Source organism: Cajanus cajan, chromosome 10 (genome assembly GCF_000230855.2).
Source record: "Cajanus cajan strain Asha chromosome 10, NIPB_CcT2T_4, whole genome shotgun sequence".
Lineage (NCBI taxonomy): Eukaryota > Viridiplantae > Streptophyta > Magnoliopsida > Fabales > Fabaceae > Cajanus > Cajanus cajan.
The window spans coordinates 31,554,870-31,626,339 of NC_138526.1; the positions used below are offsets into that span (position 1 = coordinate 31,554,870).

At 33.3% G+C, this 71,470-nt stretch overlaps 8 protein-coding genes across 10 annotated transcripts; 4 read left to right on the forward strand and 4 right to left on the reverse strand.

The window, feature by feature from the left end:
- Positions 1-2,862: 2,862 nt before the first annotated feature.
- LOC109790315 (putative 2-oxoacid dependent dioxygenase) lies at positions 2,863-4,597 on the reverse strand. The gene is made up of 2 exons (XM_020349447.3): positions 3,834-4,597; positions 2,863-3,289 (listed from the first exon to the last, which is right to left on the reverse strand). Exons 1-2 carry the CDS (start codon positions 4,376-4,378, stop codon positions 3,001-3,003), a joined length of 834 nt encoding a protein of 277 aa, XP_020205036.1. The 5' UTR covers positions 4,379-4,597; the 3' UTR covers positions 2,863-3,000.
- A 3,422-nt stretch (positions 4,598-8,019) lies between these two features.
- On the reverse strand, positions 8,020-11,236 carry LOC109790314 (1-aminocyclopropane-1-carboxylate oxidase homolog 1). Its single transcript, XM_020349446.3, has 3 exons — positions 10,491-11,236; positions 9,592-9,913; positions 8,020-8,436 (listed from the first exon to the last, which is right to left on the reverse strand). The coding sequence occupies exons 1-3, from the start codon at positions 11,036-11,038 to the stop codon at positions 8,179-8,181; spliced, it is 1,128 nt and encodes a 375-aa protein (XP_020205035.1). The 5' UTR covers positions 11,039-11,236; the 3' UTR covers positions 8,020-8,178.
- A 1,174-nt stretch (positions 11,237-12,410) lies between these two features.
- Positions 12,411-23,192, forward strand: LOC145952842 (uncharacterized). Its single transcript, XM_083065884.1, has 2 exons — positions 12,411-20,767; positions 22,632-23,192. The coding sequence occupies exon 1, from the start codon at positions 13,675-13,677 to the stop codon at positions 14,602-14,604; it is 930 nt and encodes a 309-aa protein (XP_082922010.1). The 5' UTR covers positions 12,411-13,674; the 3' UTR covers positions 14,605-20,767; positions 22,632-23,192.
- An 8,929-nt stretch (positions 23,193-32,121) lies between these two features.
- Positions 32,122-34,273, forward strand: LOC109790311 (Galactose oxidase/kelch repeat superfamily protein). The gene is made up of 2 exons (XM_020349444.3): positions 32,122-32,371; positions 33,011-34,273. Exons 1-2 carry the CDS (start codon positions 32,342-32,344, stop codon positions 33,965-33,967), a joined length of 987 nt encoding a protein of 328 aa, XP_020205033.1. The 5' UTR covers positions 32,122-32,341; the 3' UTR covers positions 33,968-34,273.
- A 2,412-nt stretch (positions 34,274-36,685) lies between these two features.
- LOC109790308 (1-aminocyclopropane-1-carboxylate oxidase homolog 1) lies at positions 36,686-39,454 on the reverse strand. The gene is made up of 3 exons (XM_020349434.3): positions 38,728-39,454; positions 37,874-38,195; positions 36,686-37,093 (listed from the first exon to the last, which is right to left on the reverse strand). The coding sequence occupies exons 1-3, from the start codon at positions 39,270-39,272 to the stop codon at positions 36,848-36,850; spliced, it is 1,113 nt and encodes a 370-aa protein (XP_020205023.1). The 5' UTR covers positions 39,273-39,454; the 3' UTR covers positions 36,686-36,847.
- A 3,783-nt stretch (positions 39,455-43,237) lies between these two features.
- Positions 43,238-45,480, forward strand: LOC145952431 (uncharacterized). Its single transcript, XM_083064794.1, has 3 exons — positions 43,238-43,799; positions 43,854-44,279; positions 45,383-45,480. The coding sequence occupies exons 1-3, from the start codon at positions 43,238-43,240 to the stop codon at positions 45,478-45,480; spliced, it is 1,086 nt and encodes a 361-aa protein (XP_082920920.1).
- Positions 45,481-48,608: 3,128 nt separating this feature from the next.
- On the reverse strand, positions 48,609-51,593 carry LOC109790312 (1-aminocyclopropane-1-carboxylate oxidase homolog 1). The gene is made up of 3 exons (XM_020349445.3): positions 50,962-51,593; positions 49,782-50,103; positions 48,609-49,044 (listed from the first exon to the last, which is right to left on the reverse strand). Exons 1-3 carry the CDS (start codon positions 51,501-51,503, stop codon positions 48,793-48,795), a joined length of 1,116 nt encoding a protein of 371 aa, XP_020205034.1. The 5' UTR covers positions 51,504-51,593; the 3' UTR covers positions 48,609-48,792.
- A 5,758-nt stretch (positions 51,594-57,351) lies between these two features.
- On the forward strand, positions 57,352-60,007 carry LOC109790309 (uncharacterized). 3 transcript variants are annotated; one of them, XM_083065299.1, is made up of 7 exons: positions 57,461-57,583; positions 57,749-57,843; positions 57,980-58,244; positions 58,356-58,552; positions 59,065-59,252; positions 59,401-59,468; positions 59,575-59,689. In XM_083065299.1, the coding sequence occupies exons 1-6, from the start codon at positions 57,578-57,580 to the stop codon at positions 59,451-59,453; spliced, it is 804 nt and encodes a 267-aa protein (XP_082921425.1). In that variant the 5' UTR covers positions 57,461-57,577; the 3' UTR covers positions 59,454-59,468; positions 59,575-59,689. The 3 variants fall into 3 exon arrangements, with proteins under 3 accessions (XP_082921424.1, XP_082921425.1, XP_082921423.1); XM_083065298.1 differs by lacking the exons at positions 57,461-57,583; positions 59,401-59,468 and adding an exon at positions 57,352-57,414 and having other exon boundaries at positions 59,575-60,007; XM_083065297.1 differs by lacking the exon at positions 59,401-59,468 and having other exon boundaries at positions 57,466-57,583; positions 59,575-60,007.
- The last annotated feature ends 11,463 nt before the right edge of the window (positions 60,008-71,470 follow it).

Consider the following 71,470-nt stretch of genomic DNA (forward strand, 5'->3'; position numbering starts at 1 on the left):
CAAGACTAAAAATAACAATTTTTAATTTGAAAAATTAAAAATAAATTTATTCTAAATTTGAGAAACTAAAAACATATTTAAACTTATTTTAATTAATTTAAATTCTGGAACTTTTATTATTTTTATTTTTTATTTTTAAACTAAATTCATAAAAAATATAAAGTTTTTTTTTTCTATTGATATATAATAAATATTTAATATGTGTATTATATAGCTTAAAATACTGGTTGATGTATGCAAATCTTAAACTAAAGTTATGAAAGATCGAATGACTAGAAATTGAAAGGGTCGTTGGTTTCGTAAAATCCGATCTCAGTCATGATTCTCGTCAAAGTCAGAAACAACGATCCCTTTTCCAAGGAGATACATCGACCCTGTGGCTGCTAATTTTTTCAAGTTCTCAATAAATTTTTCTAAGTTATCTGGTGGTCCAGTCACTATAATTTGTTAGTTTGTTTTTTATGTAAGATGTTTTGAATAGGGTGATTTTATATCGAAGGGTTGAATGCCTCTTATATGTGTAAATATAATATATATACTTGATAAACTTTCTTTCTTTGTTTACATCAATAAATAAAGAACTTATATATCATTTAAATGTAAAAATAAATAAATAAATAATTAGGCGTGTGTTGGGATACAAACAAGTCTCACATTGATAAAATAAGAGAAAAAAATAATGCTATAAAACATACCATACTCTAATGAAAGAGTGGTCTTTTAGGTAATGACCAAAATTAAAATCGTTAGGGCTTAAACTCAAAACGGACAATATCTCATCATTATTGAGTATGCTTGTATAATAACCTTATAAAAAATAACTCTCATAAAATATTTCTTTGCCAACAGTGGTATCAGAGCCACAAGGTTAGATACGGTAACAACCATCATAACTCATAACATATAATGTGATATATAAAGATAGATTCCACTGCAAGAAAGGTTAAGTCTCTTGTTTGAAAGGAAAATTGTTGTGATACAAAGAAGTCTCATATCATATCGATAAAATAAGAAAAAAAATAACAACTTATAAAGCTCACACATACTCCAATGTCAGAGAGACCTTTTGAATGATGACCAAAAACAAAATTATGAGGGCTTAAGTCCAAAGCAGACAATATCTCATCATTATAGAGTTGTGTGTAGTAATCTTATAAAAATAACTCTCATAAAATATCCCTTCAAATAAATACTATAAAATCATCATTGTAGAATTGTGTGTAATAATCTTATAAAAATAATTCATAAAATATTTTCTTAAACAAATTTCATAAAATAAGCCGATAACGACCATCTCCAAAGTACATCATCTCATCCTTCTAGGAGTTTCAAGTCTACGAAAAGGACAAAAATCATAAAGTTATCTATGAAGAATAAATTCCATATGGAGAAAGCATTGTAACTAATACATTGGCTAACAGATCAATTCATGAATTAGATTCCTATGACATTGGCAAATTTAAAAACACCTAAGAAAAGTAAAGGGTGGTTTTCTTTGTTGGCAATGTCAAAATTGTATCTAATCATAATGGATATATTAGACCCCAACTAATTTGAATGCATCCTCATTGTGGCACCACCAGATCTGGATGAACAAGCCAAAGTTTGGTATCACATTTAAGAAGGTAAACGTGTTGTATACTACAAAGTCATTTTTCAATCAATCAATCTTTGCATTTAAAACATACATCAAGAATGAGTCAGTGCAGGTTTAGATAGGTTATTAAAGATTCATAACTAACTCTCATCATCATCTTCTTTATGGGTTCAAATTAATTTTTCTGATGTAACTTTTGAGCCCGAATTTAGAATATACTTTTATTTATATTTGAAATTAAGAAATTATTAAATAAATTTTAAACTAGTAAATATTTTTTTTAAAAAAATAATTATTCGCTATTATTTTTGTGTTGAATATATAGATCAATATTATTACTTTAATTACACATTTTCTTTTTGAGATGATTGTCAATTTATATTTTTAAATACTTATTTAATAATTTGTTTTAGAAATTATATTTAAGAATCAAAGTAAGTATTTGTGGTTTTTTTTTTTTTCCCAGTTGGTGAATAAATTGAGTAGTTACAATGGGATAAAAAAAATTTGCAATTGCCATTGACACTATCCGAAAGTATTAAGGTGTATCTGGTTCTATCACTTTCTCTTGACAAAATAAAATAGAAAGATGGAGAAATGTTTCAGTTTAGTTGCTTGCTTCTGTTTTGGAATATTCATCTTTTTGTTAGGAATTTAGTTGCAAAACACCACCATATCATCTACCTCACCATGTTAAAACTAAAGTTGTCCCATAATGTCTGAATTATTGAACATAGATCTTCTTCTCAAGCCACCACTACTACATCTTTTTGTCTTCCTAAGCAAATAAATTATTGATAATGATTGTATTAATTGATAACAAACTACTCAAACCCTTTTGCATGACTAATACTTGCTAGTTGCTAGCAATTAAAATTAAGGAATGGATAAAAAATCAAATTATTGCCTTGAAGAGTTTTAACTTAGAATCCTGTCCGCATACAAGATGTTAAAATTAAGTGACAATTTTATATGTGCATGACTTTGTTAAAATAAGCTTTAATACCTTTTTACAATATGAGTTTGAGTCTAATTCAACTTTACAAAATATATTTACAAAATAAGCTGAGAATTGTTCTTCCATTATTATGAATCGGTTTGGATACAAGTTAAAAACGTTTTTTTAGAGTTTCTCTACTAAAAATAAAGAATATTTTTAGTAGAAAAATTCTCAAAAACACTTCTAAATTTTTGTTCAATCAGGCTCAATATTCATATTACTAGTTGATGTGAGATCTTCAACAATATAATTAAAAAGCATAAGGTTAAAGTTGATGGTCAGCTTTATTTGCCATGGTTCCAGTTACTTATTTCTGATTGCAGAACCAGAACGTTGTGAATTGGAAGTATTTACATAAACCAGGTCTACTAAGGGTCAAGATTTTGCATGCAATTGTCAATGATCATAACAACTTGAAGTGTAATAGTGCGGAAGTTCCACTGCCACTTGCATAACGATGTGACATGTAATCTTGTAATAGTGCGGAAGTTCCAATGTAATAGTGCTTGCTATTTCCCATAGTTAATTCAGGCTCAGGACATGCTGGGTAATAGTGACATAGAAGAAGTATCCCTTCATCACAACCCGTTTCTTTAAGGTAAAGGCGATTAAGGCCAAGAGCCTCTGAAAGTAACTCAAACAAAGCATAAGCAAGAACCATTATTTTCTTTGAGTATTCAATCACAATATCTCTGCAAGCACAAAGAATTATCATATTAGAGGGTCTAAGGGTTTTTAACTGAAAGAGCATAATATTTGGAAATCAAGTCATTTCAACTAAAAGACTAAAGCCAATAAAAATTTTCTGTAAGATTAGGGAGGAAAATAGTAATAGATTTACTTTGTTCCCTTAACAAAAATTGCAGTTAATGATATCATATCATCATCAATTAGATACTATCCAAAGAAATTAGTCATCCATTCTCATTGAAGGTCTATTTGGGTAAACTTATGTAGAAGCAGTTTTAGAAGAGTAAAAAGGAAAGAAAAATGAAATGAGCTTTTCTATTAGTTATAATTAGTTTATATATATAAGTTAATTTGTAAAAACTTTTTTTATTAACTTCTCTTAAATCTTATTTTTAATTCTTGTATAACTTATTTTTAACTTATGAAAAAGTTTATTTTGATTTTCCTTTCTAAAAGTAGTTTTATAAAAAGCTTATGCAAGCATGCATAAGTTCTTACATATATGAGTGCTAATAATGTCAAAGTAGTATTTCTATTATCACAAACCTACAAACTGCAGGAAATTCTTCAGCTTTGGGTGGATGAGGTGCCAAGGAAAATGCAAGTGTATCTCTCCAATCAGCAGATGGATCTTCATAAAGTGTATAATTGGAAAGATAAGCAACTTTTCTGGTGGCATCCCTAGTGTAGTACTCTTCCCTCACCTTTGCATCTTGTTGGTGAAACTCACAAGTTCCTTTGATCATCTCATCCAAAACATGATTTGGAATTCCATGATTTATAACCTGAAAAAAGCCCCACTTTTCACATGCATATCTAACTTTTTCCACAACATTATCTCTCAAAATAGGGTCATCATGGATGCCTGTAAGGTCAATTATGGGGATGCTGATGTTTGAATTTGATGCACTGGTTAAGCCATCAGTGAGATTAGAGTGTTCACAATAGAACATACGAGGAACTTTTGTTACATCATTTTCTACAAGTCCTTGGACACCAGCCTTTGAATCATCAAATGCTTTGAGTTCACTTTCCCTGTCATAACTTGAAACTGTTCCTGCCCCCAACTCATCTATGTTTGTGGCTACCATATTTAGTGGCTATCTATGCATCAAATCAATAATGAAAGTAAGTATGAAATGTTCAAAACAAAAGGATTGAAGAGAAGTAGATGGGACAGAGAGTGAAGAATGTTTTTGTTCGAGTTTTTCATAGAAGGTGAATGAATTAGAGGCATCCTAGTATATTTCCTGGGATGCCCTGCATATTGGACAACATTATTGAAACAACTACTATCCAATAAAGCAACTAGATAAGAAGCATTTCTTGTTTTTATTCAGTTGAAGCATGCCACTATCTACTTAAAAATCTAGAGAATATTTGGAATTAGATACCTTGAGAGTTGATTTGTAAATTGAATCATTGTTAAGAGGAATTGCTTTGGTTCAATTTTAATTATTAAAATTGATATCTGTACCCTTTTTAGTTAAGGCATTTAATATGTTGCAAGGGGAATCACTAAAGCAAATTAACCATACAAAATAAATTTAATTACTTTTTATTATATTTTAAAAGCATAATTGTTTAACTAATAAATTGGGTAATGTATACAATTTAAAGTAAAATTATTTAGATAGTGTCTGAATTTGATCTTTGACGAAAATAATCTTTAATTAAGTTTTATCTCTCGATCAAATCATTTTAATATAAAACAAAATCTTGAAACAAAGGTGTGAAAAAAAAATAAAGTATAATTGTAAATAATAAAAAAAAAAATAAAGTATAATTGTTTTGAATCTTTTGATGTGTGATCAACAAAGTTTTAGTGTATGTGCCAAGGAAAAACAAGAACCACAAAGTCTGATACGCACTTATCAATCTTCAGTGCTTTTACACGTAAGGTGGAAATTGGGGAGCAAACTTATCCTCGGTAGTTGTCCATTTTTATGTGATGTTGTTTGATTTTGTTGAAAAATCAAAGTGCTGCATTGAAATAAATTATTTTTTAAAAAAAAAACAAGAAGAAAACAAAGAAAAAAAAAGTTTTGTTGAAAGAAATATTATCTATTTTCCTCTTGATATTTAAAAATTAAGAATTAGCAAATTTAAGATAAAAAGGAGGCAGAAAAAAATAATTAAGATTAAATTATACTTTTAGTATTTTATTATTGTTAAAATTCGATGTAAACCTCCCTCCTTCCTTTTTTTTTTTTTTTTGTTAAAAACCTCTTTTCGTCTCTTATAATATTTAATTGTTTCAATTTAGTCTCACTTGAATTTTTGGTTTCAATTTAATCCCCAATAATTAAAATCGTTGCAATTTGGGACTTCCGTCCAAATGATTTAAACGGAGTTAACTGTTGACCACGTGACATCTACGTGGATGCCACGTGAATGCGTACGTGAACACCAAAATCCCTAAAAAAGCCCAAAACCAGAACGGGCCGTTCTGCTTTTAGAACGGGCAGTTCCAGAACGCCATGCTTTTTATTGTATTTTTTTTATTATATCTATATTAATAAATATATAATAAATAAAAAATACAATAAATTAATATTCATTTATGAATAAAACTAAAAAAAATCAAATATGATACAACCTTCCAAAATATTTCTTTGATTTGAACTTATCCAGTTCAAAATCTTGACTAAAATGCTGCAATGTAATTCAAAAATTAAAAATAAAAATTCATAATATATCATAAATTCAAAGATAGAAACATGATTCAGAAACTGAAAACAAAAATTCAAAAAAATAACATATACTAAAAAAGTTCAAAGAAATTATTAAGAAAGGAAATCATCTGGGTAACGCTGAAGGGAAACTATAAACTACAAAAATCCAGGTTGTACCTCCTCAAGAACAGGTTGTTATTGTTGGGGTAAATCGTCAATGACTTCAAGAAAAAACACTGTTTCGTTTCATCCTTGACTGTATAGCATCAATTTGGTAATAAGTGGTTCACTCCAGTTTGACTAACAATAAAATAAAACTTGTTACCATTGTCCTCAGTGATACACTACATCATCCTTAACAATATTACCAAATGTTTAGCAATTGAAGTTATTAATCCCCATTAACAATATTACCAAATCTAGTGTTTGAAATGCTTTGTATTTTAATTTTTTTTCACGAAATTCTGGACTAGAACGGCCCGTTTTGAAATCAGAACGGCCCATTTTGGTTACATTATTGGTGTGTAAATTTTGCACTTCTAACGAGGTTTTTAACTCTTTTTTTTTTTCTGTGTGATTTTAGCTCTTATGTGTATTTTAATTATATGTAACTTAAAATATCATATTTAATAAAAATGATTTAACTTAATAATATAAAAGTTGACATCTCCCAATAAATATTATTCTATATACATGAATCAGGAATCAAACTCTTAACTATGTATAAAGAACTGGATTGTCTACCAACTATGTTACATCTTGTTAATCTTGTGCACTGTTACATGAACATCAATTAAATTAAAACATGAACAAAACTATACGATTAAAATAGTTGAGAAATCAAAATCATGCAAAAAAAAAAAATCATATTTTGACAAGGAGACAAATACAGATTAGCCAATAATAAGAGGTGGAGCATCAAAAATATAAAAATAAAAAAGGTTATCTAGCATGAAAATTTTCTCGGCCAATTCCAGATTGTTTTTGGTCACCCACCAATCCAGAATCACTTGTGATCCATCTAAGTTATGGCTTTTTTTCCCCTCCATGTATTAATTGTTTTATGCCTCTATTATTTTGTTTGGGCTTTTTCCCTCCTGAAACTCCATCCTTTTCAAACACACCTAACACTAGGGATATCAGTTCAAATACTTTAAGCATGATTTGCAAAAGATTGATTTTTAAAAGAAATATCATGCTTAAGCATGAATCATTTATTTAAACAAGCAAGTTTCCTCATTGTGGTTTATTGTACTTAAAAAAATAAAATAAAAAACAAGCAAACTTTAAAAGTTTTTGATTTTAGTTGTAAATATGAAACTTAAAATTGAATTGATCAACTTGTTTATAATTTGATCTCCTTTTACTAATTTTTGCAATATTTTAATTTTATTATTTGCTATTTTATAGACATGTTTATGCTGGAAGGGAAGTAAAGTTTCATATTATTCAAAATAAACATGGATTTATATACACGCAATTGTCTCTTTTAATAGAGAGGTGTTTTTAGGTGGTATTAAAAAGTAAAATGATGAGAACTGAACTTAAAGTAAACAATATCTTAAAGATAATTTCAATTCTTAAGCAACTCTTTTCCTGTTCCCCAACATTTGATTCAGTTGGTGAAGGTGTAGAAATCAGTGGAGAGGAACAAGAGACCGTGCTACAACCAAAAATAAAATTGGTAGCTCTCTCAGTATGAAAATTTTAAGTACATATATATGATATAACGTATAATTTATAACCTTCCAAATTAGAATACCTCAATATCCCTTACCAGTTACCATAGGAGAAAATTCTTTTATTTAATTAATATCTTTAAGACTATACCAATGATATTGATATAAAACTTATCTCAAGTTTGATATTGACATTTGAGTTGATGTTGAACACTTAAAAGCAATGATGCATAATCTTACAATATACCTCAGTTTTCGATTCTTGAAGCCATTAGCCACGTACCAAAAGTTTAATAGAATGAAGTAAACCACAACTCATTAAAAGATCAAAAATCTATCTGGCTAAATTTCTGCATAAATACTTATAAGAGAAAAAAATAAGAAAGAAAAATAAAATTTTCATAAACTAGATAAGTTTTGGATAAATTAATATGGGAGAATTTCTACAAATGAATTGATATATAAGTTAAATTTAATTTATAAAAAAAAATTAGTTTATCCAATCTGGTGTGGAGTGTTACATGCAATTGTTCATAATCACAACTTGAAGAATGGTAGTGAGGAAGCTCCGATGCTCTTTGAGTATTGATGCTTCAAGTAGTCTCTAAAAGAAGTTTCTCTGTACACTGGTGGGTTTTCTTCAGATAACAGTTCCTTGATTGGTCCAAATACTTTTGAGAGAGCCTCTGGTGACTGATCACCATATCTGAAAAAGGATGCAATTGATGTTCTTGGGCCTGCATGGTTTGCTAAAACTCTGTGTTGAACACTAATGAATTTGTCATTAGTCACTAGCTGCGCAAAAAAGAAATGAAACTGAAATCACAACTCAATTCTTATTTGACATGTGCAATACTTGCTATATTTTTAGACATTAATTCTCTAAAAAGAAAAAGTAGGGTTCATTCTGGGGACTCATGAGTCCTCACCAGTCAAAGGATTTTTAAGTAAAAATTACTACAAACTTTGTTGTATTGTGCAGCCTAGATATGACAGTAACACCATTACTTTAAACAACTTTTTTTTGCTTTCCAAAAATATTTGGCTTTGCCTTAACTGTGTCAAGTGCCATGAACTTTCAAACTTCTACATAAAAATATGTGAATTAATGATCTAAGATTTCGGGTCCAAGTAATATTAGACTTGGTCTTCTTAAACAAGATCTTGGTTCGAGTTTTATTTATGAAAAAAAAACATGGACGGGAGAGAAGATCCTACTAAAAATAATCAGCCAGATTTTCTGACAGAGATTAGTCGTCGAAGAAGTCAGCAAATTTTTTATATATATAAAAAAAATTACTTCTTTTAGACTTGTGTATTTACCTAAATAATAAAATTGTGATAATAGGTGAGTATATTTAAGCATACCTAAGACCTAGGAAGCACACTATCAATGTTTAAAATGAAGGATGAACAGAACAAAGTATATGAAGAGAAAAGAGGTACAGCAGAACAATTTTTGCTGGAACAGAGAGGCACTACGGTGAAAGGAATGCAAATCAAACTAAAACATAATATTTTGGCTCTCTAATGAACATTCTGCACCCATATTCTGTTATAACTTACACAAGCTGTTAGAATGACTTTAGATTATCTTAGAGACATATATTTGAATCAATAGTCATCTGATACAATACAACAAATTCAGGAATTTCCCAATTTGTTTTCTTATTTAATTAAAATTACTAGGCTATCATATTAGTGAGTATGTACATTAATACTTGTCCTTACATTAGTGTAAACAGAACTATGATGTTAGCATTTTGTATTATATCAGTATACATCATATCAATACGATAAACAGTATACCATCTCGAACTAATACACACACATACATATTCTCTTTGCTCTAAAGTCCACCTTAGTTAACCACATGATGATGTACATTATGCATAGCTAAAGAAAATGCAATGCTGAATGAAAATGCTGTTTCATGCATGATCAACTTACCTGAAGAAGATCACCAATGTTAACTACAAGGGCTCCATGTATTGGAGGTACATCAATCCATTGATTTTCATGAAGAATTTGAAGACCCCCTTTTTGGTCTTGCAAAAGAATTGTCATGAAGCTACTATCTGTGTGCGGGCTAGTGCCCATAGTTAATTCTGGCTCAGGGCATGGTGGGTAATAGTGACACAGTTGAAGAAGCCCTTCATCACAACCCATTTCTTTAAAATGAAAGCGATCAAGGCCAAGAGCCTCTGACACTAACTCAAACAAAGTAGAAGCAAGTGACATTACTTTTGTTGAGTACTCTTTCACAATATCTCTGCAGGCATGTTATTAACATATCAAGGACAAAGAAGTATATCAGTTAAGAGGGTCAGGTTGAGCATTTCTTATATGAGAAGAGTCCTTCTATGCACGACCAATCAAAAACTTATATAAAATAATAATAATCAAATGTGTGTAGAAGTTATTTTTGTATTTCCAAAATATTTGAGGTATATAAGTTGACTTTAACATATGAACGAAGTTTGATTCATTTTACTTTTTAATTTCTTCTCTTATAGTATCTATATTAATAACTTAAATTCTCATTCATCTATCCCAACTCTCACTGCTAGGCACAAGCCAGTGATTCTATTGAAAAGTTTATCTAAACAAAATGTTATCTAATGAAGATTTTCTGCAATAAGTGGGCAAGTCATGGATAGGAAGATTAAGGAATAACTAGTAAAAGAAGATTAAGGAATAAACTAGTAAAAGACTTGGTATATCCCAAACCAAATTAAAATTGTTGTGTAGATATCATCACTTATAAGAGACTATCATAAAAAATCAGTCATAAGTTCAAGGTGATAACATGTCCAAGGACCAATGTTAAAAACATTATCATAACAAACCTACAAACTTGAGGCAAATCTTCATCTTTGGGTGGACCAGGCGCCCAGAAAAATCCAAGTGAATCCCTCCAATCAGCAGATGGATCTTGGAAAAGACTAAAGTTGGAAAGATAAACAACTTTCCTGCTCATATCACGTGTGTAGTACTCTTTCCTCACCTTGGCATCTTGTTCATGAAACATGACAGTCCCTTTGATCATCTCATCCAAAACATGAGTTGGAATTCCATGATTTATTACTTGAAAGAAACCCCACTTCTCACATGCATATCTAAGTTTTCCCACAACATCATCTCTCATAATAGGATCACCATGAATGCCTGTGAGGTCAATGGTGGGGATGCTGAACTTTGAATTTGATTCTGAGGTTAAACCATCACTGAGATGAGTGCTTCGACTATAGAACATGCGTGGAACCTTTTTCACACCGTTTTCTACTAGTCCTTGGACACCAACCTTTGATTCATCAAATGCCTTGACTTCACTTTTTCTGTCATAACCAGAAACTACTGTTGCTGCCTCCAACTCATCTGTGCTTGTGGCCACCATTTTTTGAGGCTATCAAATTCTCAATGAAAGTAACTACGAAGGGTTCAAAGGGATTGAAGAGTAGAAGAAGAAATGAAGAAGGTAGAATGTTTTCAAATTCAGTTTTCTATTTGTATTTCTTTTTTTCCTGAATGCTCTGCATATAGATAGGACAATTATATTAGTCTAGCTTCTGTTGTGTTTACCTAGTTGAAGCATGTCATTATCTACCTAAATAGAAAACTATAGTAGGTTTGAAGTCAAATGTCTTAAACAATTATTTTCATGTATAAATGAAGTTTGAAATGTTATAAAATATTACGATTTGATCTGAATTCAATATGGGGAACGAATTCCAATGTGAAGTAGCATGTTAGGTGGTACACAGCAAAATAAAAAAATAACAATAAAAAAATAAATAAAGTGTAAAGTTAAGTGATTCACATATTTAAGATGAATTTTAATAATAGAATATATGATTTAAATTTAAATGACGAATCTAAAATTATGTAAAATGAGGCTTAGATTTTTAAATGATAATTTTAAATAAATATTCAATTATAATAGTTAAATATATCATATAACTTTTGAATATTATAATGTAAAATCATAAAATTCATCAATAATATAAATCATATTGACTTTTAATTAATCTCTCAATAAAATTAAGCATTTAATGAAAATTAATCTATCTTTCATCTTATTTTTTAAAGTTTATTTTTTACCATCTACATGGTTAAAAGTGATTTCTCAATTATAATAATTAAAACAAGAAGGGACATTTAAAGAAAAAGTAAATACTTTTTTAATAATTATATATTTAAGATAATAAATATTACATCTTATCAGAGTAGAGTCAAGGGAGGGGGGCAAGGGCAAGACCCCAATTCACGTCCTAACTTGGATGAAGTTGGGAAGGTTTTGACCCTAATGCATGATCTTAATGACTATGCAATTTTGTCTTATCACTCGACATATGACTCTCACTTCTCCCTTTAACATTTTTATAAATTCATTTTTTAATAACATTTTAAATAATTATCAAAAAAACTATATTACATAATAAAATAGTGCTATTATGAATGTTTTTCTTACCTCACCATGAAGCACTTGTTTATAGGCTTCACCGAAGAAACGCTCTGTGGGGAAATGAACTCAAAATTAAAGATGATTGACGTTACATAATTAGAGGTGAAAGAATTATTACCTATTAAGTAATAACATTTAGTATTAGTAGTAGTCCTTTGTATAACTATTAACATTTGCATTTTGTATAATTTTGTTATGGACTAGTAAAAATTTATCTATAGTTTAATTATACTTTTAGTTTCCTATAATGTCTGATTCGTGATTTTGCACTCTAATCTACTCACTTTTAATTTCATAATATGAGTTTTCAAATTTTATAAAATTCATAATTTTAATTTTTTTAGTGAACATTTATCTATTAATTATTGTACTGTCCATACTTCGAAGCCGAGCTCCGAGCTCGGTACCTCAGCACAGCATGGTCCCAAGTACGCGCTACGTGACGTCAGCTCAGCACTTAAGTGAATCATAACTGATTCCCGAGAATCTCGCCCCAGACGAGGTCCCTTATTTAATCATATTATATCTTACCTCAGGCCCAAGGCCCAAAACAACCCTAAACCACACCAAGGTACGTGCATTACATATACGAGACTATTACTCATACAAACCTTAACTTTGGCATCTGAGTCTCTTTCGCAGGTACTATCCCCATCTTGGAGCACCGGCGTACCCGTGAAGGAGGCTCACTGATCTTACCAGAAGGATCAGCTCTACAGCAGATTTTCGGTAAGAACATTTGGCGCCCACCGTGGGGCCGATCGAAACAGCTCTTATCGGCCACCCGTATGGTATTCACCAGAAGCCAAAGCAGACGTGCAACAGACGACGCTGAACACTCAATCACCATGGACAGCGATGCTACAGCCTTGAGAAGACTGATCGACCAAGTCGAACAGATGCGACAGCAGCATGACACTGACCTGCGCAACATGCGCGCCAAGCACGAAGTCGATCTAGCGGCAACAGACCTCGCAGCGTTACGCGAAGAAAACGAGCGCATTCGCGCCCAACTCCCTCGACACCCCTCTGATCGCCCTCCTCACGAGAGCAGCATCCATGAAGACGAGGCACACTCGGCCTCCCAATCCCGGACTGCGACTAGGGCACCAACATCACGACCTGCCACGCACCGATCTCATGCATCGACGCACAAGTTGGGCCCAGACGCCAGCAGAGCACCCACTCGTGCCACAGAAGGACAAGAAACCTTCCACCGACATCCTTTTGTGGACGGCATTATGGAGACCCCACTCCCCCGTGGATGGAAGCCTCTCCATCTCGACCGCTATAACGGCACAACAAACCCCGATGAGCACATTGACCTGTACACGACCCAGGTAAACCTTTACACTAACAGTGATGCTATCCTGTGTAGGGTTTTTCCGACCTCGCTCAAAGGAGCCGCACTCCACTAGTACACCCAGTTACCCGCCGAGTCCATCTACAACTTCAACACCCTAGTCCGGCGGTTCACGACACAATACGCCACCAGCCGACCTCACCACACAACCTCCACTGCTTTGGCCAACCTCAGGCAGAATGATGACGAACCTTTGCGAACCTTCATGGAGCGCTTCTCCAGCATCTCGGTGAGGATCCAGGACTTAAACCCCGAGGTCGCCCTGCACTCCATGCTCATGGCCCTCAAAGCTGGCCCCTTTGTCGACAGTCTCTATCGAGACCCTCCCCGCGACATGGACGAGCTCCGCGCCCGCGCGACCGGATACATCCAGATGGAGGAGCACTCCGCCTTCCGCGACCAGGTTCGCGGGAAAGCTCCAGCAAAGTCGGAACAAGGGCATAAGGATAAAATCAAAGTCAACAACGACAGTCAATTCAAGAAGTCGACTAGGGCAAATAGAGGGGGGAGATACGACTTCTACACTCCCCTGAACGCACCTAGGGTACATATCCTGGAGGAAGCCAACAACAACAACCTGCTCACCCTTCCACCACCGGGTCACACCCCCAACAGCGCCGACAAGTCCAAGCACTGCCGGTACCACAGGAACCATGGTCACACCACGGAGGAGTGTCGCACACTCCGGGACCGCATCGAAGAGCTCATTCAAGCGGGTCACCTCGGCCAGTACGTCCAGCGACAACAGGGTAACAGAGGCAACTATGGCATTCGGGGACGCGGTAGAGGTCGCGGTTCAGGAGCTCGCACTGACTCACACCCGGGCTCCCAGCAAAATGCTAGCGGCGCAGTACAAGCTGAGATAAGCCAAGAGACAAAGTCGGCTCCCTTACGGGTACTAATCAACACAATTGCAGGTGGCTTTGCTAGGGGAGGCACCAGCAGCTCGGCCCGAAGAAGACACCTGCGGAGCATCAACTGCGTCCACTCTACCACCTCGGCCCCCCACCAAAGCTCACCGCCGATCTCCTTCTCTGACGAAGACTACGCCGGCGTCAGCCCTAACCAAGATGACCCCATGGTCATCGTTGTGGAAATAGCCAACTGGAAAGTGCAGAAAACACTCATTGACTAGGGAAGCTCGGCCGACGTCTTGTACTGGCCGACGTTCCTCAAGTTAGACGTCCCCCACTCTCTCATTCAACCTCACACGGAGCCCCTAGTCGGCTTCGCAGGAGAACGAGTTCACACTCGGGGGTACGTAGACTTACTGACAACTTTCAGAATGCCACCGGATACAAGGCGGGTCATGGTCCGATACCTCCTCGTGGAAGCCAACACTTCCTACAACATCATCATCGGAAGGCCAACCTTGAATCAACTCGGGGCAGTAGTGTCAACCCCGCACCTCACCATGAAGTTCCCGGGCAAGGACGGTAAAATCATCTCCGTCAAAGCTAATCAGAAAACAGCTCGGCAATGTTACGTCGAGAGCTTGAAGATCTCCTCGTCTAGCAAGCAAAGCAAGGGGAATCCCCCACCATAGCTCTTTAAGTTTCATTCCTTCTTTCTCTTTCAGTATGAACAAAGTGGCGCACTCTTTTCCCGCCTCAGCCTTTGGCTGAGAGGGTTTTTAACGAGGCACACAGACACCGTAAATAAAATTACTCCTTTCACTCATCTCATATTCTTATTTTTCCTGTTTATCTAAAGGACGAAAACGAACTCTAAATGCGCAAATGCGAAATCTGAGGTCGAATACGAACCTCGGCACTTCCGTTAAAGTTCGAGTCCGAACCTTAACCAAATCATTCCACTCAAATCTGAAGTCGAATACGAACCTCAGCACCTACTTCAAAGGTCGAGTCCGAACCTTAACCAAATCATTTCACTCAAGTCCGAGGTCGAATCCGAACCTCCTTAAAACTATAAGGTCGAGTACGAACCTCAAACACGCAAAATCTGAGGTCCAAACCGAACTGCGGTGTTCTCACATGAGGTCGAGCTTGAACCTTAATTAAGTCGTATACCTCGAAATTCGAGGTCGAATCTGAACCTCCTTAAAACTATAAGGTCGAGTACGAACCTCAAACACGCAAAATCTGAGGTCCAAACTGAACTGCGGTGTTCTCACATGAGGTCGAGCTCGAACCTTAATTAAGTCGTATACCTCGAAATCCAAGGTCGGGTACGCCCCTCCAAAACGTAAATTCGAGGTCGAGTACGAACCTCGATATTCTTACAAAGGTCGAGTCCGAACCTTAATGAACCGCCTATCTCAAAATCTGAAGGTCGAGTTCGAACCTCGTCATCCATGGTCGAATACGGACCTCGGCACTCTCACCTAAGGTCGAGCTCGAACCTTAATTGAACTGTTTACTCATATGCGAGGTCGAGTACGAACCTCAGATTTCTCACATAAGGTCGAATTCGAACCTCAATTAAATCATTAAAGGCCAAGTATGAACCGCGACGCTTTTGTTAAAGGTCGAGTCCAAACCTTAATGAAATCACCTCACTCAAATTTGAAGACGAATACGAGCCCTAAGTGCACCTAAAGCCAAGTTCGAACCATAATCAATCCGTTTCGCTCAAATTTGAGGTCGAGTACGAACCTCATCACATTTGTTTGAAGCAACATTGCAAGATCGGACACAAAGTTTAACCCAACGACGAGTCAAACTCTCACAACGCGTCACTTAACAAAAATCGAGGTCAAATCCGAGTCTCGACACAATCAAAATAAGTTACCTGACAAAAACACGAAGTTGAGTTCGAACCCTGACTTGGTCAACACAAGACAAAGGTATCACCGCGCACAAAAAACATACAACAGACATCAAACGTACGCCTAAAAATAGGCAAACGGCAAAAAACAAGAGCAAATAAACAAAGCAAGCATATATATACAAAGCCATGTCTATGGAGTTCAACACAACAAAGAAAATCCAGACTAAAATATTACAGAGGCGACCTAGGCTGAGGCATTCTCACTAGAACTGTCATCGACATCGTCCTCCTTAACCAACCTCCCAAAGCGGATCACCTTCTCTGCATGCATGGAAGAAAAGTCGAACCTAGAAGCAAGGAGCCGCGCCTGACGAACAGCTTTGTGGAAGCCTTTCTTATGCTCCACCACAACGGAGCGCTCGACCTCCGCAAGCCTCTCTTCTGCGGCCGCCTTCCCTGCCGCCAACTCTGCAAGCTCCGCCCTCAAGGAGGCAATCTCGTCTTCCCGGCCACCAAGAATGACCTCGCTACGGAGGCGCTCCTCAGCCTCCACTGCCAACTCCCCTTTGAGAGAGGTCACAACATCCTCCAGAGCCCGCACCTGGCCATGGGAGGACGTTACCTCATCTTCCATAGAGCGAGCACGGCCTCGAGAGAAGGCGACGAGCTCCTGCAGCTCCCCCACCTGAGAGGCATAAGTCTCGTAGACCGCAAGGCGATCTTGAGAGACTTCTGCACCCTCGCGAGGTCGCCCCGTGCAGTTCAGAGCTCGGCCTCCTGCCGCTTCGCCTCACCTAGAGCAGTGCTGAGAGCCTTGTTCTCCTCCCTCAGGATCTTATTCGCTTCCTTCCAAGGTTGAAGTCGGCCCCTTAGCTTGGCCAAGTCCTCTTGCTGCTTGGCCAGGTCCTCTTGCTGCTTAGCCCACCTAGGCTTCTAGTGGCCCATTATGCCCATAGCCCTCTGTAGAAGGACCTAAGCAGCGTCAAAACTATCCTTAGGGCCAGTCTCTTCTATCAACCCCTGGTCCTCAGAGCTCAACAAGTCCTGAGGGAAGATCTTCTCAGTAGTCACTCCCATACTCCACAGGGAATTCATGTTGGCTGAGGCGCTTACGTGGTCCAGCCTCACCTTTGAAAGGCCCTTCCCGAAGCGATGGGCTAGATATCGGCTCCGGGAAGCCCCCTGTGACGAGCTAAACGACGGTGCCGAAGCTGCAGCGGCAGACACAGGAACCTCACGACCTGGACCTCCGCCACGAGCCTCAGTAGAGGAAAAGGTCGGCGCCCCCTGCTCGGCGTCCAGAAAGTCCACAATAGGGACCTCCGACCTCGCCTACGAAAACCAGCCCAATGTCAACAACAAACAAGGTAACCTACGGGAAACCACAAAAACAAATAAATAATCACTACCTACCTCAACAGCGGAAGCAACCTGCTCGATAGCCGGATCTGCCACCTCAGCAGCCTGGGCAACCTGCCCAGCAGCCTACATCGCCGCCTCGGCGACATTTCCTGCCTGAGAAAAGCGACCCCAGATCAGGCGACCAGAAAGCATAATAAAAGATAAACAAAAAACATAAGAGACAAGACGCTCACCACCTCGGCAAGTCGAGCAACTTGCTCAGCAGCCTGGATTCCTACCTTGGCAACATCCACCCCGACCTACGAGAAGACCCATTCTGCATCAATAAACCAAACAAAATCAACACGAAAGACGCGTATAAGGAAATAAGACACTCACCTCGGTGGCCTGCACAGTAGGCTCAGCATTCTGGGCCACCCCCTCAGTAGCCACCTGAGAGGACACTTGGGACGGTGGACTCTCGGTGAGATCCACCGCATCAACATCGGCGGCCTTGGAGGTCACCTCCTCGGCATTCGGAGCGGCCGAGGTGCCCTCGATCCCTTTTCCTCCCCTTTTTCTCTTCCGACTAATCTTCAGTGGGGGAGCATCCCCCTCTGGGGGGCTCGGGCACCTCGAGCTCGGTAACGTTGTAGCGATGCTTGAGCTCCTTCCACAAGTTTTTCCCCATAATGCCTGCAAACAAAATAAACAAACACATCAGCAAAAGGGAAGATACACAAACCCTAACAGTCGAATGAGGACAAAATACTCACTCTCCAGACCCCTCTCCCTGTAAGGCGAGTTCGCAAGCGACAGAAAAAGCTTGCAGTCCAACGGACGAGGGAGTGCAGCAAGATTTTCAGTGGCGGCCGCTTTCGAGGCCGTCAACTTAAGGTTACCCACACCGTGAAACCTAGACGGTTTAGGGCACCAATAAAAAGGGAACTTCGGCAAACCGCCAAAGTGGAATACCTCATCCTTCAAAGGATCAACACCCACAAGGGCAACCTGGAAGAACTCCTATTTAAAATTTTTGTATGATTGGGAGTAGAGAGTAAACAGACCCCCATCATCCTTAACCCCATTCAAAGACATAATGCCGTAAGGCATAGCGCCTATCTTCAACTGATAAAAATGAAGAAAGACGGGAAGAGACACCTCTATCCCCAGAATCGTACACAGGACCTGAAAAACCCTCAAAAAGCCCCAGCTATTGGGGTACAACTGGCAAGGAGCTGAGTTGATGAAATTCAAAAAATCGCACTCGAACTGAGTAAAGGGAAGGCGGACACCTAAATCCCTAAAGAAACATTGATACATGTAAAAATGGGGAGGGTTAGTAGGCTTCCCCATGTACACCCCCTCGCCGGCCTGACAGGGCTCAAGCCGGATCATCCGGGAAATGGAAGGGTCACAAATCCTATGCGTACGCAAAAGCGCATTAACCTCGAGGAAAGACCGGAACACACTCTGAATTTCAGCCATCTCCCCCCGAACCCAGTCGTACCCAAGAACACCTGGAACGAGGCTCGCCGGCGGCGCCACTTCCTTCTTTTTCTCGGCGGCGGCCGTCCCAGCGACCACCGCCTTGCCGCGCCCCCTGCCCCTACCCCTGGCAGGCATAGAAGACCCAACACCAGTCTCTCTACCCATCAAGAAAATGAAAAGACTCGAAGAAGGAGAAGATGGGAGAAAGAAGAGAGAACAGAGAAATCGAAGTACCTGGTACTCCTTTGACAAAAGAAAGAAGGGATAGGAAGAGGCGAAACCCAGTTGTCGAAAGCAGCAACGGAGAATGAACGGAAACGAAGGAACAAGAAGCGCCTCAGGCAAGAAACTAAAGGAAAGAGAAGTTGAAAAGGGTAAAGTGAAAGGGAGAAAGGCGCGAGTAAGAGAAAAGGGGCCTCCCAAAATTCAAACGGTCACAACACGTGTCAACCAAGGGACATACCTGAACGCGTAATAAATGGAGCCCATTATGAAAAAAGGAGCCATCATTGCATAACCGTCACACCCATTAACGCGTCGGCCTCGGTTACCGAAATAAGAAACGACAGTCATGACATGTGGCATCCTAGCAGGCCGGCGCACGCGAAAAGCCATTTCCCTCCAACAAGCTTGGTCTCAACTCTGCGACCTACGATCTAGTGTACTAGTGTACTATCCGTACCGGAAACCGAACTCCGAGCTCGGTATCACAGCGCAAGATGACCTCAGGCATGCGCCGTACGACGTCAGCTCGGCGCTTAAGTAGACCATGACCGATCTCAGGGATCCTCGCCCCAGGCGAAACCTATTATCTGACCTAACCTTTAGACTACATCTTCTTAACCAAGGCCGAGTTCGAATCTTGTTATACCAAGGTCGAGTCCGAACCTTGAGGCTACATTTTCCTAACCAAGGTCAAGCTCAACCCTGGAGGATCACATCTGCTTAATAAGGTCGAATTCGAACCTTCAAACAAAAAACTAGGGAGCTCCTCAGAAGCTCCTTCACTCTTACATCATTCGCCGTTTGGGGGGCAAGTACACTAGCCAGTCGAGTCACCGACTTGTCTCCCGCCGATCTATTGGCTCGGTTAAAGTTTTGTCAGCCTAACCAAGCGATAACTCGTTATTGCCGATTTCCTCAACTTGGCCATGAAATGTGGACATCGGGACACCACATCGTTCTGAAGAGACCACATTATCAAACAAATAAAAATACAACCTTGTCACCGTGCCACCTGCACGTTTCCAAAAACAAGGCAACAGCAGCGGCACATAGCATCCCGACAAGCAAGCATGCGCGAAAGGCCATGACCACTCGACGAGCTCAAACTTAACTCCTCGACCTACGGTCTTCGGAGCTTAGGGGGCTAGTGTATTGTCCATACTTCGAAGCCGAGCTCCGAGCTCGGCACCTCAGCACAGCATGGTCCCAAGCACGCACTACGCGATGTCAGCTCAACACTTAAGTGAATCATAACTGATTCCCGAGGATCTCGCCCCAGACGAGGTCCCTTATTTAATCATATTATATCTTACCTCAGGCCCAAGGCCCGAAACAACCCTAAACCACACCAAGGTACGTGCATTACATATACGAGACTATTGCTCATACAAACCCTAACTTTGGCATCGGAGTCTCTTTTGCAGGTACCACCCCCATCTTGGAGCACCGGCCTACCCGTGAAGGAGGCTCACCGATCTTACCAGAAGGATCAGCTCTACAGCAGATTTCCGGTAAGAAGAATTATTAAATTAAAAAATAAGTTATGACTTAATATTAAGTAGGTGATCTGTTATGCGATTATGGCAAGTACATCAGTTGTACAAGCTGTAGTTAGTAGTGAGTAAATATCGTTTTCCAAATAACTTGTGTAATACAAGGTAATACGTACACTTAATAACTAATTTAGACAAAAGAATATTTCATTACTTATTGTTGGTTTGTAAAAGAAATGAAAACTATGTAAAAGAAAGATAAAATTCTTCTTGATATTTTCTAAAATACTTAAAAGGTGATTTAAATTAGAAGTGATATGATATGTTAATGTTGAGATTAGACTTCACCGAATCTCACTCTCATGCATGTAATCACTTAAATCTCTTTTAACATTTAATGTTAATGTCAACCCACTAATTTACTCAAATCCTAATTTCTTAGAAGAAAGAGACCAAGTTTCCTTATCAAGCATCAATCCCTTAAATACTTAACAAACAAACTTTCATTAATAAAAAAGAAAGGGTTTAAGACAACTAATAGGTCAAGTTCTATTCCTAGATACAAGATTCATTAGATATTGTATTCCAATTTAAGGTTACAAAAGATATTTTTCAATACCTAATGAATCAAATATCAAGTTATAGTTGATTGCTCCACAATAAGCATTAAGAGTATAAACATGTGGAGAAAAGAAAGACATTAAAAGGGGGTTAATGGTGTCAATCAAAACCTCAATACTTTTTGAAATAGTGAAGTAGTATCAAAAATCTTAAAAGTGCAAACAAAGATTCAAGCGCAAAGAATACATAATATTTTGTACTAATTCATCTCAACCATCGAAACTATATCCAATTCTTAATCAATCTGATCAAGTTTCACTATCTTTTACAAAGATATAAGTATTCTTTCACAAATCATTTATGGCTTAACCTAATTATTCTTTGACTTGCCTCTTTAAGTAACTACTCAAGTATTTTTTACAATAGAGTCTCTTCAAGCTTTAATAACCAAGTATTTTTTTATCACAAAGCCTTTCCAAGCTTCAAGTAATAGCACAAAGTTAAATTTGATAAATCACTTGTTTCGTTTTACTATCAAGACATGATACAACCAAATTAAGTACAAAGTTTTTTACAGAAAGAATGAATATGAATTTTTACAATGATCATTCAATTTTCTTTTTGATCCTTCAAGTATCTTTATATAGGTGTTTCATGAATATGACCGTTGTAAATCCTTAAGCATTTTTCACTGGTTTGTTTCATTTGTCTTCTCTTCCTTCCTTGTGAAAAGAGATGTCTATTAGTTCATTAATTGTAAGCATTAACTATATTTCACCAAATTGTCACTTCTTATCTAATCAAAGTATTTTTTTTTATCATTTTTATGGTACCAAACAAAAGGAACTATTGTGTGTGTTAGTCAGAAATGACTTTTTCTAAGACCTCACATGCGTTGAGGGATTTTCTTGTCCTTTCTCTAACGCAAAACATGTCTTCGTTCATTTTTGAAGTGCAAGTATCAAAGCAATTTTTTATCCTTTTCAATATGATAAATAGTAACACAGATAAATATGATTTATTTATTAGACATCATAAATGATATATATTGAATGCATTTGTTTTACAAATGAAGTAGTTCATCTGAAAGACTATATGTCATCATAACCAATTGTCTACTCTAATCTATCTTATACTTTGATCTAAAGCATTTTTCTCTAAAAAAATGTCTAAGTTTTTTAACATTAAAATCGATATCTTAAAGGATTTAAGATCATTTGTTGACCTAAAGGATATATATATGTGTGTGTGTGTGTGTAAATAGTACAAATTACATAAGAGTTTAGTTGGTTATATCTAACCCTAATAAGAATGGATTTAGCTCCTTATTGTCACAGGAAGCACAAAAAAGAAAATAAGATCAATGATGGGAGATGGAGAGCCAAAAGGAGCTTGAAGCTGATGAAAGAACCCTAACAACACTCTAAAAGCCTCCAAAACTCATCACAAGCCATGAATAATGGTCCAAACCCTTAAAGAGAGGGATAAAATGTATCAAAGAGGGTCACATCATAAAAATGATGTCCAACATAGACTAACCCACGTTGGACGTAGGCATCAAAACATATGGAAGAGGATCTCTCTATCAAGATCATACTAGGTGTGGGTAGAGCGATGTCTGGAGCTGGCGAGATAGAGACTCTATGCCAAGGTGGCATCGAGCACAAGTAGAATGGTGCTCAAAACTAGGGAGGGTAATGATCTCTACCAGGATGGTGTCAAACATGAGAAGAGTGGCGTTCGACATCATAGTACCTTCAAAATGGTCTTTAAAAATCTTTCCTTTGTCACTTCCATGTGTTCTCTCTTGCTGGCCTTACTCCAAATTTACTTCTTGATCAAAGCTTAGATAAAAAATAAATAAAGATTAGCGTTATTATTAGATGATGGTTACCAATATCCAATTAGTTACAAAAAAATTATTAAAATAAGAATTAAGCTAGTTAAAAGCTAAAGGAAAATTGATTTTGGTAATGTAAAATGACAAATAATTATAAGTAAAAATTAACATTACACATGTCAATTAACATTTAGGTTAAATTTTAATTTTTAATCTTATTTATAAAATAAAAATTGAAACTAAAAGTGAAATTTATATTAAATATACTAAATATTAATTATCATATTATCTCTATGGGTGTCACATTATGTTTAATATTATAATCTTAATAATCAGGTTAATGACAAGTTAAAATTACATATTTTATAATATTAAATGAATAAAATTAAGAAATGAAAAAAAAATTAAAAAATAATATTAAATATTATAGTAAATAAAATTGTGTTTTAGCATGATTAAAAATTTACTTTAATTTTAATTTTAGAGTTAAACTTCACATATTAGTTAAAATCTTAACCAAATTATTTATTAACATAAATCAAATCATGTTTGATTAACAAGCTTTATATTTAAAGATTAATTTAAATATGTTTTTAATATCTTAAATTTAAGATAAATTTGCACTACTAGAATTTTTCTTATTACATGCGACTTTTCCTGCGAATTTTTCATAAAAACTTTTAAGAAACGTTGTTCCTGCAAATTTTCCTGCGAAATTTTATCTATAGGTAATACCTTCATGGATAATATTTTTTTGCAAATTTTAAAATTCGCAGAAAATTTTCCGGCAAAATTTCTTGCGAAAAGAATTCGCAGGAAAGTTTCTTGCAAAGAAAAATTTGCAGGAAAGTTTCCTACAAAAAAAATTTGCACGAAAGTTTCCTGCGAATTTTTTTGCAAGAAATTTTGCAGAAATATTTTTTTACGAAAAAAATAAAGAAATTACTATAAATTCTATCAATAATTTTTCAACTTTAAAATGTTCTCAATGAATTCATCCGAAGTATTTGTTTCCATCATAGTTTTAAAAATCGGACCGGTCATCGAACCGGTTAAGGTACTGGGTCAATGGGTCAAAGGTTGAACCGGTAAGTCATTAGTTGAACCGCATGACTCAGTTTTTATTTATTTTTATTAAAAAAATATTTATATTAAATATATTTTATACTTATAAATTTTAATCAATTCATATCTTATTTTAAATTTCAATTTTTCTATCTTATTTAAAATTATTTTTATTTTTATTTTATAAAAAAATATATAAAAAAAATTACATGTTAAACGGTATATTAATACAAATTAAAAATATAAATAATATGTACATATATAATATGCTTGTAATTAATATCACAAAATAATATATGTAATATTTACATAAATATTATGTTATTAAATATATAATTTAAAATTAATAATATGCTATAAAAGTTATTTAAGTTGTATATATTGCAAACAAATATATTAGAACAAGTATTCATTGTTATATTTAATAAGATTCTTTGCTTTTCCATTAAGAGATTCAATTTTCATTATTATTTTTTGTGATTTATGGTCCCTTAAAAAAATTTAAAAAAAAAAAGAAAAAAAATGGTTGAACCGGTTTGACCCATCGGTTCACCGGTTGAACTAGAAAATTGACCGGTTCAATCCGATTTAAAACGGGTCGACTGTATAACCGATCCAACTTAAGATTCGGACCGGCTGGACCACCGGTTCCCAGTCCAACCGGTCCGACCGACCGGTTCGGTCCGGTTTTTAAATCACTGGTTTCCATGCCTCCAACATGTGATACATAATCTTTTAAATTCTAAGATGACAGATTATAAGCCTAACACTCAACCATATAAATCAACTTGTAAGGTGTTGCCCCAACTTATATACTCTTTAATCGCTTTATTTTCAATCGATGTGGGACTTGAAGTTTTTTTAAAATATTAAACTTATAAATTTAAATATTTTTTTTTATTTTTCATGCAGATTAAAATTTGCAGGAAAATCCGCAGGAAAAGTTACTTGCAAAATTTTTCTACCATTTAGTAAACATTACTTGCGAATTTATTTTTGTAAGAAAATCTGCAAGAAACAAAATAAAATTCTTATAATATTTTCTGCAAATTTTTACCATGGAAAAAAATTTCTATGATTATTAAAATTATATCAAAATTTGTAAGAAATATCTGTAAATTATTTTTCACAAAAAATTTCTGCGAATATTTTTTTTCAAGAAAATTCGCAAAAAAATTTTGCGAATATTTTTTTGCAAGAAAATTCGCAAAAAAATTTTATGAATATTTTTTTATAGGAAAATTTGCAAAAAAATGACATTTTTCTAATAGTATTGTTTTTACTTTTTCAAATTTAAAATCGTTGTATTTTAATCTTTATAATTTTTGAAAAATTTCTTTTAATTTTTTAGGTCATTATTAACATATATAATAGTGATAGATTGATACATTTATATACTATTGGTTGGATTTAAATTTAAAACGTATGTAGCATGTGGTTGTAGGTATTAGATATATACTCTATTCTCTAAAGTCTAAAACTTAACAAGTGGACTCATGGAAAGTGACGAGATGCATTCTTTTATATATATTGTCCATTTGTTTGAACGGTACATATCAATCCATTTATTTTACGTGTGGGTGGGAAGAAGCTTTGTTAACTAATTTGAAATTATTTAAATATAGTTTTTAAATATTCATTATAAAAGTTAATGAATTTATTATATAAATAAAATACGTTATAATTAAATAATATTGTAAAATAACTTTATATTAGAAATGTGTTTAAATTAAACTCTTAACATTAGAAGTCGTGTATCACGAAATAATAAAAATAAAATTCGTCTTGTTGCCAGCTTAACGTGACATCATTTTACTCATTTTATTATCTTATTTTATCAAATTCTTATTTCTTTAATTCATAAAATCGTATTTAATTACAGAAATTAAGTTTATCAAAAAAAGTATATATGGATTCTACTCCTGTTAAGCAAAATGAGTGAGACCGTAGTAAGAGTGTTTATGGGTATTCGATTCGAAAATATTAACCGAATCAAAATCAGTTTGGATTTTTTTTTTATTAATCCAAATCAAATCAATTATACTCAATAGTATTTGATTTGGATATTTGATTTGGATATTAGATTTACACATTTAAAATTTAAATTAATTTAAATTAAATTAATTAATTTATATACTATTGTTTTTATAATTTATTTAGTTATCAATTATTACTTTTTTTCTTATATATAAGATTTAATTATCTAATTTAATAAGATTAAAAGAAGTAGTTAATTTAATTAATAATAATAAACTTGTCATTTTATATATATATATATATATATATATATATATTTTAAGACAATCTTTATACTACATTTCTTTCTTAATTAACACATATATCTTCTAACTAATTAGAGTGTATGTTATATACTATTTTCCTCTCCTAACTAATATTTGTCTTTCTCCTAGTTAATTAGAATACATGTTCTTTAAAGAGTTTATAATTAATGCATTTTATCAAAATAAGAGAACACACTTTAATTAGGATGTATTTTAGTCTGAACATTGTGACATTCTTACTACCCCAACACATATATTGTAATAATGTAAATAAAAAAATAAATTTTTAATATTGGTTAAAGGGTACATATAAAACCTTCATAAATATTCTTCAATATCCAAAATAATTGAAAATAAAACTTGGAAAATAAAACATAAGAGTTTAGAAATTATTTTTAAAAGAATAAATATAACTCCAAATACATATAAAAATTCATGTCCTAGAAATTCTCTGCCCCAATGTCATAATATCAGAGCATACTCATAACTCAATTGTTAGCATTTTGGATGCCACTAATAGTCAGATCTTCCTTACCTAAAACATTCACAAATTGTACGGTTTGAAAAGAAAACATCTATATGTAAAGTACACAAAGAAACGCCACAACATAATTTCCATTACAACTTATTATACAATTATAAATTCCATCAGGTTTATACATGTCAAGTTCTATTGATAATAAGTCAACATTTTGCCATCAAATCTCAATCATACATATGCACCCCACCCTCACACAATCAACACTATGTCATTCTCACGTCACTATTGTTGCATTACTCGATCAGCGTCATGCCACGCCAACATATGTACTCATTGCCACACGCATCATACAACACTATGTCATGCTCACGCCACCCTTTAGCAGCTCATGCTCAAGGTCATGCCACACCAACATACATACTCATTGTCACATGCATCATACAACCAATACTATGTCAAGCTCATGCCACCCTTATAGCAGCTCATGCTCAGGGTCGTGGCACGCCGAGATGTACTCGTTACCACACGCATCATACAACCAACACTATGTCATGCACACACCACCCCTATAGTAGCTCATGCTCAAGGTCATGCCACAACAACATACTTGCTCATTGCCACATGCATCATACAATCAACATTAAGCATGCTCATACCACCCCCTGTAGCAGCTCATGCTCAAGATTGTGCCACGCTGACATACATGCTAATTATCACACACATCCCACATTATGCCATGCTCACGCCAACCTTGTAGCACCTCATGCTAAGGATCGTGCCACGCATGCATTTGTGTCAAGACATCACACTTCAGTCCACAACTAAATTTCCACTTCACGCACACAATCAACATTTCTAGTCAAAATAATACGTGATACATAAAACTTGCACTACATCCTCTTACACGCCAATATCATTACCAAGCATGCATATGAATCAAGCATCAATTTACATCATATATCATCCATATATGAACCAACTCTACAAAATATTATCATACTACTTTAAACAACTTTTCAATCCACATGATAACACCTTAGAACATTAAATAACATATGTTTTCCTTTGACAACTATCAAAGAAAACAATACACAGAGAGTTATACTCATCCAAATAAGCTCTAACCTATCTTAAAAGAAATATAAGAGGATAATCTACAACTCTCATGAAGACATGAAATTCTAAAAAAATCATCCACTTAGCTAAAAACTTCAAAAATCGCAACAAATATAGTTCATGTTGATAGCTTGACCCCTGTTCACTAAAATAACCATAATGGAGTTCTAAACCTCCTTTTTTAGGTGATTTCAACTCCATTGGAAAGATAACATCCGAGACTACAACTTTTATGAAGACATCAAAGTCTAATTCAGAAAGCATCAAATTGCTTAGCACCTTTCAAAGTGTTCAGCGCTTTACTTTCAGGAATCCTTTGCAACGCGGCCCCCGAAGGGCATAGCCCTTCAAAAGCATTCAACCGTTTCCAACAACTCATTCCTTTGCCTCTAGGGATCCTTCCCTATCACACGATCCCCAAAGGGCTCAACCTTTTGAAATGGCTCAGTCATTTGATGACAACGGGCCTCCACACCTAAAACTCAAAAAATTCAACATGTGACCCCTAGAATCCATCTCCACAATTGCATATTTCAAAGATTGTATCAATAATAAGCTTTTAATCCATTCAATAATTCAATGATTCAACCAAAATTCAATGTTCTAGTTTCCCTTACGAACCCTAACTCACAAACACTTTTAAAACAATTTTATTCTCTCTCCCAGATCATCATTTTTAACAATTCTTCACATATTCATAATCATAAACACATACAGAATCTAATAATACCAACAATTCTCCAAACAAAAATAATTATAAAATTATTAAAAATTCCAAGGGGACTCTTCTCCACCCATTCCCTCATGTAACTCTACACATAAATCTATCATTTTCCCCTCGTACCTAATGATGCGAATCTGATAGTCATGGTGAAATCTGAGGTTGTTCTTGAGTTTTCCTCCTCAGAGCTTCTGTATATCCTCTCTTCTCCTCTTACTCCTTCAAAATGTCAAAAATGAGAACTAATGGAGTTAGTCTCCTAACCTTTCCTTTTCATTCCCTCGGGTTGGGTCAACCCAACCCAACTCAATTCTGACCCGTTTCTCCTTCCTTTCCAAAACAAATATTAAATAATAATAATAATAATAATAATAATAATATAAAATATATTTCTCTTAAATAAAAATAATTATCATTATATCTCTACATCCCCAAAAATATAATAAAAATATAATTTTATAAATAATATTATTTTCTAAAAAATAGGGTGTTACAAACATAATTAATATATGATGAGCCAATGTGAATTAGATCTTATATAAAAGAATAATTGCTCTAAGTGGGGTCTTATAAATAAGAACAGATGTAGTAATGTGTATGTATTATTTTGATTATTTTGAAGATGTTTTTGTTTTATAATATGTAGATTTTTTCATTCTTATTCCCAAATACTTCAAAAAAACAAGAGAAATAATATTGCAATATATTGAGTGTCATCTTCACACACTATAGTGCGTTTGAAATCATTAAGTAAAATAAGAAGAAGAAAAAATAGAGGAACTATATTGCAAATTTATCAATTTAGTTAATTTTTTACAATATATCAATTTAGTTAATGTTGAAAGATCTATTTACTTTGAGAAGGAAAAAAGTTACTTTTTTTTTTAATTTTTTTTTTAAATTCATTAGATATCTAATGATTCAAACCGAAATAATCCAATTTACATCGAATTGGTTTGGTTCTGGTTAAGCAAAGAAAATTATAAAAAATTTCAAACCAATTAAATTTAATTTATTTAGATTGGATTTTCACTCAAATCCAAACCAACCTAACTAATGAACAACATTAGCGTGTAGCACAGTTTATTTATTAGTTCATCAAAAAATTGAATAGTTCACAAGGTTGATGACACATTCAATCAAATAATTTTACATCTTAGTTAAACTATGAATTATACATGGGTTTTTGTACTCTTTGTACCAAGTTAATATATCACTTTTGTACCAAGTTAATATATCACTTTTCTTTGCCGATAAAAAATAAGTTTTGATCCAACAAAAGGTTTAGACCAATTAGACCATCAATTTCTCGATTGATCAATCATCAAATAATTGGTCAATTCACACTAGTTCGATGACACATTTAATTGAAGAAAAAGTTTACGTTAATTATACCATCAATTTCTAGATCAACTAGTTTAAGTTGATTTTTAACACTAATTATGATTATTTAATACATTTGTCATAATTTTTATCGTATATCATCTCTCTTTTTCTCCTCTGTATAACCTTCTACTTCAATGAAGCTTATCTAGTTATCTTAAATATAGAAAATATTAAAAAAATATTTATTATATTAAAATATTAAATTCATTTAAGTTTTTCATTTTTAGTAATTAAAGTCATCATCACATAAGAATGTGTTTGATATGTATAATATTTTTATTTTTATAAGAATCTTAAATCGAGAATTTGATAGTTATTTGAAAAAAGATTCAAAGGAATATAGTTTATCGAAGATCATTTTTATTTCACTTTCCTATAAAAACAATCTCATGAGAGGTGAGAATCTAACTTTTCAGAGTTAAAAGGAAAATTTTATGTAAATAAAAATATAATAGTGTCTATTTTTAAAACAAAAAATATTTCTTTCTTTTTCCTTTTATTTTCCTTTCTCTCTCTCTTTCTCACTCTCATTCTCACTCCCCCTCTTTTTTCTCTCTGCCTTTCTATGTCTCCCTCTCTCTCTCTCTCTCTCCTTCTCTCTCCTTCTATTTCTATTTCTCTTTCTCGCTCTCTATCTCTCTTACTCTCAATCTCCCTCTCTCCCTCTCTTTTTCCTTCTCCCCCCTCTCTCTCCCCCTCCCTTCTCTCTTTCCCTCTCATATCTTCATTTCTCTCTCTCTCTTTCTTGTATCTCATTATTTCTTAACCTTATTAATTTTAATAATATTATTAAAGTTTATTTTGTTTCTATATTTTAATAGTATTTGTTAACACTTTTCGTTTTTCTTTTTCATTTGAATGAAATGAAATAATATATTTTTATTTTTCTTAATTATAATGTAATATTTTTTTTTATTTTTTGTTGAATTATGTATTTAAATAATTTTAATAAGCTTTTAACTTTTAAAATAGCTTAATATCATATTGTAATAAGATTTAGATAAATAAATATATCTAATGAGTTTATTTTAATAAATGATATTTTTGTAAAAAATATTTATATACAAAAAAAATACTATTATAATCAAACATTAAAATTTTTAATTCCCACAAATCTTATGTAAATATTCTCAAGAAATTTTATGAGTAATCAAACATATTTTACCTATTTTTAAAAATTATGATTAATTTTCAGAATTTATAATTTTATAAAAATCATAATTACTAGATATGAAGAAAAAAAATTCATATTAAACCTCCACTAAAAGAATATATCCCCGGAGATATGTAATTAAAAACTGATATTGAACAAAACAATCGGTGGATTCTGAGTTTGTAACACTTATTTAAATTAATATTTGAGCCAACTATGGAACAATAATTCAACATGGTATTACATCATCAAGGCATGATCTAGGCCTTCAGGGGATTAAAAATATTTTCGTTATGGAACAAACACGTACACCTACACCAGTTGGTATCCAACCTGGTTAAAACATTCATACGAATAAGAATATGCTCTCAAATTCATTTTGAAAACATATTTTTACGAAAACATAAATTTCTCCTTTATACTTAACAATTACAACTCTCAGCGTCTTCTTTAACTAATCTACAAAATAATATGACTAAATTTTTTATAATTTTTAAAGATCAAAGCAAAATTTTAACATTATTAACAATATTTCACAGTCTAAGTGAGAGATAATCTCTTGTAAAAAAAGTAGTGATAAAAACTTTCGATTTGTAGAAAATACAGGGATAAAAAAAAATCGATTGGTGCCAAAATAAGGGTTTTATGTTCTTTTTACAACTCATGAACACCGTATATTAATTTTTTATGTCCTTTTTTCAAGATGAACAACAAAAACAGTAACTATATTAGGTACGACGAAAAGAATCTCAAAAAATGACACAAGATCCTCGCCAACAACATAATTTATGATTATTATTACTTTTTTTCTCATCTCTATCCTCGTCATCTCCCTCTTCCTTTATGTGAGAGCATATGTTACTGTTCAAAGAACATTGAACTATACATTCACCAAGTACTAACCAACCCGTCTATATATAAGGCCAAAAGTCCAACACGTACCATAAACTTAGTGACTAAGATCAGTCTCACTGAAAGACTCCATCAATGGCCGTAGTTCATGGCAGTTGGGTCAAGGTTTGTAGCTCTTTCTCTATTTCGTTTTCTCTTTGATTAAACTCTATCATTCATTCATATTTTGTTAATATGAAACATGTGTGAATAAAACCCCTCTTGGTTCTACTTCTACCCCTTTTAGTTTTTATCCATCCCTTCAATCTCTCTTTTTTGGTGTTTTCAATTAATTGCAATGTTTTCTTTCTCGAAGCACAAGCCTTTGCAATTGTGTTTGGTTCAACTTGTTGTAAATAATTAATAAGTCACATACTTAGATATATTGATTTCCTTAGAAACCATGCATAAAATTCCAGTTGAAATTGTTCTCAAGGGATCGTCAATGAAGAAGCAAGTTGTTGAAAATGAAAAAGTGGGGCTTTAGAGTAAAGATTAAATGTCAAAATCAACTTTTTAGTGAAAAGCACTTAAAATCATACATGGGTTTCCCAACTATATTTGTCTATAGCAAGTCTCACTCATTTCTTTTTTTTTTCTTTCTGTGTTATGTGTTGTCATCCACTCATTTCTTATCACCATTAAGCAAATCTCACAATAGAATGAAATTCTTGTAATAAAAAAGTTGATATATTTTGCACTAAGTTTCTTGTGATGAAGTTAATTTTAAGATATGATATAACTCCATTTCAAATCTTGTACCAGCTTGATCAAAGAGGAACCGGGCAAGGAGCGAGAAGCTCACATGCTATAGCCATAGTAGCACAGAAAGTGTATGCATTTGGTGGCGAATTCGTGCCACGTGTCCCCGTCGATAACAACGTCCACGTGTTCGACCTAGAGACTTTGACGTGGTCCGTGACCGATGCATCAGGGGATATCCCACCGCCACGTGTCGGTGTCACAATGGCCGCAGTGGGGGAAACCATTTATGTATTTGGTGGAAGGGATAGTGAGCACAAAGAGCTCAATGAGCTCTATTCCTTTGACACAAGGGCCAACAAATGGGCCTTGATTTCAAGTGGCCCTGTTGGGCCTCCCCATCGGAGCTATCACTCTACGGCCGCCGATGACCGATACGTGTATGTCTTTGGCGGCTGTGGATTTGAGGGGAGGCTCAATGACTTATGGGCCTTTGATGTTTTGGACAAGAAGTGGGTGGAGTTTCCTTCTCCGGGTGAGAATTGTAAGGGGAGAGGTGGGCCGGGCTTGGCTGTGGCCCAAGGGAAAATATGGGTTGTGTATGGGTTTGCTGGAGAGGAAATGGATGATGTTCATTGCTTTGATCCAGCCCATGGGACTTGGGCCCAAGTTGAGACAAGTGGGCAGAAGCCCACGGCCCGGAGTGTGTTTTGCATTTTTAGTAATGGGAAGTATTTAATTGTGTATGGTGGGGAAATTGACCCAAGTGACCAAGGTCACTTGGGTGCTGGGCAATTTTCTGGTGAGGTTTATGCATTGGACACTGAGACACTATCATGGGAGAGGTTGGAGGATAAGGTGGACTCCGGTGGCCATCCCGGGCCACGAGGGTGGTGTGCTTTCGCCGGAGCTCGGCGTGGCGGCCAAGAAGGGTTGTTGGTGTATGGTGGCAACTCTCCTAGTAATGATAGGCTTGATGACATTTTCTTCCTTGCTCTTTCCCAAGAGTTGGCAAATTAGTTGGTGAATGTTGTGATAAGGTTGCATAATAATGTATGGTGATTTCTAAATGTATATGTGATCCTTGTGAGAGGGCAATGGCATGAGAACTAAGGAGTCTTTGGTAGTTAATGTAGTTAGCTTGTGAATGTGCTTGTGTTGTGGAACAAAGTTGCAAGTGTCTGATTAATTTGGCAATTAGATGATATGATGTATTTGAAATATATTCTTGATCCTGGTTGGGGACAATGGAATCTTTGCGTAGCTTATGAATGTACTTGTGCTTTTGTGAAAGAATAAATTAGCAAGTGTGAGTCAATTCTCAAATGATGATTTAATGATTCAATTATTCTTGACTTTTGATTTGATTTTCCTATTTCTTTTTCGGTGATAGCGATTAAGGATATTTAATTGGCTAGTTTGTTTAAAATTTAAACAAGTGATTAAGGATATTTAATGTTGAAGATGGGTTATTGTGGGAGTATGGAAACGATGACTCTTGGAAGCTACACCTAGTGAATTATGCTTTAAGTGAATTTTTAGCTGTAAGTGAATTAGTGATATCGAATGGAATTGGTTTATAATCAGAAAATGATATTTGTTTACAATCATATAATTTCCTTTCAGCACCAATGGAAATTTTCTTTGTTTTCCTTTGTCAGTTTGTCACTCATTTTTCAGGGAAGTCCTATTCATGCAAAATTTCTTCAAAGGAGAAATACCGATACTCTCCCCACCTAATGTAAAGCATTGGGGATGGATAAGTAATAAGTTATAATCAAACATATGACCTTCATTAAAAAATGCATTTTTGTAGCTTTCCATTTGCCCCATTTACCATGTTTTGGGGTAACCACGTACCATGTAAAAGGATTTTTAAATTGCACCTACTTACAAACTATATAGTAATTGCTTTGTTAAAACCAAATTGTCACACGATATGACAATTATTTAGTTGTCTTATATGAAAAGAATCCAGAGAAAGAAAATGAGGATCCCTTAGTTTATTCACCCTCTTATAGAAAACTAAAATTGAAACCGAAGCATTTAGATTGTGTTCTCTTGATTCCACCTACTCCTCCATCTTGAACCCTTTATAGTTGCTTTCATAACATAATTGATGCACAATTAGCTTCAAAAAATGGTCGTAACAAGTAGGAGTAACAAAATGGGTCAGTCTAACCTGTTTTAGTCCGGCTTGTCAATGACCTGCCAAAAATAAGTCAACGTATATTAGCCCGCCATTAAAAAAAGGGATAGGAGTTGGTCCTCTCTGTCTAAGATTGGGCTAGCGGGCTAGCGGGCCAGCCCGCATACTACTAAAAAAATTGAAAAAAAAATTATAAAAAATATATCTTATGTTCAAATAAAAAAACTGTTACAAATAAATAAATATAACCACATGAAATTGAAAATGTATACATATTGTGCATAATATATGTTCAACAAAAATAAATTACAAACTTACAACAAAATCAAATATAAATTAGTCTACTTATAACAAAATCAAAATCAAATTATTAATAATATAAATTTTCTAATAATTTACATATGAAGTCCAATTACTTATGTGGGCTGGCCCATCACAACTCACCAACCCGCCATTTGGTCCGATAAATTGGTAGACTTGATAGATTAGAATGATGAGTCTAATCTGCCAATTTTTGGTGGGTCAATGGGTCAGCCCAGGGGCTATGACCCATTTTTCCACCCCTAGCGACAAGCACAGATGAGTTAGAGGCAGAAACTGATTCCAGTTATGATAGAATAAGTGAACTTAAGGAATTTGGTGATTCAAAGGCTGGTGGTGTCCAAGGACTTGCAGAAAATGGTGACAAAAGTTCAATGTATGTTCTACTGTGAACACTCTAAGTAGCAAGTGGCATGATTAATCAATAATTCTCAATTAGATAGTTGGGAATCTTTAGTAGTTAATGTTGGTTGCTTGTGTAGTGGAACAAAATAGCAAGAGTATGATAGGGTAAAAGCTATCAAAATTAACGTAAACATTAAGGGCTAAAAACTAAAGAAATTATGCTTGATTCATTTCCTACCATAAAAGGGAATACAATCCAGCTTAAAAAAAAAAAAAGTAACTAACGGCTCTATGATTCATACCCTCCACATGTGTAGATCTTGAAGGAGAGGGAAAAATTAACGATAATATAAGTTTAAATTTAGTCTTAGAGATATCTGGGCCTATTAGTATTCCTCTTGGGCTTGATCATAGTGTTGCTTTGTATTGGGCTCCTATCAGAACGGGAACTATGGAATCTTACATAAATAATGTACGTAGCTTGTGAATGTACCTGTGCAGGGAAGAATGTTTTCTGTCATAATTATATCATCATATTATATTTTTAAAATATAATTGAATTGGAAGTTAAAATGTAGGAAATAGTTAATGTTAATCAATAACTTGAAAAAACTCCCCTTATTTAGCAAGTCTTCTATGTTCACTATTTTTTTATTAGTCAAAATTATAATGAAAATAACAAAATTTGAATTTAAAACTTTGTTCCTCTACTAAGTTGATTTATGATGTGTTTCATCCACGCACATTTTCATACACTCAAATGAAAATGCATAAATATGGGTGGATTGAGTTGATCTTAAGTTTAACTTTTCTAAATGGTAAAATAAACATTGATTCTCCTGCGTCCACTTGTGTAATAAAGGAATTTAGTCACTTGATTCAATTGGTAAAGGTATGAAAATTAGTGGATTGGAACAACAATATAGGAACCAAAAGCAGCAATACCACATTTCTTCAATTTAACTTATATCTTTGATACTATTCAAGTGTCCAAGCAGAAAAACTTTACTAAGAAGGCATAATATGTCTTGGTTTCACTATAGGATAATATCAAAAATATGAAGATTGCATGCAACTGTTCATAGTCACAACTTGAAGTGTGATAGTGCGGAAGTTCCAATGCCCTTTGCATAATAATATGTCAAGTACTCTTTTAAAGATACGTCTCTGTAGAGTGGTGGATTTTCTTCTGATAACAGCTCCTTGATTGGACCATAGACTAGTGACTCATCACCATCTGTTCTAAACAACGATGCAACAGATATTCTTGGACCTATATGATTTGTTAAGACTCTGTGCTGGACGCTAACGAACTTGTCATTAGAAAGAAGCTGCACAAAAAATACAGTGAAACTGATAATCATAATCCAATTCTTGTTTCACGTGTATAACCCGAGCATTTTAAGACAATGTCCACTAAAATGTTAAAACTATGCAAGTCTTGCTTGAGCACAGTTCCTATAGAATCCACCAATCAAAAACTTATCATAGTTCGTATTGAAGTACTCAAAGGTCAAGATTCAAGAAAACATCCAAATTATCCGATGGACTTCAGTTTCATCTTGGTATTTCTAGATTTTAATATGAATGTGTGAAAAATTTTGTTTAAAATTTAAACTGCTATGAGTGGAACAATATAACTAATGTGCAGAATGGATTAACTAGCATATTTTGGCGATAACAATATGAACTCATATTTACAAAATCTCATATACTATTTTTCAAAATAAATTAACAATTAGAATGAACTGACTATAATAAAAAGAAAAAGGGCATGTGGTGATCAAAATTGCAAGAAGGAATTATGCTAAAGAGAGGGTAATCAAGACTCAAGACAATTCAAATTCTAAAACCATTAAACTAAACCAATAATATCTACTGGCTTTCTAATGATCTTCAGCAATATCGTTGCTTCAAGCTATTTCAAACTATTTCAGACATTTACTATTTCATTCTTGTTATAAGTTATAATACAGATGCTATACATTGTTATAAGCTATACAATGTGCTATTTCAATCAAGCATGATTAACTATGATGCTATACATTGTGCTTAGCCTCGATAAAAATATTTTAGTATGAACATGCTATTTCTATGCATGATGATCTTACCTGCAAAAGATCCCCAATGTTTACTACAAGGGCTCCATGGATGGGAGTTACATCAACCCATTGATTGTCATGAAGAAGTTGAAGACCACCTATCTGGTCTTGCAGAAGTATTGTTATGAAATCATTGTCTGTGTGCTTGCTATTTCCCATAGTTAATTCAGGCTCAGGACATGATGGGTAATAGTGACATAGGAGAAGAAACCCTTCAGCACAACCCATATCTTCAAGATGAAAACGATTTAGGCCTAGTGCCTCTGATAGTAACTCAAACAGAATAGAAGCAAAAGCCTTTACTTTCTGTGAATATTCAACCACAACATCTCTGCAGGTGTATTATCAACTCATCAAGGATAGAGAAGTTACAATTTAGAAATTAAACTGTAGTGAGTTTGAAAATAAAAAAATGGAATTAAATGCATCACTTCCAAATCTAATGAAGATTTTCTACAATAAAAATAAGCAGAACAGTTATACTAACCTAGGCAATGACATGAGGATTAAGAAGTAACAGATTTACTGTATTTTCTTAACCAAAATTGCAATATCGAATGTAGATATTGTTGATTTATAAACAAAGTCTCACATTGTTAGAACAAAATGATGAATATGGGTTCATAAGCACACACAAAGTCGCTATTATTATTAAACTTTTTGGATGATGACTAAAAGTAAATCTTTAAGAATATAAGTCTAAAGTGAACAATATCATATTAATGTAGAGACGTGTGTAAACTTCTGGTACGCTAAAGATATCATTACCAATTAGAAACTACTTTACCATAAGAAACTAGAAAATTGTTATTTAAGTTTCAGCATGTGCAAGGAGTAATGGTAAAAGTTGTATTATCAAAAACCTGCAAACTACTGGCAATTCTTCTGCTTCTGGTGGATGAGGTGCCATCACACAACCAAGTGTGTCTCTCCAATTAGCAGCAGGGTCATGGTACAAACTATAGTTGGAAACATAAACAACCTTTCTGGTCGGATCCCGGGTGTAGTAATCTTTTCTCACCATGGCATCTTGTTGGTGAAATCTACCGGTTCCTTTGATCATCTCATCCAAAACATCACTTGAAATTCCATGGTTTATAACCTGAAAGAACCCCCACTTCTCACATGCATATCTGAGTTTCCCCACAACACCATCTCGCAAAATAGGATCATTATGGATGCCTGTGAGGTCAATGGTGGGGATACTAAAATTTGAATTTAGTTCACTGGTTGAGCCATCACTGAGATTAGAGTGTTCACAATAGAACATACGTGGAACTTTTGTCACACCATTTTCTACAAGTCCTTGGACACCAGCCTTTGAATCATCAAATGCCTTGAGTTCACTTATCCTGTCATAACCAGAATCAGTTCCTGCCTCCAACTCATCTGTGCTTGTGAGCACCATTTTTTGAGGCTAACAGTGCATCAATTATATTATGAAAGCAACTATGAAGGGTTGAAGATGGAGGAGTAAGTGGAATCAAGAGATCAAAAGGACAAAATGTAAATGCTTTGGTTTCAACTTCATTTTTCCATAATAGAGGTGAATAAACTAAGGCATCTTCATTTTGTTTCTCTGGATTCCTTTCATATAAGACAACTAAATTATTGTCATATTGTACCAACTTGGATTTAACAAAGCAATTAAGTACGAAGTTTTCTTATTTTGCTTTGTAGAAGCGTGACAATCTACAAACACAATTGGTCAGCGGAATCAATAGTAAACTAATAATATTTAAGTATTTTTTTAACTAATGGCCTGAATCACCCTCTCCTCATTCGTGCGTGAATTAAGGATTATATAGTTTGTATAAGTGGGTGCAATTTAAAAATCCTTTTATATGGTACGTGGTTACTCCAAAACATGGCAGGTGGGGCACTTGAAAAGCAACAAAAATGCATGTTTTAATGAGGGTCATATGTTTGATCAGATTCAGAACTTATCCATCCCCAGTGCTTTACTTTAGGGTGGGATATAGTCGTATTTCTCCTTAAAAGAAATTTTGCATGAATAGGACTTCCCTTAAAAAATGAGAGATAAACTGACAAAGGAAAATAAACAAAATTCCCATTCGATATGTTACTAATTCACGGGCAGCTTAGCCTTATGGTGCTGAAAGGAAATTATGTGATTATAAACAAAGATCATTTTCTGTAGTGCCTTATGCAGTTATGCTCTTTGACTTTGCATAATTTCATGTAAAATTGTGTTTCATTTCGGGTTTTCACATATATAAGAAATGTTAAAATTTCACAGAAGGAAGAACTAGAGTTGCAATCTAGAACAAGTGCACATAGCACTGGAGTTGCTCTTTAAACACCAAGTGTCAATAGTAGATGGTCGTTTGGGGATGGCGGAGTGATAAGTGCTATGATTTCATTAAGTTTATGGCCTAGTTTGAAGCACTTATATCAATTTTCCTTGCTTTGGACTTTGTTTTTAACTCAAAACATATCTAAATTGTTAGTTGATCATATTTTGTTTTTGAATCATGTTTTTAGGTAACTTACAAGTATTTGGTTGTTGTTTTGTAGTTTTGAAGAAAGCTAGGAAAGAAGGAAGGAAGTCAAGCACAAAGTGGTGAATTTGAAGTTGAAGGAATTTTTGGTTAAGTACCAGGTTAAGCCCCAGATCCACGCTTAGCCTCAGCTTGGCAGAGAATCCCTGGAACAGAATTTTGATCCCCACGCTGAGCGTGGAACTGAGGCTGAGCGTGGATTGTGCTGACATGTCATTATTCACATAAGACAAAAGCTTTTATGACCTAAAAGAGGATTTTCAAAGAGAGAAGGAAGGAGGATCATTCTTGGACTTGGTGTGGCGGCTGGAGAGCTCTGGAACCTTCAAGATCAAGCTTCTTCCTTTCTTCATCATTTGTAGAGTTCTACATGTCTATGTGTAGCTAAACTCACCCTTGTTGGGGTTTGATGTAACTAAACCCATTCTCATGTGTAAACTCTAAGCAATCTATCTTAGTTGTTATTCAGTTTTATTGTTCTATTTCTGTGCATAATGCTTGTTTTAACTTGATCACCCTTAACTTGAACTTGAGGTTTTTAAGAGATTGAGAAATGATTTTAAACCTCTAAAATGAAATAGAGCAGCTAATGGTGCTTATTGCTAGAGATAGAGTAAATGCCATTGGTCTTTCTTAAGCTCTTGTTCTTAAAGCTGGTTTCTTGGTTAAACTATGCAAGAGATTGATAGTTTAAGTTAGCAACTTAGATTCCAACTTGTAAGAGATTAGAGTTGGTTACTTTTGAGAGTGATTGATAAATTCTGAATAATAACTGTGAGTTTAGTGATAAGCATGAGAGGAAGGTTTAGTGTAGTCAAACCCCAACAATTTATTAATATTGCTTTAGAATCAAGTTTTGCACTCTAAGTGTTTACTAAAATACCAAAAAGAATTTTTATTGCTTGTTTACATTATTTACTGCAAGAATTCAAACTCTTATTGCTTTTTGGTAGCTTAGTTAGTATAACAAGTGAAATTGCAAAGTGTTGCGCAAGTCCCTTTGGAGACGATACTCATACTTTCATTGAACTATTTATACGATTTGGTACACTTGCCAAGCGAGATAACAAGTTTCTGGCGCCGTTGCCGGGGACTTGCGTCTCAATACTTAGGCAAAGTCACTTGGATTACTAATCTAGGCTTTGATTCATTTTTTTCTTTTATATTTTGCAATTACTATATTCCTTTTCTTTTAATTCATTGTATCTGTGTTGCTGACTATTTGTTGTAGCTTTGTGATTCTGGTTTATACGAGGTACTGTTCCTGCTAGTGATTTAGCTTACGATCCGGAAATTGAGAAAATAGCTAGGAGGAACAGGGGAGCAGTAAGGAAGCAAAGGTTACTAGCCAAGCAAGCACAACACAGAGAGGCTACTTCGTCCCCTCTCAATCATTCCTTATCTGAGATCTTAGAGGAAGTAGAAATGGCAGAGGAAAGACCAAGAATTACTCTTGGTGATCATGCAGCTGCTACTGGTACTACTCATTTCTCTAGCATTGCCACTCCTGCAATCGCTGCCACTAATTTTGAGATGAAGCCAACACTATTAAATCTGATTCAGAACAATCAATTTGCGGGCCTTGATCATGAGGACCCATATCTGCATCTCCATACTTTTATTGAGCTTTGTGGCACAGTGAAGATACATCAAGTTCCTGAAGAGGTGATTCGAATGAAGTTATTTCCTTTCTCACTACTTGGGAAAGCTAAGATGTGGCTCAATGCTCTACCACATCAAAGCTTAACCAGGTGGTCTGACATAGAGACAAAGTTCTTGGCAAGATTCTTCCCTCTTGCTAAGATCAATCAAGCAAAGAGTGAGATTGTCACATTCTCTCAGAAGCAAGATGAACTTCTATCCGAGGCTTGGGAGAGATACAAATCCTTGTTGAGGAGATGTCCAAGTCATGGATTTGATGACCTTACTCAGGTTAATATTTTTCTGGGTGGATTGCAGCCACGGGTGAAAATTCTATTGGATGCCTCAGCTGTAGGTAGTATGCGTTTTAAAACACCGGAGGAGGCTATAGAGTTGATTGATGCAATGGAAGCAAATGATTATGATCTACCAGCTGAAAGGGAGTCAAGACAGAAAAGAGGAATTCTAGAGTTGGGATCTCAAGATGCTTTATTAGTTCAAAATAAGCTCTTGTGCCAGCACATTGAAGCTCTTACCAAGCAAGTTGCTCGAATTCCACAACTACAATCCACTCAACATCAAGTTCTAAGTTGTGATCTTTGTGGGTTGAATCATCCTCACGGGCAGTGCATTGATACTTTCCCATCTCATGGAGAAGAGGTGAATTACATGGGAAATCAAGCTCGACAAGGAGGAAATTATGGTGGTAATTATGGGAAGAATTGGCAATCACACCCTAGCACAGGGTGGAACCAGAATGATATTGCTCAATCTAGTAGACCTCCTATGCAAAGGCCCAACTTGTATGACAGGAAGTCTAAATTAGAAGAAACATTAAACCAATTCATGCAGGTCTCAATCTCTAACCACAAGAGTACTGAAGCATCTATAAAGAATTTGGAGATTCAAATGGGGCAGCTGGCCAAACAATTGGCTGAAAATTCTGGTGGAAATTTTTCAGCCAATACACATACTAATCCAAAGGAGAATTGTAGTGCAATTACAACAAGAGGTGGTAAGAGAGTGGGTGTGTTGGAGGATGAGGAAGAGCAGCAAGAAAAAGAGGTAGAAATGAGAGAAGGAGATGGAGTAAATAATGAAAAAAATAAAAAAAATAGAAAATGCAAAAGAGAATGTCATAGAGGGAGAAGAGTTGGCTGAGGAAGTTGTTGTTAAAAAATCAAAGAGCCAACTAGCAAGAGAATTGAAGATGAAATCCAAGGTGTCTAATACCAAGGATATGCCATATCCCCCAGCCCCAAGCAAGAAGGATAAAGAAAAGCAATTTGCACGCTTCATGGAGCTTTTTAAGAAGCTTCAGATCAACATTCCTTTCTCAGAGGCATTGGAGCAGATGCCCACTTATGCAAAATTCATGAAAAACCTCTTAAACAAGAAGAAAAAGTTCATTGAGCAAGAGATTATTGAGTTGGAAGCGGGGTGTAGTGCCATAATTCAAAAGAACTTACCTCCCAAGTTCAAGGACCCTGGAAGCCTTACAATTTCAATCACTATTGGGGACCTATCTATTGGAAGAGCACTGCTAGACTTGGGTGCAAGCATTAACCTCATGCCCTTGTCTATGTTGGATAGAGTTGGACAGGTGGTAGTAAAACCAACTGGTGTCTTTGAAAACATGCTAGTCAAAGTTGACAAATTCACATTTCCAGCTGATTTTGTGATTTTGGACATGGAAGAGGACTCTACTGTTCCTATTATCTTGGGGAGGCCATTTATGAAGACTGCACGAGCAATCATTGATGTTGGGGATGGTGCATTAAAATTGAGGGTCTAAGATGAGGTGATCACTTTCAACGTATTTGAAGCCACGACCCTTCCGAATGATAAGGGTGCTTGTTTCCGAATAGAAGTGCTGGATGAGGTAGTGTGTGAGGCTAAAAAGAAGCTGAAAAAATCAGTTCTAGATGATGAAATCCGCTTGAAGTCGCTCCCATTCTCACTACTTGGGAAAGCTAAATTGTGGCTCAATGCTTATGATTCAGCTAAGCATTACAAGGAAAAGGTGAAGTTGTACCATGAACGAAAGATTCTAAAGCGAGAGTTTCATCTGGGACAACTTGTTCTCCTTTACAACTCCCGGTTAAGACTATTTCAAAGGAAGTTGAAATCAAAGTGGTCAGGACCATTCAAAGTTAAGCAAGTTAGGCCTCAAGGAGCAATACCAGTGGAGGATCTTGCCTCTAAAGAGAGTTGGGTGGTAAATGGCCAAAGACTCAAACTCTACCTAGGCGGTGAAATTGAGCGAGCTCATTCCACCGTTGAATTGAACAACCCTTGAAGTCTTGGTTTGTCAAGCTAGTGACAGAAAACGAGCGCTTTATGGGAGGCAACCCATCATTCTTAATCCAAAAACCAGTTAGCATGCCTTTAAATTAAATTATTTTGTGTTAGTGTGTTCTAGGTGTAGGTGCATGGTTAATCATTGTGTTTGCTTCTTAGTCGAGAAAGCATTGTGTTTGTGAGGGCTTGAGGAACTTCATGTTGAGCTATGCTTGAAAAATTTGAAAATTTGCAAAAAAATTGAAATCCACGCTCAACATGAAGTTCCAAGCTAAGCTATATCAGTGCAGAGGTAGAAAAATAGCTCTCTGGAGGTGCCAGGCTAAGCGCCAGTCCCACGCTTAGCCTCATAACTTAAACTTTGAAATTGGGAGTTCTTCCTGGAGCTCCCACGCTAAGCCCCAGTCCCACGCTTAGCCTGGGAGTTCCTTTTTCATTAAATGTTGTCAAACTCTCTCTCAAGACACCTATTTCTTTCCCTCTACCACTCCTTAACCTCTCACAAACACTCTCAAACCCTAAGTCTCTTTCTTTGCTTCTTTGGCCGTGTTGCTCTTGGTGTGGGTAGGCTCCATTTTCTCTCTTGTTCATCAAAGGCATGAAGGTAAGTCTTTTTACCTAACCTTGTGTGGTTCCCCCCATTGTATGTTTCTTGGCTCCATTTCTATTTTTCCCCACTCATCTAATCCCCCTACCCATTTTCGTGCAAACCCTTGTATCCATGGTGTTTTTGAGCTTATTTTCATGGTTGATGTTCCTTGATGATATTTTCACATTTGTGGTGGTATATTTGTGAATGGGTCTTTTTAAAACCCTTGGAAACCTTATTTTTGTGAATGCCCATGACAAGATTCAAGTTATTTTGGTGTTCTTGGTGGTGGGTGAATCCTTTTTGGGGCCAAAAGGGGAGCACGCTGCTGCAACCCTCACGCTGAGCGTGGGCTGGGCGCTCAACTTGTCTATGGAGTTTAAAAAAAAAAACCCAGCTTGGTTGTTCATTGTTTTGCCTGATTTTGTGTCTTCCTAATTACATTCACTTATTTTGCTTTTGTAGCATGGCCAGGAGGCCATGATCAAGAGAAGGGGGGAGGTGATGCAGTTGTCAATGAAGAAGAGTCAGACAAGACTGAAGATGATAAGGAGGAAGACTAAGCTGATACTTTTGAAAAACTATTTTATTATTTTGTTCTGTTATTTGCTTCTGACTGTTTGGTTTTAATGTGTTTTGAAAATTGAAAAATCAAAAAATTAGGTGTGCATGTATCCCTTAGTGAACAAAGGTATTTTGTAGACACAAGATCAAAAATGTTTGTGGTTGCACTCTAGGGATGAGTAGTGATAGTGTGACAATTACTTTTGTGGTTAATTATTGTGGCATGATACTGTTGAAAAGTTTTGAGCACCTTTATTAGCCATGTGAGTTTTGACCCCTCTTGCTGTGTGAGTGTTACCATTTGATTTCATGCGGTTGATTTTGCTTGACTCTCTTTTGAGTTTGCATAGCATATGTTGTTTAGAGATGATCAAGGCAATTTTTCTTGTAAATTTGAGCCACTTGACCAAAAAGCCAACCTAAAAAAAAAAAAGTGAATCCATTGCACCCTACTTTGAGCCAAACAATGAATTTATTGAGAACCTTGAAGCCCTTAAGAAAAACAAAATTCTCCCACACCTTAGGAATAGGAGAGCAGTCAAATTGATCATAAGGGGAGAAAAGTTTTAAGTTTGGGGTATTTTGGGGTGATCATTGTTGCTGAGCATATGGATAATTGTTGCATGTTATGGTTGTACCATTGTGGCCATTAGTCAATTGTTATTCAGTTTCAAAAAAAAAAATTCAAAAATCAAAAATCAAGAATCAAAAAGAAAAAAAAAAGGTAAAGAAAAAAAATATCAAAAGAGAAAGCAAAAGAAAAAAAAAATCAAACATCAAAAAGTGATTAAATTGTGTGAATAAGTGTGTTGTATGATCTATATGCTTTGGGTGAAGGTAGTATCTTGGGACTTCTGGGGATAGAGAAAGGAAGAGGAATTATACATGGTGATCATTAAGACTTGCTCTTTTACTCCTGTGGTGTCTTTTGTTTAACCAGAAAAACCAATTTCTTTTGTTAGCCCAGCCACATTACAACCCATGAAAGACCTTGTGATCTATGCATGATTATGTGAATGTTTGAATTTGACTTAGAAGAAAAGCAAAGTTGACTTGTGTGATTCATTTGTGTAAATTTGAGAGATTCCCACCTAAATACACTTGTGTGATGAGAGAAACACTGATCTTGGTGAGGAAGAGGTTGTTCACTAATTTTCATTAGTATCACTGCCATGCTTGTTAATCCCTTTGGGAACTGTTGCAATACACTTCTGATATCAAATTGTGTGGGCACCACATTAATTGGCGGATCAAGTGTAAACATTTTTGGTGTTCAACTATTGGAAGACATGTATGGCTGTTTTATCTGATTACCAATTTTCAAATCGTGTTCAATTAGGAGATTAGGTTGTGTGTTAACTTAGTTGCTTTATTTTTCTTTGCTTGAGGACAAGCAAGATCTTAAGTTTGGGGTATTGATAAGTGTTATGATTTCATTAAGTTTATGGCCTAGTTTGAAGCACTTATATCAATTTTCCTTGCTTTAGACTTTGTTTTTAACTCAAAACATATCTAAATTGTTAGGTGGTCATATTTTATTTTTGAATCATGTTTTTAGGTAACTTACAAGTATTTGGTTGTTGTTTTGTAGTTTTGAAGAAAGCTAGGAAAGAAGGAAGGAAGTCAAGCACAAAGTGGTAAATTTGAAGTTGAAGGAATTTTTGGTTAAGTCCCCAGGCTAAGCCCCAGATCCATGCTTAGCCTCAGCTTGGCAGAGAATCCCTGGAACAAAATTTTGATCCCACGCTGAGCGTGGAACTAAGGCTGAGCGTGGATTGTGCTGACATGTCATTATTCACATAAGACAAAAGCTTTTATGACCTAAAAGTGGGATTTTCGAAGAGAGAAGGAAGGAGGATCATTCTTGGACTTGGTGTGGCGGCTAGAGAGCTTTGGAACCTTCAAGATCAAGCTTCTTCCTTTCTTCATCATTTGTAGAGTTCTACATGTCTATGTGTAGCTAAACTCACCCTTGTTGGGGTTTGATGTAACTAAACTCATTCTCATGTGTAAACTCTAAGCAATCTATCTCAGTTGTTATTCAGTTTTATTGTTCTATTTCTGTGCATAATGCTTGTTTTGACTTGATCACCCTTAACTTGAACTTGAGGTTTTTAAGAGATTGAGAAATGATTTTAAACCTCTAAAATGAAATAGAGCAGCTAATGGTGCTTATTGCTAGAGATAGAGTAAATGTCATTGGTCTTTCTTAAGCTCTTGTTCTTAAAGCTGGTTTCTTGGTTAAACTATGCAAGAGATTGATAGTTTAAGTTAGCAACTTAGATTCCAACTTGTAAGAGATTAGGGTTGGTTACTTTTGAGAGTGATTGATAAATTCTGAATAATAACTATTGTGAGCTTAGTGATAAGCATGAGAGGAAGGTTTAGTGTAGTCAAACCCCAACAATTTATTAATATTGCATTAGAATCAAGTTTTGCACTCTAAGTGTTTACCAAAATACCAAAAAGAATTGTTATTGCTTGTTTATATTATTTACTGCAACAATTCAAACTCTTATTGCTTTTTGGTAGCTTAGTTAGTATAACAAGTGAAATTGCAAAGTGTTGTGCAAGCCCCTTGGGAGACGATACTCATACTTTCATTGAACTACTTATACGATTTGGTACACTTGCCAAGCGAGATAACACGGAGAGTTTTTGATTTTCAAATGATTTTACAAAAAAAAAAATACATTTGATAAAATAGAGCTATATTAATTTTTAACTCAATTTCAAAACTATTGCGGATAATATTTGATGATAACTCTTCATGTCACTACCACTAGCATCAATGTTACCACCTTTCACAATTATCACTAACATTGACACCATCACTACTATTAGAATTGATACTACTACCATTGACACAATACAACTACTAGTTTAGCACCATCAACATCAACACCAACATTATTATCACTATCACCATCATCACTACCATTTACATCATTATCATGATTACTATCGCTAGCATCATCCTTACGGCTAAAAACCACCCCCAAAGTCCCATATTTTATCATTTATGTTTGTCAGAATTTGTGTAATTAGTGAGTGTTGGAAACTATTTTGGTAAACCATAAATCCATTGGGTGTAGCTTCAAGAGTTCTTGTTTCACCTCACTGTATATTAAGATCAAGAAAATAGGTCTACTTTTTACTGCCTCAATTACAAGACAAACGACACCATCGTACCACAAATTTTCAATCCAAGAATAAAATACAATATCCTTACTCATATCGAGTTTGATAAATGTTATAGTTCCCAACTTATCTAATTTATATCATGCTAAATAAACCACATCAATCAAAACTCAAATCCTGAAGTGTTTAAGAGCAGAGATCCCATCAAGGCCCTTTGCATTGAAGTAGCGTACATATTCCGCAACAGTGGTTTCTCTGTATTTGGGAGGATTCTCTTCTGATAATAATTCTTTTATAGGTCCATAGAGCTTCGGTGTTGATTTAAGACCTGCGCTGAAAAAACATGCAACAGATATTCTTGGACCTTCGAGATTTGCCAGTACTCTATGTTCTACACTCTTGAATCTGTCATTTGTTATAAGCTGCAATTAAAAAATAAAAACAATAATTAGCCACATTCATTTAACCTCATTTTACATATCGTAAGAACTTGTATAGTTGCAAAGTTGTATCAGGCTAATGCTTTTAACCTGTGAAAATATTATTACAAATCTGCTGTTGTTTTATGTATTGTAGTTGTACCATTGTTTAATAATGTGAAATATAAGAATATGATATTCCTAACAGCCTTTTTGAACTTGTAAGGGCTAAGATAAATCTTAAGCAACAAGAGGCATAACTCAGACTAGCCATTTTTATGTAACCATGTTAAAAAACTCAAAATGTATTTAGTTTTTGGCAATGAAGCTCCAGATGCAATAAGCATTCACAATTACTCCGGATGCAATGAGCAGTCAACTCGGCTTCACGCCTTGAGCACTCAGCTGGACTAACTCTTAAGCTGGTATTGCTTATACCAAAACAACTATTTTTGAGCATTTTTGAGCCAGCCATGTGGTTCATGCTCATGGCCCAAAATAAACATTTAATTATTGCAATAAGGCATTATTATGCCTAAAGGTAGGTAACCAGACATGCTTATGTTCATTTTTCACACATCTCTTATATTCACTAATTTGGGAGTCAGAGTGTCTATGTAGGTATTTGTTACTTACTGGGGCCTTTTTAGCATCCATCATGTTCAAAGATTCCAAAAATACCTCCAAATAATAACTATGGCTGGAAATTCACACATGCAGAATAACAATAGATAACTTGCCTGCAGAAGATCACCAATGTTAACAACAAGTGCTCCAGGTTCTGGGGGTATATCGATCCACATGTTCTGGTGAAGAACCTGGAGGCCACCAATGTGATCCTGGAGAAGCACTGTGAGGAAACAATTATCAGAATGCTTGGTGGTTCCCATAGTTAATTCTGGTTCAGGGCAAGCAGGGTAGTAATGGCAAAGTGAAATAAGCCCCTCAGCACAACCAATGTCTTTTAAATGGTCTGGGTGCAGCCCTAGAGCTTCTGATAGTAATTCAAATAGTGCTATTCCCAGTTTCATTACATATGTCCCATATTCCAGAAGTATATCCCTACAAGAAGATGCAGTCAAGTAGCAATTAAAGCCTTATGTATAGTAGAAATGGAAAATTTTAACTTTGGATCTTCTTACATTTTGTAACTGGATTGTATATTTGTTTGTCTAACTTCATATTGTATACCTTGATTCATAACTCTTTATATGCACACAAGTGGAGACTCAATTTATAGTCTGCTGTGCAACTAGAAGGTTGAACCTTCAGGAACCATGCACACACACCCTTTATGCATATAGTAATTAGTAACTAGTAACTTCATGCTAATATAAACTTATAAAGCTAAATGTGAGTTTAATTTACATATAATGACATTCACTAATTAGAAATTATCTTAAGAATTGTTTAGATAAGCTTCTCCAGAAGGATTTCCAAGAGAGAAAATAGGAAGTAAAATTGAAATAAACTTCTCCATAAACTATATATGAATTCAAAGTAAGATTTTGGAAAAGCTAATAAGAGAAAACTTCTACAAATTAGTTTATGTCTAAGCTAATATATTTCAATTTATGGAGAAACTTTTTTTTTTCTTTTTCCTATTTTTCTCTTCTAGAGGTACATCTGAAAAAGTTTACTTAAATAGACCATTTGTGACTTAAAATAATTATTACAAAGGTCAAGAATCTTAATAAAAATAACTATTCTTTTATCAGTGGGAAATTATAATGACAGCAACAAAGTTTGAACTTAATACTATGTGCGTATTACTCCGATCTTAATAAACATGACAGTCTATGTTTGGACTACAGTATGAAGAACCTTTACAGTGTCTACGCATTCTAACTAAATTGTCTAAATTTTCCCTTATCTTAGTGGCCTAAAATTTACTGCAGTATACATGATGCATGAACTCACCTGCATACTGGTGGCAAGTCTTCAGGTTTGGGAGGATTAGGAGCCAAATAACACACAAAAGTGTCCCTCCAATTGAGTGCTGGGGAGCTATAGAGATCAAAATTGCTATTATACACAAAGGGTCTCATCTGTTCACGGGTATAAAGGTCCTTCTTCACCTCATTATCTTGTTCATAAAACCTGCGCACCCCATCTTTCAGTTCCTCTAGAGCAGTCACAGGGATGCCATGGTTGACCACCTGAAAGAAACCCCATGTCTCAGATGCTTCCCTTATTCTGCCAACAACATGTTGGCGTGAACTTGGATCTTCACCAACTCTCGCAAGGTCTATAACAGGAATAACATGTTCTGTGTTGCCTAAGTTTGAGGCCTTCACAAATTCATCAGGGGGGTGATGAAACAATCTTGGAATCTTGGTAACCCCTTCATCAACAAGGCCTTTAACACCAGCTTTTGTGTCATCAAATGCTTTGAGCTCACACAGCCTATCAGGGTTGAGATTCACAGTGCCTGCAACTTCATCTGTGATAGTAACCCCCATGTTGTAATGGACTCTTTTCTGGAACCTTGGTCTTTTTAAAATAGTTTGTGGTAAGTAGACAATGGTTAGGTACCTAAGAGAGGAGACGTGTGTAGAAGTAACGTTGTGAACCACAAAATAAAGGGTCTTCTATCCACGTGAATAGCAGACAGAAGAGACAAGTGATGCATGGTCATCTTGGTTTGGTAGCTATCCTTACAAATTTTTACAACAGTAGGTACATTTTATCTCTAGATGATCAATGATAAAGTGTATTACAAAATGTAAAATAGTAATTAAGCTTTCTTAGTATTGTGGTTCTAAGATCTATTATGAGATATAGGAGTTGATACAGTAATTTTAGGATAGATTCTTATTTATTTTAAAAATAATATTTCGTCAGTAAAACTTATATTATATAAGTGTAGATTACTTATTAGTTAAATTACTAAATTCAATTTTTATTGCAATCATTTTTATAATTTTTCTTATTTTTATATAAAAAAATTAATTATTAGTTATTAATTTTATCACAATGTGAACTATATCTATGAAAGAAAAAAAAATAAAAAAAGTATTAAATATGTTTATGAAAGTGTAAATTCACAATCATATTAATTTGAAAATAAAAATGTGTAGTTAAAGTGATCATATATATATGAATCAAAATGATATTAAATAATTAAATTTAAAATTTTATTTTACATTTTAAAAATATTGGATAATCTTTTAATTTTAACAACTAATGTGATGTGTCGGTATTTTCTAAATTTACAAATTAAAGTCAGTGTTTATTCATATTTTATACAATATTAAACATCTTAGTTTATTATAAATTAAAACTTCTAAGCATGACTTATTCGTCGTTTATCAAACAACTAACTGCATATAATTGATCATGAAAAAGTATTGGTTTTGACTGAAAATCTTCAATATGAGGCCAAGTTATCCTTAATTTTTTGCTGATATTCATAACAAAATACACAAAGACTAAATTATAAATCTTACTTTGAAATTTCAATAAAGTCACATGATCGGTACCAAATTCATTCTTCAAATATAAATCTTACTTCCAATTAACATTGTTTCCTAATTCCCACCTACCCATGATATAGGGGTCCTTTTTTGTCTTTATTTTTAAAATATAGGAGCGAGAGAATAAAATTTTAAAACTAATTTATTTTTAATTATTTAGTTTTAAAAAAAACAAATTACCATTTTATAAATTTATCGTAGAAAATGAGTGTTATGCAATATAACTAATATATTAAACTTAACAATTCATTAGATGACTTTAAAAATAACTATTTAGTAAACATCCTTTTTTAGGATAAATAATTATCTTAAAATTGAAATGCATCTTACACTCTAGAAAATAAAATACTCATATTCATTTATAATAATAAATAATTCATATAGTTATAAGTAATATAAATTTGTGAATTAAACTTGTCTCAAAAAAAATAAGAACACTTCACTCATCACTATTATTAGTGTTATCATCTCTATTATTATCATAAATATTATTATTTGTCATAATAATTATAGTGTGATAATAATGGTGATAATAGTAATAATGATAATAGTTGTGGTGATAAGTGATATACTATTATTTTAAGAGTTAATCACTTATACACTGTCAGTATAAAGTTTTTTACACTGACAGTCAATTAGAGCCGTAGTATCTTTTCATCTGCTCGTTTAATTAAATTAAAATAAAAAAGAAGTTAATCACCTATACACTGCCGGTGTAAAAAAGTTTTTTTTTATACTAATAACCAATCAGATCTGTTAATAGTGTCATGTTATTTGTTCATTTAATTAAATTAAAATAAAAAGATACTATTAACAAATCTAATTAGTTGCCAGTGTAAAAATACTTTACACTGGCAGTATATAGGTGATTAACTCAATTTTAAATATTCTAATAATATGATAAATTTATTAAATTAAATTATGAACTATTTTTTGTGAAGTAATAGTTCCAAGCAAAGGAGTGACTGGTGCACTATAATACTAGGGAAGTGAATGGTAATAAGTGTAATATTTATTTATGGACTACTAAAATTGTAACATTTATCAAGACATTTGACATTTAATATATGTTGTAATAATTAATAATTAATAATATTTAGACTAAATTATATTTAATATCTTTATTTTTATTTCATTTTATTTTATTTTATCCTTTTATGGATAAAAATAGAAGCTAAATAAAAGTTTAATTTTTTTTTATCAAGTATAAAAGTTTAGTTTGACTTCAATATTATAAATTTATCACATTATTTATTTAATGTCATGTCATCATGATTAATATTTCAATTTTAACCGTCATTTTATTACAAAATTTAAAATTAGAAAACGAAAATCACGAACGAAATATCACCAGGAGTTCAAAATACAATTTAGTGAATTAGTTTATTAGTTTAATGTGAGTAGAATGGCTAATTTGAACTAGCTCGACACTCATTTAATTTTTTTTTCTTTTTATGAATAGCCTCATTTAAGTTAGTTTATCGAGAGTTAACACATTTTTTAAGTTAGGCCAATTTTTCAGTAATATTTTTTTCATAGCCTATTATTCTTTACTAGGTTTTGAGTCGATTTATATTATTAAATACTAATTATCAAATTATTTATTTAATATCATATATTAACTAATATTTCAATTTAGTATTTAATTTTATAAAATCATGACATGTAAAACTAAGGACACTAAAATCACTATAGAGTATTATAGGAGATAAAAATATAATTTAGTTAATTAGTTTATTGTTAGTAGGATAATTAGTTTAGACTAACATGACTCATTTAAATTAATTTGTTTATCCAAAGTTAGCATATAGCAAATTAATTTTATTTTAAACCTAGTCTTTAATAGGTTGTGAGTCGATCTATATTATTAAATATTAATTGTCATACTATTTACTTGATTTCATGTTTGATCAATGTTTCAATTTAACATTCAACTTTATGAAATCATGAAATTTAAAATTACAAAACCAAATTCATTAATATAATATTATAGGAGGCAAAAATGTAATTTCGCTAATTAATTAATTTATTAGTTTATTGCTAATAGGACAATTAAAATTAAGAAATCAAAGTGACTTAAATAATATTAATATATATATATATATATATATATACTAAAATTATAATAAGTGATTACTTAACATTTAAAACAATTAAAACTTTCAAGAACTTTTTTAAATTTAATTACATTACTTTCAGGAACTCAAATAGTGTTTTATTCTTATTTAATATATTTATTTTTAAATGATTAATAATGATTGGTCTAAAATGAGTCAAGCTAGTATGTCCGACCTAATGTTGAACTTAAGTTTTAAAAATTAGACTTGAGGCATTTTTAAGGATAAATTAAGGTTATTTTTTGGGACATCCCAACAAAATTTAATTAATGTCATATATTATTTTAAAAGGTTTATTTTTTTTGAAAAAATATATTAATAATAAAAAATTATTTTATAAATAAGATATTGTATAATGTGTAATATGATATTGTATTGATAATAATTTTGTTTATTTTAAAATATATCATAACATACCGTAATTTTATTTTTATGCTTATTTTATTTTAGGATTTAATTATACACAATATTAATACAATAATATATCATGTTAACTTAGTCTTGTCTTTAATTTATCAAATCTTGATCAACTCTAATTCAAGTTATAGCAATTGGTCGTAACTAAATTAAAAGTTGAGTAGGGACAAAATAAACTCATCCAACACATCCCACTAATGGGGTTATTGGATTTTGTTTGTTAAGATATATATATATATATATTTTTAAAGGAGTATAATGTCTTGTTAATATCGGGTTATATATGTGTGTACATCTTCATATTGATATGATATTGCTTAAGCTCTTATGTCACTGATAATGAATTTATTTTTTGTTATTGAGATATATTTTTCAAGAGAGGTTGTTTTATATTAAGTTATTTGCGCACTTCTTCATCACTACAACAAAATAGATTTTTAGTGACATTTAATATGACTTTTAGTGGCAATAAAAATTGTTACAAAATCTTTTACCGGCATTTTCACATTAGCAATTGTATGCAGTGTCGCTAAAATATTTAGCGGCAATTATTCAAAAAGCTGGTAAAAATCCTTATAATGGTCGAAAAAAAATGCATATCTTTTTGTGACGTTTTTTACTTTTTAGTCGATGTGGAACTTGTAAGATGAGTAGAAATAAATAATTACTTTATCTCTAGTTGATGTGAGACTTGTAAGACGAGAGTTGTCTTTCTACTTATATATTCTTTTTAATTACCTTGGTTGTCTTCTAATTATATATATATATATATATATATATATATATATATATATATATTATGTTCTGATCAATAGTCGACCCCTTAAGTTTAAAGATTATTGATTTTGATAATAGTGAATAATCTCATACTAATTTAGAATAATAAGTAATAGGTATAACTCAATCCTACATAACAAACTTGTAAGGTGAGAGTTATTATTTATTTATATACTCTTTAATTATTTTATTTCTAGTCGATGTGGGACTAAAGTTTTTCTTAATAAATAATTGTCGCTAATAATAAATTTTGGTGTGATATAAATATATTTTTAGTGACCATTATATATTAGTCACTAATACTTTTATTAAATAATAAAATAAAAGCAATTAATTTATTACCGGTAAATAATTATCGATAAAAATAAATTTTGTTATAGTGCATATTAATATAATATTATCCTCTTTGAACTTAAATTCTCATAAATTTATTTTTTATCATCGTCCAAAAAATTTCAAACTAATAAAATATATATATATTCTTCCCTTATTCTAATAATATAGAACTTGATTTTTATTCTAGCATCCACACTCACTCCTACTTAATATAATAACAAAGTAGATTTACTCCAAGTTAAAAGTGAAATATATTATTTATCAATAAGTTATTATACAAATTCCATAATCCATAACAAAAAACATGTAAGAATATATGTTTTATATCATTATTCAATATATATCGAGATCTGTGTTCCTTAAAATAGAATCAAGTATAATTTTAGAATAAGGGTATGTTCTACTGTGAATGCCTATAAACTTTTATATTGTTGAAAACTTTTCTTCTCTCTTTGTGTCATTTTTAATTTATATTTACCATTAATTATTTTTTTCATGTAGGATTATCAAACTATTACTTCACCACCTGTCTATATTAGTCCATTTGACTTAGGTCCTAAGTATGTTGATAAATTGGGAGCAGAGTTTCAGGAGCTGTTTGCCTTGCAAATAAGCATGATTTTTTTTTAAAAAAAAATTCAATCTACATCGGTTCTCTAGAGAACCGATGTAGATTTATGCTTAAATCTACATCGGTTTTTTAGAATCGATGTAAAAATGTATACATTTTTTACATCGTTCTATTCTACATCGGTTTTGGAACCGATGTAGATGACTTTAGAAAACCGATATAAAATGTGCATCTTGTAGTAGTGTGTCGATTATAGCTAAGTTGATTATATCACTCCATAATTAAACATGAAACTTGATATTAATTTAAAATCAAAAGTAATAATAATAATAATAATTTAAAATAACTAAATAAAATAAAAACAGAGCTTGTTGGAAGGAGTCATATATGTCTTTTGAGAAGAAAGCATATGTTAAAAGAAAAATAATAAAAATGGAATTTTCATTTAAAAAATAAGAAAAATGGTGTCATATACTTTAAGGGAATTAACCATATTGGTTTGCTTTTAAAAAATCATGTATGGCTTAAATCCTTTCATGTGACTTGGTCTTGCTAAAATGAAAAATGAAATAACTTGTTACCTTTCTATTTTCATTTGTTTCCGTCATTTTTGGGTTCCTTTTAACACTTCATAATTTTCTACTAAACTTTCGTTTCTGCAAGTCTCACCACCACAAAGGTAAAGTGTCTCTCCTTTCTCTCTCTATTCTTTCATATGCTTCATTCCATCTTTTCTACAAACCATTCTTCTTTCTTAGTTTGATTCTTCCATTTGATATTTCTTTCAAATTATTGTTTTGAAGGAAAAGAAGAACATTTTTACTTAAAAAAATGAATTTTTCATGTTGGTAATAAAAAAAACTCAATTGGAATATCAAATTACAACATGAATACTCTTTTATATAATAGCTTGTTCTTTTACTAATGCAATTAGCATCTTTATTTATTGAATTTATGATCTATTTCAATACTAAAAGTTATTAACGTTTGAGTTTCTAATCTTTTGTAACCAGATGTTAAATTGTTATGGTATTGCTTTCCTTTTGGTGTTTTTGTCATTTATTACAATAATAAATGCAAGTGCTGGTGATGCCGATCCACATTACAAGTACATAACTCTATTCTTTCTTCAATCTTCCTTTGAAAGTGTTTATATGTCGATTGTTATTTCTATCTGGAACACATTTCATGCAAAAGTAATTACAAGCATTTTTTGTTCTTATTTAATTTACTTTGGATGCTAGGATATGTGTAAATCAATGTGAGGAAACAGGATGCTTTAGGGAAAAATGTTTCCCAAATTGTAAATTTTCTTTAGATGAAGTCCCCAATATTGGTCATCCATGGAACATGTTAGAACCACTTTATGTACATTGGAAAAAAGGGGATTGCCAAAGTAATTGCCAATACTATTGCATGCTTGATAAAGAGAAAGAAAGGGAGTTGCATAGTAAAGGTCTACAAAAATACTATGGTAAATGGCCCTTTAAGAGTATCTATGGGATACAGGTTTGTTACTAATTAAATATATAATTCATATTTATTTTATGCTCAATTTCTAAATCAAATTAAGACATCAAAGTCTTTTGTTTAGAGATTTAATTTCAATCATTTGTTCAGGAGCCTGCTTCTATGGCTTTCTCTGTCCTCAACCTTGTAATGCATTTTCATGGTTGGATGTCCTTTTTCACTCTTCTATACAATCAACTTCCTCTTAAGGCAGGAAAGAGGCCCTACTATGAATATGCTAGTTTGTGGCATGTTTATGGGTTATTGTCACTAAACTCTTGGTTTTGGAGTGTTATTTTTCATACTAGGTAAGTCACTTATGCAAATAATTTCAGTGTTTCAATTTAATGATTTCAAATGCGTAATGTCATTCTATTTTGATTGTTAAAAGAATCTTCTACATTTCTATTTGTCATTAAGAGTGATTAAATTTATATAAGATCCAATTATATATATGATATTGCTAGTGGATAAAGTGACACTTTCTTGTTTTTCTTTGGGGGTCTAAATTTCATGGTAAGATCAACATATTACATTATTTTTTTATAAGGAGCAAGTTATAGTAACTTATACCTTTGAGAATATTTGAACAAAATTAAGGTTATAATTTTCTAACATACTTTATTTTAGAAATAAATAAGAGTACATTATTAGCAAACCTTGTGCATATAGTGGGATTTATGTATAGCTTATTTAATGGTTATACATGTTGATTCTTCCATTGTTCTTTAAAGACTAGATTTCCTATATTGCACCTAACTAATTAAAAGAAGAAGAAAAAAATAACCAATCTTATCACGTATCTTACACTGATATGCAGATATTGTGAGTTAATAGAAAGACTAGACTACTCTTCTACGGTGGCTTTACTTGGATATTCCTTCATTGTGGCCATATTACGAAGCTTCAATGTAAAAGACGAAGCTACTAGAGTTATGATTTCTGCTCCATTGATATCTTTTGTGATCACTCATATAATGTACCTCAACTTCTTTAAATTAGACCACGGTATGTCCTATAATGTAATCTTTGTACTACTAAAGAATTATCTATAAATAAAAAAAAAATACATGCTTACTTAATTTTTCTTTTAGAAAAATCTATCTTCTCAATTATCTATTTTGTCCACATATTTTGCTTCAACTTCCATTGCAAGAGTACCGACAAGATTCTTCACTCGGAGATTTCATTTCAAACCCATTCTTTTGATGTGTTTATTGAGATGTAAATTTCAATTTGTGTCTTTCTTTATTTATTTTTCTTATTCACACCATTCATTTTTTATTTCCACTTCATATTTTTTTATGGAATTATTTTTCTAACTTTGCAGAATGGAATTTGAAAGTTTGTGTACTGATAAATGTAGCACAACTTGCTACATGGGCAATTTGGAGTGGCGTTAGTCACCATCCCTCACGGTGGAAGCATCGATTTGTTGTTCTTTTTGGTGGCTTTGCAATGTTCCTAGAGATATATGATTTCCCTCCATATGAAGGACTTGTAGATGCACATGCTCTTAGGCATGCCATTACTATTCCTCTTACCTATCTTTTGTGGAGTTTCATTAGGGATGATGCTACATTTTTAACCTCTAAACGTTTAGATAATTCCAAAAAATCTAAGTAGCTTCTATTCATTTGGAAGTTCTAACAAATTTAGATGCCCATTACTTAGTTTTGTAATCGTAGTTGGGAAAATGATGGTTAATTTATATAATGTTTTCTTTAATAGGGAAAAATATTATTTCATGATTTCCCTTCATATTCTTGTATTTGTCTTCAATTTAATTAATTAATTAAATGTATGTAAAAACCTAGTTTCTATTGGCCAATTTTTTTTTTATTTTATATATAGTATATACTTCATTAAAGGATTATGTGTTTTTATTTTTTTATTCTTGTTTCCCAAAACATGATTTCTTTCATTGGAGAGTGTTACATGTATAATGCAAAATCTATAAGAATTGGTTAATGTACAAGAGAATGAGATTATATAAGTATATGAAATATTTTGTCTTTCCTCTTACTCATTGATCAACAGTAATAAAAAGGACAAAAATAAGTAAATTTACCATATAAGACAACAATCTTGATTGTATCACAATGATCTTTGATTACATCAACTAATTAAGAATGATAGAAAGATAAGGGGTTAAACATTGAGCCGGGAATTAAAGAAAAAAATAACAATAAAAAAGTTCAATCATTAAAAATAATCAATCCACTAGATAGGATTCTACTTGGGTTATCACTATTTTTCTAAAAAAATTATCCCTAAATTTGATTTTAATTCTTACTTGATCCTAAAATAAATTAATTAAGCTTCAATCAATTTTGGAAAATTTCCTACTAAATGAATCATTTAGACTATGACTAATTTAGCTTGAAATTAAGGATTATATAAGTTACTAATTTAAATATTGAAATTCAATCAAGCTTATTAATTCTTTAGAATTTTCCAGTGAATTCTTGAGGATTAAAATTAATTGAGATTTTTTATTTTACTAAAAATGGACTAAAAATATTATGATCTATTTAATAATACTTAAATTCACTAATAACAATGTGATTAATTGTTAATGAACGTTGGACACCTAACATTAATTAAATGAAATATTAAATAACTTTTAAATTTTTTAAAAATTATAAATTTGATTTATGTATTTAGAATTTTTAATTTAATTATTGGATCATTGAAATTCAACATACATCTTGAATTATTGAGTAAAAAATTATTCTTGGAGTAACTCTTTGACAATAATTTCATAATTTTTCACAAGATTTTGCTAGTCACGATAATGACTCTCAATATGAAAATGAATCGTTCAATTTTCATCAACCATCTTTAAGGCGTGTGCTCGAAAAAAAATATTTGATATTTTTCACTTCACAATTTTTAATCAAGTCAACATTTTATTTTCGTTTACGACATGAGCCACACTTATATAAGCATGTTTCACTATCATAAAAATATCTCGTTCTAGTAAATTTTCGATTGAACCAATAGACAAATCTTCATTTTCAACGTAACCTGGTAATGAATACCATATTTTTTTAACTCATTGTTTAAATCCAAGATCATAAACAATAAGAAGTTAATGCATGAAGAACTATAAGTGGTGAAATGTTATTTAAGAAGACATGAAATTATAATCAGTTGCCTATTAAAATATTAATTTTTTTTTATTGATTTTACTTTTCTTTATAAGAACCTTATCAAGTATGTTATCTTTTTTCCTTAAATATATTAATTAATTTTTAAAAATCCATTTTGCTTTGCTGCACAACAAATCTTGTAACAAATTTATTACACAACAAATATCAAATTATATATAATAAAATAAATCAAATGCACAATAGATTTATTGCATAATAAATCACTTATTATATACAAAATAAATCTAAAATAACTTAATTAAAATTACATTAAAAATAATAAATAAACAAAAAATATTAAAAATAAATAAATAAATAAACAGATTTTGTTAGTCAAAGGGTTGCCCTACCACTTGGCCCACCGGGCTAGTGAGCTAGATGGGGTGGACTACACAGATTGGTGGGCTAGGATACCCAATCTGGTCCATCAATTTTTGACAGGCCAACAAATTGGGCCATAGACTGTGACCTATTTTACCACCCCTAATTTGGGTTCACATTATCATCCCTAAATATACTTGCCCAAAACTTATTTCTAATTATTTCTTGAATTAATTATTTTTCTAAAACATCTTTAATTAATTAATAATTTATAATAAGGAGATTTTTCTTTTTCTCTCATATCAAAGAAAATGAGTAGACACAATTTCCAAAAATTAATTAATTATGTGAAACAAGAGTTCAGAGATGATTAATATAAAAAAATTTAAATGAATTTTAAAAAAAATATTAAATTATTAAAACATTTAATCTCATTAAGTAAATTGAATTTACTGTCTATAAATCTAACTTTATATATAAATTAGTATTTTTAACTAGTGCGATAACTAAATGTTTGTTATATATAAATAAGGTTTATAAAAAAATTATATATATATATATATATATTATCCTGATTTAAAATTTATTAGATAAATAATTTTGAATATATAAATTAAATTTTTAAAATAAGAAGTTAAAGTAATCTTGAAAAAGCCTCTCATTCAAGATAATTATGTACTTATAAAATACTACTGTCTCAATTCATCCTATTTCATCATATCAGGAATATAGATTTATAAGCTTTAAGAAAGGAGTTGTGAGTAGCGGGAGTTGCTAAAAAGCTAACTAACTCTAACTAACAAGACTACTTTTAAAGCCGAAGGTAAAGCAAAGCGAAGAGAGGGATTAACGGGTGTTAAGCCCGAACAGTAAAGATGTAGTGTTAAGTGTGGCCTTACTATGTTAAATTTCGTACAAATTGTTGAGAGAATAATTGAACTTAAGCACGAGAGTGCCCACACTGAGCACGCGATACTTGTAGTAAAATAGGGTTGTACCTTTTGTTACTCTAATGTTAAGTGTGGCCTTAGATTTACTAAGCACATTGACCACAAAAGCATCAAGCCTTTGAGTGCCAAGCGTGGATGAATCCACACTGAGCACTGGGATCCTTGAGAGGCATCACGGGTTCAGGTAGGTAGGAAGTTTTTGATTCACCCTATCTTGAACAATTCCTTAAAGCTCTATATATACTTAAGTACAAATTAAACAGGTTCAAGAGCTTAACTCAACAAACAAACAAAAAATGGAAAATCCAAGTTTGCACCCTTTGTAGTGCTTGTTGTCCAATCTCAAAATATACTACGCTAACGTCTCCAAATCTTGGTGCCTTTAATCACAAGAGTCAAATCTTCCTTCAAACAAACTTTTCAACACCCAAAAACACGAGAAGTAGTCAAAAGTTCTAAAATGAGAAATTAAAGTATTATCAAACTAAATTAAGAGTACATGCAAAAACATCACAAAACACTAGTATACTATATAAAATATACTATAAGATGCACATAAGGGGGATATAGAGAATTCCATTTTTATTGTAAGAGTCATTATAATCCAATTTTAATAGTGAAGATGTTTTCTTTTATTAGATTATATGATTTTTTTTCTTTTTAAAATATTTTAATGTACTTTTTATACTCAGCTCAAATTATCTCTTGTTCCTCATTTTAATAAGATAGAGAACGAAAATTATTTTATTTTTTAATAATATAATTGCTTTTATTGTAAGTTTGTTGATATCATTAACATCATAGTATTTGAGGTATTATTCGTTTTGATATCCGTTAGACCATTATGGTTTTGTTCTTAAAAGGACACATTGGAACAAGTCACTACAAGAATGTTACGACTTAATATTTGTCGATTATTGTTGATTTTTGGTTGACGCTAAATAAGTTGACACAATTTTTTTTGTGTCGGCTAAGCCGTCAATAACAAATTTATTTATTTTAATTTTTTGTTATCGGTTAAGCCGACACTACATCGACACAAAATTTATTTTATTTTTTTCTTTATCTTCTTTTTCTAGCTTATCATTTATTCATTTCGTATTTTTAACATTCGTTCGTATTCTTAACATTCCCGGGACTCGATCTGTGATCCTTGAGGTCTTAAATGAACTTGATAACCAAGCGCACCAGAACACATTTGCGTATATAACATTGAAAAAATTATCTTTCTCTCTCAAAACACGTATACTGTTAGAAAAGCCGATGTTATTTTAACATGTAGCGTCATCTTTTTTGACACTAAATTTAAATTAAGTTTAGTGTCAAAAAAGTCGACGCTATATATTTAAAATATAGCATTGGCTTTTCTGACACTAAACTTAATTTAAATTTAGTGTCGAAAAAGCCGACGCTACATCTTAAAATAACGCCAACTTTTTTGACAGTATTTAGCCGACGCTTATTTTTCGTAGCTATTTCACTATTTTCTTATAGTGAGTCTTCTAGTCGAGGCTAAAGGATAAAAGTGACCTAAACTGTGAGAACCCCGTACGAATCTTTTTCCCCAACCCTCTCCCTCTCAAAACTCTCACTCCTCATTTCTCTTATCTCACTTTCAATCTTCACTCTTTTCACTTGGACCTTCCTTTTGGCTGTTACTAGGTGGTGGAGCTGAGTGAAGTAGGTTGCTAGCTGGTGTTGAAATTCTCTATTCTCCTTTCTCGTGTTCAGGCTCCCTTCGTATTCTCTTTGGATTCTCCCCGAAGGTCGGATTTCTTCATACCAAGATAAGGGAAGCTAGTTATTTTGGCGGTTTTTGACTTGGAATGAGTCTTAGATTCTTCTATGCTATTTGTAAATGGATAATTTCTGGCTGAGATGGATGAGAATCGGATTTTCGGGGTTGTCGGAACTTTGAGAAATTTTGGGGTTTTTGGTGATTTGTGTTTGCATGTTGTAAATGAGCTGTTTTTGTTGATATTTGAGGAGAATGAGAACTTTTGACTAGATTGCATGTGGATTTGCTATTAAGTTTTGCAGGATTTTGGACAAATTTTGAACTTGGGGGAGTTGCTGTTGAATTCGCGCTGGGCGCTGTTCTTCGCGCCGGGCTCGTGACCACCAGGAGACACCATTTAGGCAAGCCCGCTGGGCGCAATGCTGTGTGCGCCGGGCGAGTTTGTAAATGGGAGTCTCTGGTCGGCCCATGCCGGGTGTGACTCGAGCTGCGCCGGGCACGATATCAAGGGTGACATGTTTTGGGGTACTTTGGTGCCGCGCTAGGCGCGCGTTTAGACTCACTGGGTGCGGAGGCTCCTTGGGAGTCTTTGCCAAGAGCACGCCGGGCGCAATGCGAATTGCGCTGGGCACGAGACCTTGGTAGGTCTCTGCCTTCCCCACGCTAGGCGCGGGTTAGGCCACACTGAGCGCACGAGACTCATTAGAGTCTCTGCCTGACAGGCGTTGGGCGCAATTGGAATTGCGCCAGGCACGTGAGAGCCTTGGACTCTCGAGTTGAGTCTCGCCGGGCGCGAGTACTCTTGCGTTGGACGCATTTAGCCCTTGGTGCTCTTTGGTTGAGCAACGCTGGGCGCGATTGTGGGTGCGCCGGGCGCGTAGGAAGCTAATGACTTGGTGTGTTTTATAGCTGTTATTCTTGATTGAAATTGCTGAGGTGATTTGAATTAAGCTAAATTATAGGTTTTGTCGTGCTGATGAGTTGTTATTGTTGAAACATGATGTTAAGTTGTACTGTATGTAAGGATTTTTGCTGAGTTGGGTTGGTACTAATGATTATACATACTGTGTTATATTTTAATTATTGTGCCCTATGATGATGAGTTGGGTATGGGTAGTAGGCTGTGTTGAATACTACTTAGCTGAGTTGTGTGCTGATTAGTGGTGCTGTATGATGAACTGGCGTGTTGTGCTGTGCTGAGTTTTGTGATATTTTAGCCGCTAAGTCGGTGCTGTTATTAGCCACATATGTGGTGCTGCTATAACCGCTAAGTCGGTGCTGTTGTTGCCGCTTTGCGGTGTTGTTATAGCCACTTGAGTGGTGCTGTTATTGCTGCTAGGCAGTACTGATATTGCCGCATTGCGGTGCTGATATTTTTGAGTGGTAGAAGCTGTACCAGTGTGCTGATATCTGTAGCTGTTGTTTATCATATTACTATATACTTGTATGTTGATTTTTAATTACACTAGCTTACCCTTTTGTTGTTTTCCATGATGTTTGGACTGCAATGATCATACTATGTATGGGAGCAGAGCAGGGATATGTGGGTGACTAGTGGTGAGTCTTCAGCGGACTAGCGGAGCTGATTTCCTTTTGGTGACTGTTTTGTTGTTGAGCTACTTGGGATAGTAGCATTTGATGTTAAATTTTTGTACACTTTAACTCTGTTCAGATTGAACCATGTATATGTATATTCTAGACTCTATATGTATACAATCGTTCTTCTCTGTGCGGTGTTTCTAATATGCTGAGTCGTGTGTAGTGACCAGCCGGGTCGTTACATAAACTCTCTTACTAGTACTAATATTTTGATTATATGTCCCTTGACATCATTAAGACACTTCGTATCCAAGATACAACTATTTTAGTATTTGTTAGATTGTTATGATTTTATTCTTAAAACATCGTTTCAATAAATTAATAAAAGATGATGTTGACAAACCACTCAACCATAATTCTAAGGGATGTGAAACTTTTAACTCATCAAAATACAATTTGTCAAAAATAAAGATCTTATGTATGTATTAGGTCATGCTTATGTATGTGTGTGTGACACATTTATCTTTGTTTTTTCAAACTACTCATATGAATATCATAAGCTGTTTCTTCTGACACGGTAAGGAAATTACAAAATAATGGAATGTGCAAATGTATTACGTGTAATAGGAAATTATTATAAAAAAATTAAAGGAGACTATAGTGTGTAACGTGTAAATCCACTTAGTTATTGTCCATATGTACATAATTGAAGGTATTATATATCAAGTAAAGGGCTACCTTCGTGATTCGAATAACATATAATTTTTTTTTAAAGGACAATAACATATAAAAATAAATAAATGATAATCTATAACCTAAATTAAAATTGTTTATAAAAATATTTAATACCATATTTTTTTAAAAAACTATTGAATACTTTTATTTTTAAGTAATCAAGATGATTTTAAAAATAAATAAATGATAATCTATAACCTAAATTACACTATATATGAACCTGAAACTTTGTTTTCCAGTGCACCTTATAATTTAGAAATTCTATCAGTGCTTACTAATTCGAGTTATGATAGGCAGACATTTTTATTTCATTTATAAAACTTAAATTTGAGATTTCATTTTAAAAAAACACGAGCAAACTCAAGGATGGTCCATGATCTTGTAGAAGAGGGGGAGCACACGTCTGGATTAATTTGATAATCCAACGAATTGTAACCAAACTCTAAAAAAACACTACTAGAAAAATGTCATTTTCTTGCAAATTTTTCTGCAAAAAAATATTCATAGAAACTTTTTCTGTGAATTTTCTTGCAAAAAAATATTCGCAGAAATTTTTTGCGAATTTTTCTGCAAAAAAATATTCGCAGAAATTTTTTGCGAAAAATAATTTACAGATATTTCTTACAAATTTTGTTACAATTTTAATAATCATAGAATTTTTTTATGGTAAAAATTTGCAAAAAATATTGTAAGAATTTTATTTTGTTTCTTGCAGATTTTCTTGCAAAAATAAATTCGCTAGTAATATTTACTAAATGGTAGAAAAATTTTGCAGGTAACTTCTCCTACGGATTTTCCTGCAAATTTTAATCCGCAGGAAAAAAATATTTAAATTTATAAGTTTAATATTTTAAAAAATCTTCAAATCCCACATCGATTGAAAATAAAGCAATTAAAGAGTATATAAGTTGGGGCAACACTTACCTTACAAGTTGATTTATATGGTTGAGTATTAGGCTTATAATCTACAATCTTAGAATTTAAAATATTATGTATCACATGTTGGAGGCATGGAAACAAATGTTTCGGATGAATTCATTGTGAGTATTTGAAAGTTGAAAAACTATTGATAGAATTTATAGTAATTTCTTTAATTTTTTTGGTAAAAAATATTCTTGCAAAATTTCTTGCAAAAAAATTCGCAGGAAACTTTCCTGCAAATTTTTTTTGCAGGAATCTTTCTTGCAAATTTTTTTCGTAAGAAATTTCGCAGGCAAAATTTCCTGTGAATTTTAAAATTCGTAAAAAAATATTATCCACGAAGGTATTACCTGCATATAAAATTTCGCAGGAACAAAGTTTCCTGCGAATTTTTATGAAAAATTCGCAGGAAAAGTCGCATGTAATAAGAGAAATGCTAGTAGTGAAATCACTACTAGAAAAATGTCATTTTTCTGTAAATTTTCTTGCAAAACAATATTTACAGATATTTCTTACAAATTTTGCTAAAATTTTAATAATCATGGAAAAAAATTTCCATGGTAAAAATTTTCAAAAAATATTATAAGAATTTTATTTTGTTTCTTGCAGATTTTCTTACAAAAATAAATTCGCAAGTAATGTTTACTAAATGGTAGAAAAATTTTGCAGGTAACTTTTCCTGCGTGATTTTTCTGTAAATTTTAATTCTCAGGAAAAATAAAAAATATTTAAATTCATAAGTTTAATATTTTAAAAAATCTTCATGTCCCACATCGATTGAAAATAAAACAATTAAAGAGTATATAAGTTGGGGCAACACTTATCTTACAAGTTGATTTGTATGGTTGAGTGTTAAGCTTCTAATCTACAATTTTAGAATTGAAAAGATTATGTATCACATGTTGGAGACATAAAAATAAAAGATTATAAATTCTTAAAAAATAAAATTTATAGTAAATTTTTTAATTTTTTTCGTAAAAAAATATTCTTGCAAAATTTCTTGCGAAAAAATTCCTAGGAAAGTTTCTTGCAAATTTTTTTTTTTGCAGGAAAATTTCCTACAATTTTTTTTTCAGGAAACTTTCCTGCGATTTTTTTCGCAAGAAATTTCGCAGGAAATTTTCCTACGAATTTTAAAATTTGAAAAAATATATTATCCACGAAGGTATGCAAATAAAATTTTGCAGAAAAGTTTGTAGGAACATCGTTTGCTGCGAATTTTTATGAAAAATTCGCAGGAAAAGTCGCATGTAATGAGAGAAATTCTAGTTGTGAATATAGATTGATTCCGATTAAAAAAATTGAAATCCCAATCCGTTCAAATCATAGATTTTGATTCTTACACAAAATCAATTCACTTAAATAAATGCAAATTGTATTATATTTATATATTTGTAGTATTATATTTAGTTTTTATTTTACCCAGTCTAGTACATCACACCTTATGGGTCAAGGGATAATCTCAAGTAAATAGTTTCTACGGAACATAGGCCACAGAGGCATGCAAAGGTTTCCTCAAGTCAAACAAAGAATGGCCCTTGAATACAAAGGCAAACAAGATCAGCTTGACTACAAGATCCACCCATTGAGGAGGGATGAAAATTAGGCCTTAGTAAACTTGACAGTGCCAAATGGAAGGGTCATCGTTCAATAGATAAAAGTTACTATAAGGATAATAGGTTGATCTTCTCCAAGAACTCATATTATCAGAAAGTCAGACATATTCATTATTATCTCGTACTCCCAAAACAATTTGTACTAAATTTGTAATGTCAAATGATTTATGTTTGCAATATTTTAAGTTTTAAATATGTAATGTTGGTTGGTAGGATGAATTTTTATTAGTTAGAATTGATGTCAAACTCTTGTTAAGTGTTTATATAGTGAAATGACAATGTATTTCACAATTTGTCCAATGGAATTTTCTATTTTTATTCCATATTTTAAATTTTTTATTTTAATAATAAATTCAATCCCTTGATCGGAATCAATTTTAATATGATTTGGTTTGATTTGGGTTGTTGACTAAAATATGAAGAAACCAAATCAATTAAAGTTGATTGGTTCAAATGATAATATATATATATATATATATATATATATATATATATATATATATATATATATATATATATGTCTTAAATATGGTTCAATTCAACCCATGTTCATCCTATTTTTCATAAGTGAGAGAAATTTTCACCTTACAAACCAATTTTATATGGTTAACTTATACTTAAACTTACATTCTAAGATGGTATCACAACTATCTTAGATACATTAAGAAGGGTCATCTACCATTTATATGCCATAATAAGTCCAATAGTGCTACACAACAACAAGAGAAATATCTTTCCAAGACTTTTTTTTGAACTTTGTACACAACAACAAGAGAAAATTACTAACATGGGAAAATGGGAAGGGGAAGAATGGACATGGGATCTTTAGTGGAGAATGTTTTGGTTTGAAAGAGAAATAAGCATGTGGGAAACTCTACATAAAAAACTATTGAATGTTAAATTATGAAAATATAGTCAAGACAACTGGTCATGGCCTATTGGAGCATCTATGAAATACATAGTTAAGTCGACATATACAACACTACTCATGTTGAAATTTGGATGTTAAGTGATAAATTTATGTCCCACATTTGGAAGTTGAAGGTGCCTTCCAAGGCTTCAGTTCTATTATGGAGGATGTATCATAATGGAATATACCAATTATGGATAATTTATTGAGAAGGAATTGTAAACATTCAATTTCGTCCGGACCCACAAAAGCAATGAAATGGACATCTATTATCAAGGAAAAGCGCTCCCAAACCATGGAAACAACAGGACATGACATCGAAAGGCCTAAGGCCCAACAAAAGGTGACTTAGTAGCCTAGAACGGGCTGTTCCTAAACTGGAACGGGCTGTTCCCAAGATGGAATGACCTGTTCTAAAGCTGGAACAGGCCATTCTTAAACTAGAACGGGCCATTCCAAACCACCAAAAAGGCCTAAAATCCTAGTTTGGAATAGGTCGTGGCAGTTATGTCACTACAGAAAAATGCTATTTAGTGGGGCTTATTTTATGGAGGTTTTAAAAACCTCCTCAAATTAACATGACTTGCGGTGTTTTTGAGAAATGCCTAAAATTCTGAATATAGTGGCGATTTCTATCATTTTTTTGAGGAGGTGTATGCCCTCCTAAATTCATATACAATTTTTCCCTAAAAAATTTCCCCTATTCCCTCTTTTACTTTTCCCCAATTTTTTTTCACCCAATCCTTCCTTCAATCACTCTTCCACTTCCTTCTTCACGCTTCGAGCCTCTCTTCTCTCTCGCCCTCACAATCCCTTTCCTTCTTCCTCAGGTACACTAGTGGAAAAAAGACTTTAAAAATCAGTTATTTTTTTTTAAAATCGGTTCCGTAACCGATTTTAAAAGAGCCAATTTTAAAAGTTAGACTTTTAAAATCGGTTAAACAACTAATTTTAAAAGTTAACTTTTAAGATTAGTTGTTTCATAACCAATCTAAAAAGTCTGGGCGAAAAAAAATTTAAACTGGAATGGGCTGTTCCAAAACTAGAATGGGCCGTTCTAGGCTGTTAAAAAGGCCTAAAAAGTTAACTTTCAGTACGGGTCATTCTCTATCAAGAACGGGCCGTTCTCCATCAAGAACGGGTCGTTCTCCACCAAGAACGGGCCATGCTCCATCAAGAATGGGTCTTTCTCCTAGCAGAATGGGCCGTTCTCCTAGCAGAACGGGCCGTGCTCCTAGCATAACGGCCCGTTCTTCTTGCAGAACGGGTCGTTCCATATTTGAAATTTATCCAAAATGAACCTACAATGAAAATAGAGACAAGAGAAGAGCATGGGAAAAT

Coding starts and splice junctions, on each gene's coding strand:
- LOC145952431 (XM_083064794.1), top strand. CDS start 43,238: ATGAAATCCAAGGTGTCTAATACCAAGGATATGCCATATCCCCCAGCC. Junction 43,800..43,853: donor AATCATTGATGTTGGGGATG/GTGCATTAAAAT, acceptor ACGTATTTGAAG/CCACGACCCTTCCGAATGAT. Junction 44,280..45,382: donor ACTCAAACTCTACCTAGGCG/GTGAAATTGAGC, acceptor TTGCTTTTGTAG/CATGGCCAGGAGGCCATGAT.
- LOC109790314 (XM_020349446.3), bottom strand. CDS start 11,038: ATGGTGGCCACAAGCACAGATGAGTTGGAGGCAGCAACAGTAGTTTCT. Junction 9,914..10,490: donor GATTTGCCTCAAGTTTGTAG/GTTTGTTATGAT, acceptor ACATGCCTGCAG/AGATATTGTGAAAGAGTACT. Junction 8,437..9,591: donor ACATTGGTGATCTTCTTCAG/GTAAGTTGATCA, acceptor TTTTTTGCGCAG/CTAGTGACTAATGACAAATT.
- LOC109790312 (XM_020349445.3), bottom strand. CDS start 51,503: ATGGGGGTTACTATCACAGATGAAGTTGCAGGCACTGTGAATCTCAAC. Junction 50,104..50,961: donor GACTTGCCACCAGTATGCAG/GTGAGTTCATGC, acceptor ATCTTCTTGTAG/GGATATACTTCTGGAATATG. Junction 49,045..49,781: donor ACATTGGTGATCTTCTGCAG/GCAAGTTATCTA, acceptor TTTTAATTGCAG/CTTATAACAAATGACAGATT.
- LOC109790309 (XM_083065297.1), top strand. Junction 58,245..58,355: donor AGAGTATCTATGGGATACAG/GTTTGTTACTAA, acceptor TCATTTGTTCAG/GAGCCTGCTTCTATGGCTTT. Junction 58,553..59,064: donor AGTGTTATTTTTCATACTAG/GTAAGTCACTTA, acceptor ACTGATATGCAG/ATATTGTGAGTTAATAGAAA.
- LOC109790311 (XM_020349444.3), top strand. CDS start 32,342: ATGGCCGTAGTTCATGGCAGTTGGGTCAAG. Junction 32,372..33,010: donor TTCATGGCAGTTGGGTCAAG/GTTTGTAGCTCT, acceptor ATCTTGTACCAG/CTTGATCAAAGAGGAACCGG.
- LOC109790308 (XM_020349434.3), bottom strand. CDS start 39,272: ATGGTGCTCACAAGCACAGATGAGTTGGAGGCAGGAACTGATTCTGGT. Junction 38,196..38,727: donor GAATTGCCAGTAGTTTGCAG/GTTTTTGATAAT, acceptor ATACACCTGCAG/AGATGTTGTGGTTGAATATT. Junction 37,094..37,873: donor ACATTGGGGATCTTTTGCAG/GTAAGATCATCA, acceptor TTTTTTGTGCAG/CTTCTTTCTAATGACAAGTT.
- LOC109790315 (XM_020349447.3), bottom strand. CDS start 4,378: ATGGTAGCCACAAACATAGATGAGTTGGGGGCAGGAACAGTTTCAAGT. Junction 3,290..3,833: donor GAATTTCCTGCAGTTTGTAG/GTTTGTGATAAT, acceptor TTGTGCTTGCAG/AGATATTGTGATTGAATACT.
- LOC145952842 (XM_083065884.1), top strand. CDS start 13,675: ATGGAGCGCTTCTCCAGCATCTCGGTGAGGATCCAGGACTTAAACCCC.